Below are 72,089 nucleotides of genomic sequence, written 5' to 3'. Positions count from 1 at the left end.
ACATTTGTGTCAATTATGTCTCTACTTGAGAATTTTTGAAAGGAAAAGGATGGAATTAAGTTGAAGGATGGGTATACTATTTAATATAATTTAAAGGGGAGATAATGTTGAAGAGGAATACAAGCAGGGTTAGGCCCTAAACAGTTCACCAACGTTTCAAAAATTTAGTTCTATGATTGATTGCATGGCAGTATCAGTTGGTATCTTGAATGATGGTGTAAGAAAATTGTAGATTCCACTGATGTCACCTTCTTATTCTATTTTTTCTTTTTTTGCATTTTCACTATTATGGCTCCAGTGAAGGAATCTTATACTGGTTGACTCAAGAACCGTACATTCTATATTTATCATCCATTGACATTTTCAATAGCAATTTTTTATTTAGCAATGAAATATATAAATGTTATGATTTAAGTAACAATCTAGGAAGAGTTACTTGCTCATCTCATAAGTTTAATCAAGGATGAGTTAGTTGCTCATCTCTAAAGGTTAATTTAGGATGAGACAGTCCTCTTTTCTAAAGATTAATCTAGGATGAGTTAGATGCTCATCGTGATAGATTAATTTAGGCCATGGTAGTTACTCATCTCAAAAAAACATTTAATGATTAGGAACTAACTACTTTTTAAAGATGAAAATCATCTATTAGAGATAAGATATACAATCTATCAAAGTGTTTTAAGACTAGATATGTTACCATCTCTAATGACATTTAACAACAAGATATAGTAGCTTTTTGCAATAGACCTTTAGCGAATGAGAATATAAGGACGAGTCGCGACGAATATTTTCCTGTCCTAAAAGATCATTTGCGACCAAAATTGGATGTTTAAGGATGGGAATTTTCTTCCATAGAGGTTGTTTTTCTTGAAGTGATGATTGGTATTAAGATTTATAAAGCTAAATGCTTATTTTAAGGTGAATTTCATTAGTATAAGAATACATTATATATATTTTGGAGTCATTGAGAGGGGAATATGGATTTAGCGCATCCTATTCTCCAAAAACTATGTGCCATCATAGGTTTAGGGGACTCACTAGAATAGCATCCCCATTTTTCCCAATAGTGATCACTCTAGTTTAGGTTCTACTCTGATAGAAAGGATAGAACAACCCTCATCAATATGGGTCAGATGTTGGTCTCTATGACAGCTCACATAGTTTATGTCAGTTATGTGAATCTCTTATAGAGAAAGAGTATTTCAGAAACAAAGTAGAGAGACTCACAATTTTGATCAAAAATTATTTTATGAGATATTCCTAATGATATTTCAGCTTTCAGTTTTACCCATGATAAAGGTGAGTCATTTTACACTTATCCTACATGATTTGAATGTATGCCCAACTTCAGTTTTACTTATTATAGAAGAGTAAAGATTTAAGAAACTAACTGTAGTGACAACATATTTTTTAGTTTATGATTTGTTATTCATGTTTCATGATACCTTAGCTTTCAGTTTATTTCTGTCTCTTAGTGATTTTAATTATACTTAGCATGTATGTTTTAAGATTATGCATTGATTCAGTTTTATATATTGATTCATACCTACTTACTCAGTACATTCCAGAAGTAATGGCCATATTGTCACATAATGTAGGTTCTAGTTGTAACCCACACATCATGATTAGACAATTTGTAGTCCCAAACAACAGGTTATGAGTTATTTTTATTCGTGGAATCGAGTCAACTAGTGTTCCATAATCATATATTTTATTTAGTTGTATTGATTAGGGGTAATTGGGAGTCATGTCTCATCTACCTATAGTCAGTAAAAGTAGAGTCTTCTTAGACAGTTAGTCAGAATTGATGTATTCAATTTAAGATTTCTTTGGTATAATTTAGTGATATAAATTTTTTAAAATAGTTTTGTATTTAACAAGTCTAGCTAATGACATCTCTTCAACTTATTGTTTTAATTTTTTATATTTTATTTAGTTGCTTACGAGTTATGCCAATATCATGGGTTAGTATAGGATCACGTGTAGTTCTAAGTACCATGTGACATTCAGGGGGTAGTCTTAGGCCATTATATGTTCAGTCTAGGCCATTGGTCTGATGTGGTCATTTTGGATCAACTAGTCCTTTTGGATAAAGTGGGGTGCCAAAGGCAAGTTATGAATTTAGGGTTGACCATTAATTAGCTCATGAGTGTCCTCCTTGTGTGGAAATTGAGTTTTAGGTCAAAACTGCACAACCAATCAAATTAGTGCCACCACTAGGTAGGGTTGTAAGGGCGATCTCAAGGTTTGTGATGTGGTTCTCATTAAGATAGGACAGGTTGTCATGCACTCACCCTGTTTGACAATGAATAAGGTAATTTATATACTATATTGAGTAGACTATAGGATGGGGCTTTGAATGTTATGATTAAAAGTATGATTTACATATGCCATTATCCAACTTCTACTTTTACTGGACTCGAATGAATATTTTTATATGTTTCTTTGTATTATCTATCCCATTATGTATGGATACACCCGTGGGTGATTCATTAGTAGTGTATTAGGTAAATAGATTATATTTTATAACCATTTGATAGTATAATACTTGGATTGAATCATTATTCTAGATATGGTAGATTTTGACATGATTTTGGGGATTATTTGGTTATCCCCTGTAACACTCTGGATTTTGGTCCCTACGAATCTATAAGCTTTTAGACTCAATGCCCAGTCTATGACTCCCCTAATAAGTCATTACATGTCATTATAGGTCTTATGGACCCACTCATAGCCAAACTAGTATGTTAGCCTGGAGGGTCTATTGTGACTATGTCTAAGATGTTATGAGTCATAATGACTTAAAATGAGTCATATAGTCCTATCTGTATCAAAACTAATGTGATACCCAAAATGTTTTGTGTTGACTACGACATGGACCCTATAAGTTGTAGGGTCTCTTAACAAGTCATAGGGTGGGAGTCGAAGGGTTACTAAAGTAGGTTCCTTCAGCTATAGTCTAGACAACTACTTGTGTTGATGAGCCATAGTGAGTTCTTACGAGTCATAGAGTGACCAATAGTCATTAGTGATAATTTTTCAACTTTTAAGTTAAGGGAACTTGGGATGTTTCCCTCTTACCTCACTTAATACCCACAACCTTAAATACCCTTGGGATGTTATTTTCAACAGTTTAGCACTCTCTCAAACTCTCTAAATTCTCCAAGGTCCAGATACTCAGGGTTTCCATGTAGTTTCCATCTAAGGGCTCAAGGGTTTATTTCTCTCCGTAAATCTTTGTATTTCAGGCATGTTACTTTTCTTCAATTCTAATTTTATTAAAAAAATGTGTTTTAAATAGTTGAATTATATGGATTTGAAATGTGAGTTTCTATATTGTTGAGGGCTTTAGAATGTTTTTTACTTAGATTTTTTCCTATCATTTTTATGAGTTATTCATGATTTAAAATTTATGTTTTGAACTAATAGGGTGCATGGGTGTGGGAATATGAAAGGGGGTCAAGGTATTCCCCCAATTGATATTTTGAACTTGAAATTGGTTTTTAACAAATGTATTCCCTAAGTCGCTTATGTAAATGGTTTAATAGTGAAAATTGTCATTTGGTTTGACTTACTCACTTATGTTATTGCATTGCATAAATGGTTAAATAATGACCATGGATTTTGAGGGCCTTATTTGTAATTATTTGATTTAATTAACAAAGAGGGCCTGGTTATTCCTCCAAGTTAATGTGATTGTTATGGAATAGAGATAAGATCGCAAGTGTAAGGGTATGAAAATACCCTTAGTATGCCATAATGGTTGGTTCGTTGGTTTATAAATGGGTTATGTAAAGCTTGCTTTAAAATAGGCTTAATGGGGGTTATGTAGCGAAGCCGTGAAGGTGTGGGTCTCGAATGACTTATACAGAAAAATCATATTTGTCGATGTAAGGTTAGGTCTTGATGATCATATGTATGTGTCACACTTGATATATATTTTGGGATGGCTAGTTTCCTTGATGGATTTAGATTTCTCCCAGTTTTTCTCTAGTTCATATGGCTAACAAGTGTTGGGGCCCTTTCTGTAAGGGGATTTGAGCTCCTATAGCCATGTGTATCTTTTAATGATTGTTAAGCTACCTAGTTCGAGATAATGTCTTATTGTATGCTAAATCTGGTTTACTAATCCGACATATTATTTATGTATATATATGATGGTTTTCATATAGTTTTGAATTCTATTTGACTTGGAATTATTTTATCCTCTATCCTAGAGTTATATGCTAGGGCTCAACCTACTAACTGTCTCCAAATTCTTTATGCCAACATGATGAAAGAATTAGAGATACTTCTAATTTTCCTACGTAGTGTTAGATAAATTAGCTTAGTTCATCGATCGTTAGTGGTGAAGTGCTGAGCTTACATTTTTCAAAAAACTTGGTCACTTCATTGGTTTGATTTGATAAACTATAATTTAAGAGTTCACATTAACATTATCATTGTCATTGTCATTCTCAGGGTAGGGGCATGTCCCAACTTAAATTAATTTTAGATTTGTAGAGACTTTATGGATATACTATTCATTGGGTATTAATGTTGACAATCTTAGTTGTCTTTGAGTTTATATGTTTTTATCTTTTTAACTGGTTGTATTTCAGTCACTACTAGTTATGTTATGTTTTGTGTGGTTAGGAAAAATGGGTCGACTCTGATTCTTGATGGAATTGAGATAACCATCATGGTCAGGCCCTAGTTTAGGTCATACCAAAGTTTGTAAAACATCATAGGTTTGGTGTTATTGGATGTCCACAAAGTTGTGTCAAGTAGAGTATCTTTTTTGGGTGTGTAGCGTGCCACACTTATAAGGGAGATGATACAAGGCATTTAGGAATATTTTTCTTTCTTGTGATCTACTGTCGGGCTATAGAGTCTAGGGTGTTCATAGCTCATCTAATTTCTATTTGTTTGCTTTTCAAATTATTCCTCCTAGTAGATCTAATGCTCGTGGAAAATTGTCTGTCCCACTTAAGGAAAATATGGATGGGGCTTGTCGTACTTATAGAGTTCAGACCTAGTTTAGGGTTAATGTATCTGATTACCCTAGAGAAGTTCCAGCTTTCCTCACTGATCATTCTCCCACTGTGATACACTTGTTCAGTAGATATTAATAATTCTAAGTTCCACTATTGTATTCATCTATTCACTCAGTTGGGGAAATCTTAGTTATTTCAAAAGGGTCTTACAGGTGCTACTATAAGTTATTCTGAGGCCACTAGGGTTGGCCAATTTATGTGGGTGAATCCTCTAACCTTTACTGAATCTAAGGTAAAGGAAGATCCTCTAGGGATCATATATGAGATGGAGAAGATTTTTTATGTGATGAAAGGTTTTGACTTTAAGTGTATGCAATTCGCTGTATACTAGCTAAAGGATATGGCATATCAGTGGTATGATGAGAGGAACCAGTCTAGGGTAGATGATGTGGAGTTGGTATCATTGGATGACTTTACTAGTGCCTTCCTGGATCGTTTCATTCCTCAGAAGTTAAGGGGGGCTAAGGCTTAGGTGTCCATTAATTTAAAGTAAGGCAAGATATCTATGAAGGAGTATGCCTTGATGTTTCATCAGCTATATTGTTATGCTCCTGAACTATTGTCTAGCATAAGGGAAAAAATATGGATGTATGTTTAGGGCTTGTCTTGAGACTTTGTGTTTGAGTGTAAGGCCGCCTTGCTAAATAATGACATGGATATCTCTAGGCTTGTGGTGTATATAAAGTAGGTGGAAGTTGAAAAAAACAAACTGAAATAGGAGAGAGGACAAGTAAAAGATCTTTGTATTCTAAGCAGGGTGTGGCAACAAAATAGTGGTAGAGATAGAAGGCAGTGGTCTAAGATGAAGTGGGGGAATATCATTCTTATTCTACGGCTAGTTCCCCATATTCTAAGTCGTTCGATGATTGCAGCTTTCAGAGCAATAGTCGGTTCTAAGCACAAGGTGCCTAATTTCAGGCTAGTGGGGCTCAGTCAGCTCCATCCCATCCTCCTTGTTGATTTTGTTGAAAGTTACATTGTGGCTTTTGTGATGAATAAAGGAATAGATATTAAGGATTTGGCCATCCCATCCACTTTCACAAGAATTGTCCTTCAGGAGATATTGCTGTTGAGGCTAATAAGGTCCAGATTACTACTTCTTCAGCTTCTACACCAAATGTTGCTACATTTTGCTCTAGCACTGGTCAGAACTATATGTATGCTCTGCCACCTATTAGAATTTGGATACATCTCTTGATGTTGTTACTAGTTTGCTAAAACTATTGTCTCATGATATCTATTATCTGTTTGATCCCAAGTCTACCCTCTCTTAGTGACCCCTTATATGGCTAATTATTTTGGTTTTTGTCTCGAGTGTTTTTTTGGATCCTTTTTTTGTGTCCATCCCTATAGGTGATTTTATTCTTTCTAAAGGAGTCTATAGGGGCTATGTATTATCTATTTATTGTAGGTAGACGTTAGTTGATCAGATAGAATTGGACATATTAGATTTTGATATGATTTTGGGGATGGATTAGCTCCATTTGTGCTATGTGTCTTATGATTGTCGGACCCAAGGATTCAATTTACTATTTTTAAATGAACCTGCGATTGAGTGGGAAGGTAGTTCCTTATTGCCTAAAGAAAGGTTCATTTCGTATTTAAGAGCACAAAATTTTATTTCCAATGGGTGTGTCTATCACTTAGTCCGAGTTAAAGATTCTAACTAGGAGTGTCCTTCTTTATAATTTATTGCTATGGTCTGCGAGTTTCTTCAGGTGTTTTATGAAGATCTTCCTTGTGTTAAACTCGATAAGGAAATTGATTTTAAGATTAGCCTTCTTTTGGACACTCGTCCTATCTCCATCCCCTCTATAGAATGGATCGACCAGAATTGAAAGAACTTAAGAAGAAGTTGAAAGATCTTCTAGATAAGGGTTTTATCCCCCCCAGTGTTTTTTCATGGGGTGCTCCGATTCTCTTCGTGCAAAAAAAATGGATCCCTTCGGATATGCATAGATCACTGCAAATTTAATAGGGTGGCCTTGGAGAATAAGTATCCACTTCCTAGCATTGATGATCTCTTTTACCAACTTCAGGGTGCTAAGTACTTTTCTAAGATTGATTTTCAGTTGGGTTACCATCAGTAGAATTTTAGGGTGGTGGATTTTCCTAAGACTATTTTTTGCACTCGATATGGTCATTTTGAGTTCTTCGTGATGTCCTTTGACTTGACTAATTAACCGATGGCATTCACGGATCTTATGAACAAGGTCTTCCATTATTTCTTGGATTTGTTCGTAATTGTATTTATTGATCATTTTTTGGTTCATTCCAAGAGTAAGGTGGATCATGCTGATCACCTTCTCATAGAGTTAGAGACCCTTCAGGATCAACGATTGTATGCGAAGTTCTCAAAGTTTGAATTCTAGTAAAATTCTATGACATATCTAGTAATGTTATTTCTAATAAGGGGAACATGGTGGATCCACAGAAAGTTGTAATAGTTAATATGTTTTCTAGACCCATGACTCCAACTGATATGTAGAGCTTCTTAGTTTTAGTTGGGTATTATAGAAGGTTTGTGGAAAGTTTCTCTTCTATTGCTGCCTTGTTGACTAAGCTGACTCAGAAAATAGTAAAGTTTGTATGGTCTGATGCTTGTAAGGTTAGTTTAAATAAGTTGAAGGATAAGTTGACTTCGACTCTAATTTTAACCCTACCCAAGAGTATCGATGGTTTCATTATTTATTGTGATTCATCTCAGGTGAGACTAGGTTTTTTGTTGATGCAACATAGAAAGAGAGTTGCATATTCTTCTAGGTAGTTAAAGGTGCATGAGAAGAAATATCTGACTTATGATTTGGAATTATCGTATGTGGTCTTGGCTTTGAAGATTTGGTTCCATTATTTGAATGAGGCTTATGTTTACATATTCATAGTCCATAAGAGTTTTTATTATGTGATCACCGGAAGGAGATAAATCTCTGGCCAAGGAGATTAATTGAGTTACTTAAGGAGAACAATATGAGTCTTCACTATTATCCAGGTAAAGCTAATATGGTTGATGATGCTCTTAGCAGGTTATCTATGGGAAGTTTGTCTCATGATGATGAGAAAAATTGAGGTTTCATAAAGAATATTAATCATTTGGATAATCTTGGAGTTTGTCTCTTGTACTCTTAGTATGGTTGTGTGATTATGCAAGAGGTGGTGAAGTCATCTCTTGTTGCTATGGTGAAGGAGAAACAGGTCTTGGACCCCATCTAGGTATATGTCAAGGATAATACGGGTCACCAAAATATGATGGATTTTGAGATTGGGGGTGATGGATTTTTGAGGTAGCAAGGACTATTATGTGTCCCTAATGTTGATGGGCTATGGGGAAGGATCTTGGCTAAAGATTATGAATCGAGGTACACTATTCATCCTGGTTCGACGAAGATCTACCATGACTATAAAGAGATATATTGGTGGAATAACATGAAGAGGGATGTGGACAATTTTGTGGTTGGGTACATAGTGTGTCAACAAGTGAAGAGTGAGCAATTAAGGCCTAGTGGTTTGTCTCAAGAGATTTAGTTTCCCATATGGAAATAGGAAGTGATTAATATAGATGTTGTCACTAGTCTTTTGTGGTCTCTCTATCAATTTGATTTGATTTGGGTCATTGTGGATTGGATGACCAAGTTCGTTTATTTCTTTCTAGTGAAGACCAATATTTAATAGAGGATTACGCTAAGTGATAACTCATAAATTATACAACTTACTAGCACCTTTTAAGCCAAAATTATCATGTTTTCCTATTGATTTGTTGATAATTGCTTACTTAATGTTCATTGGTGTAGATCAAATTTTAAATGGGAATATAATCAAGGAAACTTGATAAAAATGAGCTTAGGAAAAGGTGAAAAATAAGAAATGTTATAGAAAAAAGCCAAATGTTGGAAGTCAAGCCCAATAATGAACCCTTTGTTACTGCGATTGCAACCTGAAGGTCGTGATTGAGATTTGAGGTTAATTCAAACCTTGGCAATCACGAGTCAACCACCATGATCGCGGGAGTCACAAATACGGACAAAAATGGATATCACGATAGGGTAAAAAAGTTTCAAGGACAGAATTGGAATTTGCTTAAAAGCAAGGTGGTAATTTTGAAATATTTGGAAAATGTGGAATTGGGGCTTAAATAGGGGTTTAAGCTCAATTTTCATCATCCATCTGATTACCCATCATCAAATTTTCATCTTGGGGATCCTGTTGTACTAATCTTGAGCTAAGAAGACATTAGAGTAGCTCCTAGTTGAAGGATTAGCAGATTCCGATTGAAAATTTTGTGAAATTTAAAGATTCAGTTTGCATTCTCTTTATCTTTCATGAATAAATTTTCTAGAAATTCTTGTATATCTCTCTTTACTAACTTTATGAGTAGATAATTCTTCCTCTTGGGGTTATGCTTGAATGGGTTGTAAGTAGTTCTTGGGTGTTGTTTACTTATCGACCTCATAAACTATTTGTTGTGGGATTTGCTTTTACCCCTTAATAGAACTGAGAATTATGCATGAAAACCCCAATTATTTAGGATCTCCTACCATCCTTGAAAGAGGGTTATTGGTGTAGGGTATTTTCAAACAATAACTTGTGTTAGCTTGTGGGATGGCATCATCTTAGAGATAAGGGTATTGTTTAAGTTAACTCATTTGATTATACCATCTTGGAAATAAGGGTACTAATTAAAGTATTGGATTGGTTGTTTTACCATATTTATGAGGTGTTTGATAGAACCCACGAATGAAATTTAGCATTTTATTGAAAAATTGAAGCTAATGCTTCTAAATCTAACTTACCCATGACTATAGATAAATTTAGACAAATTTTCAATTACTTATGCATGAGTTTGCACCTAGAATGGTAGGATCCTAAGATCCATTCCTAATTAATTATACTCTAATTATTCTTAGCCTTGAGTTACTATTGTAGAAGTCCTAAAATTGTTATACTTTTGAAAACGTTCAAACCCCCCTAAATATTTGTATCCCATATTTGAATTTAGAAAGTAACTTTTATTTTAAACTCACTCGACCACCATTCATATTGTTCCTTATGGATTCGACCACGACACAAAGTTGGGTAATTTTATTGATGACGACCACCTTGCACTTAAATCGACGTGTGAGTTGAGCGTTATAAAACATGGCGTCATTGATGGGGAACAATTTGGCATATTGTGTTTGTTTGGAATTTTAACTTACTTCATTGGATTCAAATTTATAAATATTTGTTTGTGATTTTCTTTTGTTTTTTATGTTAGGTAGATTTTGTTTTTGTTTACTTGTTGTTATGGCTTCTTTGAATGAATTTAAGTTTTGTGGCTGCAAATCTTATTTTGAGGATATATGTCCATATTATAGTGGAGCCTACTTTTGGAAAAATTATAAATATGCTCCCCGAAAAGAGGTGTGTACACAATCTCGATCCTACTGGGAGTATGATAGCTCTTTATGTGGTGCTCGAGATGGACATTGGAGTGATCATCCAAATTCCCCCTCCCTTAGTTATGTTGAGAAAATTCTAGGTCTTCTTATGAGTTTGATAGGTCTCATAATGTTATAAACGAAGAACAACATGTCAGATAAAATGGTGTTGAAGCAATGCTTCTAACTATCTTGGATAAGATGACTACAACGGAGGAGAACACACATTTGTTGCATCAATCCATGGTAGCATTTTGAAAAAAAAAGTGAAAATCAAGAAGAAGTGGGTGAGGAGTCCAAAATTTCAAGTACCACAAATATGCCCTATCTTTAAAATGAGGTTCATACGGAAAAGATATCAAGCCATATGGTTGATGGTTAGCTTGATGTTTAAGAATCTTTGTGATTTTTCAACCAATCTAAAAAAATAATGGAAGATGCCAAAAATGATGAAATAGTCCTAGAGTTGAAAGAAAAAGCCAAGCAAATCCTTTGTGAAGGCTTTAGTTCATTTTGGGGGTGAAACTGTAAAGAAGAATGTGAATCTAGAATTGGGAAGATGACCTTATTCCAATCACTTTTTGACATTATGCTTGGTGGATCTCATAAGAGTTGAACCACCCAAGCAAATGATGAACGTTGGAGATAAGGTGCAAGATTCTTACATTTTGGTGTTTGTCATTCTAAAAGGGCAAAATGATATCCTTTACTTGAAGGAAAATAAGTGCAAAATACAATGTTTGATAAGTTTTTTGTTTATTTTCTCCCTAATACCCAGTGAGCCTATTAAGAACTTACTATGAATTGGGTAGAAGGTTTAAGTCTTCAAAGTGGTGAGATAGAAAATGTATCATTGTACCCTTACCTTTTCCCAAAGTACTTCAAAGATATATTTATTTAAAGTTGGATGGGTGATTAAAATCTTCAAAATGGAAACATAAATGTAGTCAAAAGATGTCATTCCACGACTTTAACTTAGGAGCTTCTTCGGAGGCAACACAAGGAACTTTTCTCAATGTCTTCTAATGTTTTGATTCAATTTTTAGCTTGTTTTTTTGGTCTTTGTAGATGATAGCATAAATTTGAAAGGGTATTCCAAGAATGAAACCCCAAATAAGTATATTGTTCTTTTAATTTATCATTTCCCTGTCCTAAATAAGCTCACAAGGTATGATCCTTAGTTAACTATTCATTAAATTATAAAATGTCATCACATTCAATGATTTCCTTTGGTTTAAATTTCATTCATTGGAGCTTAATTTGGTTGAGTATGGTTGTTGGGATGAAAATTTTTTAATGTGTGCCTTGTTTTACTTGCCCAATTGCAAATTCTTACTTCCATACACTAGTGCACACCATGTGTTCGACGAAACACCTAATTTTAGTTTGTTTGCTTAATTGAGTGGTGGATGATTTAATTGGGTTAGTACAAATACAAATGGTGTTTTGGGTGATGGATTGGTGCATTGATATTGTTATCATATGTTTTTATTCTATTTTTGAAGCTCTTACATTTTAAGCAAACCACATGTTTGTTAAAATGTCTATAAGAGAGAAATGCCTTGTATGCTTGTACAGGTTAATGTGAACTTTCTTGAGGCATATAGAGCATATCTTTAAGTCCAATTGGTCTTAAATGTAGGATAACCGGTGGTATTTGGTTGAAATTATTGATAAATGTTGCGTCCATGGTCTGATCGATAAGGGTGCTAATCATAGAATCTCCTTGTGAAGTCAAAGTAACAATAGAGATAGGAATGCTTTCCTTGAACAATAATAGATTGGGTGATACTGTTCTTAAGGGTATAGGTTTGTTTGTGTTTATTGGTGAGATGATTATTTTATTAGATGAATGGGCGATATGTGAAGTTGTGAGGAAAGAATCCAGTCAAGTGTAATTTCAACATTTCCTTACATTCACCTAAGATTTTCTTTAATTGTATAGGAAGAGGCAAAAGTTTAAAAATATTTGCAAAATGTCACTGGCAAGAAATGGAATGATTTAAAAAAAAAAAACTAAAAAAATATGGTATTCTTTTTGAAAAAGATCATGGATGTTTTTGAGCTTAATTTTGAGTGAGACCATTAAGTTCAATTTTTGGCCCTCTCTTTACAAGGATGAGTCTTTGACTCGGAGTAACTTATGAATCTCAAATTGCTCAAATTGGTTGGAGGGATAAATTTTTGCTCTATGAGTACGATGCTATATGTGGTGAGATTTTTGAAAAATTATAGTACATATAATTACTCTAGAACTTGCCCCAAGTGTGTTCAAAGAAAAATTCAAGGCAAACTTGATTTGGATGATGACCTGAGGAAATTTTTGACCCATCACATAGCGAAATCCCACCTTAACATTGTTCCCTAGTTAACCTATTTGAGCCTTTTTACCCATCTTTCATTCTTATTATGATGATAACTATGCTATAACACTTAAATAATTTTAAAAATGCCTCTTTTGGAACTTAACCTCCTTTTATCCATCGCATGATCCTAACCAATGAAATATGGGCAAAATCTTATATTTGGGGGGTTTCTGTAGTTGGGATAATAATTTAACGGTAGTTCAAACTCCATGTTTATGGGAATGAATTTGATATGTCAAGATGAGCCAAGAAAGGTATATGTAAGGTAGTCAAATCATGTGATTAAGAGACAAGTAACATAATTGATGGTATAGTTATATAGCCTAACTCATAGAATGTGAAGAGAAATCAAACAATTGGGGGGGGGGGGGTAATAAGATCTTGAATTTAGAAAGTCTCTTTAAGAAGTCAAAGATATGAAGAGAGAAAAATTATAGTTTTAAATTTTTTGGTAAATTCTGATAAAAAGGTAGGGGAATATGGGAAATGAATTAAAGCAAAATAAGGTGTATAATTTGAAATTTGAATGGTAGAATGGGTTGAGAGAATGCATTAAAGGGGTCTCTTAGTCACTTGATACCTATATTCCTCCCCATACCTTAACCATCATCTAGATCTGCAAGACCATGGTGATTAAAAACTAAGTAAGTCTACATTCGTGGCGAAAAAACACAAAGGTCAAGCATATGGTTCTACTCATTTTCGTGAATTTCTTTGCAATGGTGAGTGTTAATTCTTTCATTATTGATCTCCTTTATATATTTCAGTGTCTTGTGTGTGAGGAGTAGCTCTTGCATATAAGTCGCATCGATACTTATCGGTAGAGGATAAGGTCTTACACTCAGTCTGGGTAGATGGGTAAAGTAAGCTACATTATGAAAATTAAGACAATCTTTGAAGATTTTCTATCTTCTCTGAAGATGCTTTGTTCATTTGGAAGGTTCATTTGATATAAACATGGATCCTTGCTCATTGGAAACAACCCCTCTACCTCATTGGAGGTAGTGGTATGGACTGCGTACATCTTACCCTCCCCAGACCCCACTATGTGGGAATACACTAGGTTTATTGTTGTTGTATTCTGAACCGCAAGTTAGTATCTAGAAGTGTTAAAAATAGTTATACTTTTGAAAATGTTCAAAACCCCCGATTTATTTGCATCCCATATTTTAATTTAGGAAATAACTTTTATTTAGAATTACTCGACCACAATTCACATTGGTCCACGTGGATTCAACCCCAACTTCAAGTTATGTAATTATATTAACAACGATTGCCTTGAACTTAAATTAACATGTGAGTTAAACATTATCACTAAACACTTGATTCAAGAGATCATGAAGATCCATGGTGCTCTAGTTTCCATCATATCTGATCAAGGTCTTATTTCTCATCTCACTTTTGTTGTTTCTTTCATAGAGGTTTGGTAACTAAAGTTAACCTTAGCACTGCCTTCCACCCTCAGATGAATGGATAGGCAGAGAGGATGATACAAACTTTGGAGGATATGCTAAGGTCTTGTGTGGTTTATTTTAATGGTAGTTAGGTTAACCCTTTTCTTAATATAAAATTTACTTATAGTAATTGTAATTATTTTAGTATTGGGATGGATCCATTCAAGGCTTTGTATTATAGGAGGTGTAGGCCTTCTATTGGTTTGTTAGAGGTCCGTTAGAATAGTTTGTATGGTCCCAAATTGGTTCACCAAGCTATGAAGAAGGTGGAGGTGATTCGAGATAGGATTAAGATCTCCCAAAGTCTCTAAAAGTCCTATGTGGACGTAAGGTGATGGTACTTGGAGTTTTATGCAGACGATTTGGTGTTCTTAAAGGTACCTCTAATGAAAGGTGTAATGCAGTTTGGAAAGACGGGGAAGCCCAATCCCCATTTTATTGGTCCATATTGAATTTTGAGGGAGTGTGAATTGTGGCTTATAAGTTGGAATTGTCTTCGAGTTTGGGATCTATCCATCCGGTCTTGCATGTGTCTATATTAAAGAGGTGTGTGGGTGATCCTTCCTTGGTTGATCCTTCCTTGAGGGAGTGTTGGTTTCTCAGATTCTTTATGTTTTGTGGAAGTCTAGATTGAGATTTTTCGATCGGTATGTAAGTCAATTACATGCAAAGTACGTAACTTTGATGAAGGTTCTATAGAGGAACCAAAAGTATGAAAAAGCTACTTGGGAAGCCAAATAGGATATGAAGTCCCAATATTCGTTCTTGTTTCCGCTTTGAGTAATCGTGCTTGAGGTATGTGTATTCCTTAACATCTTTATTTTGTGACTTTGTTAAGGTAAATTGTAATTTCCTTGATATATTTTATTTTAACTTTGTTAAAGGTAAGTGTGGTTGTGTTTGGAGTCGAATTGTGCAAGTAAATACCTTATCCCATCATTTGGGGATGAATGATCTTAAGAGGGAAGAAAGTAACACCTAGTATTTAGGTCCCTTAGAATTTCAAAGTTCATGGACTTATGGCTTACACTATGACTCTCCAAATGACATTATGGGTCTTAAGGACTCACTCTTATATAGAGCAATGTGTTAGCGTAGAGTGTCTATTATGACTACGACTAGGAGGTTACAAGTCGCAAAGACTGAAAACAAGTTGAAATATTCCCATGTGTATCCAAACCAGTGTTATGCCCAAAGTATTTTGTCTTTACTACAACTTGGATATATGAGTAGTACGGTCTCTTAATGAGTAGAAAAGTGGGAGTTGTAGGGTTACCAGAGTAAGGTCCTTCAGCTACTGTCTAGACTATGACTAGTGGTGATGAACCGTAGTAATTCATTGTGATTCGTATAGTGACCCGTCATTAGTGGCAATAATTTTTTAGCTTTTAAGTTGAGAGCACATTGGAAATTTACCTTTTTCATCACTTAATACCCATGATCATAAAACACCCTTGGGACGTTATTTTCAACACTTTACCACTCAAATCACTCTCTCAAACTCTCTAAATTCTCCAAGGTTTAGATACTTAGGGATTCCAAGAAATTGGTCATATTGGGGCCTAAGCATTGATTTATCTACATAAATTTTGGTATTTAAGGTATGTTACTCTTCCCCAATTCTTCTTTTATGAAAATCATGTGTTTTAAATGGTTTAATTGTATGAATTTAAATGTGGGTCTTGATATGGTTAAGGGCATTGAAATGTTTGTTGCTTAAATTATTTTCTTGTGATTTTCATGAGTTATTCAAGATTTAAAATTGATGTTTTATAGTAATGGGTTGCATGGATATGGGAATTGGAATGCGGGTCAAGGTATTCCCCTGAATTGAAAACTTGGAATTTTTTTTGAATAACTGTGTTCCTTCAACTCACTTGTGTAAATGGTTGAATTGTGGATATTATCACTTTGTTTGACTTACTCTCTGAGGTTATTGCATTGCTTAAATTTGACTTACTCATCTATGTTATTGCATTTCATTAATAGTTAAACAATGAACATGGATTTTGAAGGCCTTGTTGTCTATGATTTGATTTAATGAACAAAACGGGTTGGGATATTGCCCCAAGTTAACATTATGGTTATGGAATAGAGGTAAGATTACAAGTGTAAGGGTATGATGATACCCATGGTGTGCTTTAACGGTTGGTTCTTTGGTTAATAAATGGATAATGAAAAATTTGCTTTAAATTAGGCTTAATGGAGGTTATGTAGAAAAGTCGAGAAGATGTGGGTCTTAGATGACTTATAATAAAGACACATGATTTTCGACATGAGGTTTAGTCTTGATAACCTTTTGCATGTCTCACACTTTATATATATTAAGAGAAGCCTAGTTTCCTTGACGGCTTCAGCTTTTCCTCAATTTTTCTCTAGTTAGTGTGGCTAAGACGCACCGAGCCCTTTCAGCAGAGAAGCTAAACCCATATAGCCCATGTGTGCCCTTTTGCGATGGTTAAGCTAAATAGTCATGGATAATGTTTAATCTCATGTTGGTTTCCACTCCCGACACATTATTTATGTATGTATATGGTGGTGCTTACATGGTTTTGAATTGTATTTGACTAGCTAAAAGAGCTAAATATTCAACTTTAGGATCTTTTAAGTGAGGGCTGCATCAGATCTATTGTATTTTCTTGGGGTAATCTAATTTTATTTGGGAAGAAACGGATGGCTCGATGCATATTTATATAGACTACAGTCAATTGAATAAGGTGACAATAAAGAATAAGAATCTAATGCCTCATATCGATAATTATTTTTATTTATTATAGGTGCATCCATGGTTTCTAAAATTTATTTGAGATTTTGTTACCATTAACTGAGGATCTGGGCGGAGTAAATTCATAACAACCTTAAGCACTCGTTATTGTCATTATGAGTACCTACTGATGACTTTTATGTTAAATAATGTCCTAGTAACATTTATAGATTAGATGAACTGCATTGTCATGCCCTATTTAGACTCCTTCATGATAATTTTCATTGATAAAATCTTGTTATATTTGAGGAATAGGGAGAACCATGAGCATTATTTGAGAAGTGTTCTCCATACTTTGAGAGATCATAAAAATTATGCCAAATTCTCTAAGTGTGGGTTCTACCTTGAGTCTGTAACCTTCTTAGGGCATGTGTTATTTAACAATGGTATTATGGTAGACCCGACAAAGACTTTTGCTATTCATGGTTGGGCTAGGCCTACTTCTCTTACTGAGGTTCATAGTTATATTAGATTAGTAGGCTACTACAGGTAGTTCTTTGAGATATTTGGTTCAATTGTAGCACCTATGATATGGTTGACTAGAAAAATGGTTGTGTTTTAGTGGTGTGTGAGTTTTGATGTGAGATTCCTAAGCTCTAAGGATTGCTCAATTGAGCTCTAATTTCAGCTCTTCTAGTTTAGGGTGGGGGTTTACCATCTATTATGATGCTTTTGGGGTTAGTTTGGAGTGTGTTTTGATGTAGAAGGGATGTGTTATTGAATATGTATCAGGGAAACTAAAGGTGAATAAGTGCAACACCCCTACTCATGATTTGGAGCTGGAACCGATAGTGTTTGTACTTAAGATTTTAAGCCATTACCTATATGGTGTTCATTGCGAGATCTTCACTAGAAATCGTGATCTTCACTAGAAATCGTAGTCGTCAGTACATTATTATCCAGAGATTTCATAATTCAAGGCAACTTTGATGGATTTAGCCTCTTAAGGACTATGATATCTCTAACTATACCATCCATGCAAGTTAAATGTTGTAGCTAATGCCTTCAGTCAGAAGATAGTAAGTATAGGAAGCTTGACCTTTCATTTATGTTTTTCAACAACCATTAGCTGTAGATATCTAGTACTTAGCTAACATGATGGTTAGTCTTAACGTCTGATCCAAGAAGTATTATTATTAGTGTCTAGGCTATATCTAACCTATTATTATTACTCCACGAAGAATTAGAAGGACGGGTAAAACCTTTATCTAACAGATCCCTTAATTTCTCCTTAATCTCTTCTAACCCAACCAGAACCATCCTACAAAGAAAGAATAGAAATCAGACAAGTGTCAGAAACAAGACAAATCCCAAACTCAGTCTCCCTATTCGGAGGACACCATGAGGGTATCTAAGGAGGGCCTTAGAAAATGAATTCAGCACTGAAACTAAATGCAACAAAGGAACTTTTGAGTTAGAATATTTAACCTAGACTAACACATACACCCCCCTTTGAAGATTAATCTCCGAGATCTAAGATACAATATATTTTTCCCCTGAAGGGCTAGGAAAAATCCTCCCATCGCATAAATGACTCACGAAGGAGCCTAAAGATGAGGGAACCTTACAGGTCCAAAATTCTAGTGACACATAGCATAAGCATAACTAATCCATCTCTAGAACACCATGAAACCCCACCATATCCTAATTAAACAAATCCACCAAAGTTTTCTTACCACTAATAGATATCACACACCCCATATAGATATTATTGGCAATCACAAAGTCATCTATAGGGATAGAAATAAAAAAAGAGTCCAAAATAACCTTAGGTCATAAATAAAAACACACAACCACAAGTAGGATCATAGAATAGAGAGAGAACCCCAAACTAAGTAACCAATAAACATAGCAAGAAATTATATTTCAACATACCATTGTCAGCATCAGAAGATGCCTAGGACTCCTGAGGGATAGTAAGAGTATAGAGACGATCCCAACCAGCTCTGGGGCTCAAAGTAGCACCCCTAGTTATAAAAGCAAGAGAAGTGGGAATCAGTATCCTATTTGCCCAAGCGACAATCTGTATAGGACACTCCAGTTGCATAACACCCAACTAAACATAATTAAAATAACGATTCCTCCCTTCCACATAATGCCCACAGTGCGATCGACCTCAAAACCAATAAGGAGGATAGGATGATATAGATTAGGCCCCACCTACCCGAGATTGGGCACCTTGTTCCATAGAAGCATTACGAATCAGAAAATGTCCATCTCTAAATATATTTGGGTAGGGAACACTAGCTAGAAAACAAGAGTTAGAATCCATCAAACTCTTCACCTTAGAGTACATATCACTATACTGTTGGCCTCCTATTTATTCAGAAAACCGAGACCTCTTACTTTACCTATTTCTCAACTTTTCCTTATTCTCTCTAGTAACAATAGGACTGGACCGGTGTACATAGTTGTAACTATCTGGATTAATAGATCAATAGACTGTCAAAATTCGGCATTGATAACCTCTCCTTGAGTTAACTGACCATGAGTTAAGCCTTCCAAAGTTGGATCAACGGAGCTCGGTGGAACTCCATGGGGAAATCAGAAACTACGGCCCTTGACTAGGTTTATGCCTTTTGAATTGGACTTGATCCATCCATGTTGTCCTCGAGTGGGACAGGTAGGTTTCCCCGAACCTTATATCATTGAAAGGGAATTATCTGAAAAGTGAATCTAAGAAGATTTAGGGAAAAGTTTAAGACCTTAAACTCCATAGCCCAAAAATAGAATAACAAGAAAGGGAAACATTCCAAGATACCTCGTAGCTTCCTGGTTATAATAGTGGTTCCTAATACACCCATAAGAAAGTCCCTACTTGTCATGGCTTTGTGGAAACTATATGACACCCAAACCTAGCTCTAATAGACCAAGTATGTCACAACCCGTTTCACGAGTCATAATGGCACCTAGAAAAACACGCTAATAGGTAAGACAACACTATAACCTGGAGCTAAGGCAATGGATTACTTCAGTAAAAATGCCCGACCAGGGCCAAAATAGATGAACACAATCATAAACAACTGTATTCCATGAAAGACAATCAAATATGGGTACCAATCCTATGACTTAGTAATATCAGTACAAGTGCATCTAAGTTTGACAATAGAAAATATAAATCATATGTCTAAAATAGTCAATAAATTTGTCTTGAATACAAAAAACTAAATAAGGATAGAGATAAACAAGAGACTCAAAACTACAAGAGCTCACCCTATCTCATATAGATTAATATTGCATAATATCAACTCAGTGGCATCAACTAATATTCTAGTCTACACCAAAAAGGTACAGAAGTCTAGTATGAGTACCAAAACAATGGGCCCTCACTAGGCATCAAAGGCCGACTGGGCTATATCATTATACAAAGATGATATAAAACAAGATAATATATCCAAGTCAAGGTACACAATCGAAGCTATATCCTTTTCATCAATGTTGTACAAAATAAGTAATCAACTAGTACAATTGTACAACATCTCGTATCAATACATACCAATATGGTCACATAATATGGATAATTTATCATGAAGTGTAAAGAGACACTAATATAATTAGAACCACATAAATACCACATTCAGTGCACATACATCCATTAGAGCATAAAATTAAAGAACTCACCACGGCATCCCATACCATCGGTGAGTACAACTAAAAGAACATATAGTAAAGAAACCATCACGGCATCCCATACCACAGAGAGTGCATGAAAGGATCAACTCATCAAGTAAATACACAAATAATTAACTTTGCATTATCTAAGTTTCAACATATTTTATATCTACCATCATTTGTCATGATTCATAATAATCATCAATTACCATAATTGAAATATCATATACTCAATTACCCACAATCATAGCATATAGCCACATAGAAATCTATGCAATCAATAAAATCAATCTACCTATTTTTAATTAACCAATATCTGTAGTAATTAAACTACTAAGTTGCTAGTCATCACAGGGCCCCAAATATTAGCCTAACCTATTCGCTAGATAATTCATATTCAAAGAATAGCAACTAACTATATTCATAAATTAGTCATTGCCCGTATCTAGACAAGATTCATTACTAGACCATAGACACTGGTCAACTAAAGCTCATTTCTAGACGTCATACTAGCATTAGCCGCAATAAAGCCAAAAAGGGTTTATTAATCCTCATTTTAAAAATTATTCATTTTTCAAAAAACACCTCTTATTATCAAGAACCATTAATCTACAAGTCGTTATTTAACAACTAAAAACATTACACAATGTCATCAATGTCATGGTGTACAACTCATGCCAAACCTATTATCATTCTTGGCTACATAACAACCATAATTACTAGTTACCACTTTACTACTATACTAGGTACAACAAGTAGAATTCTAGACTTCAACCATCAAGAAAGTAGTCACTTAGTAGTCTACTAGTTACCGCAGAACTCACTTTAATAAGCAATATCTCGTAATTAATCCACTTATCTAATGCTATATAGACTCACAAGGTGAACCCTTAAATGCCACACAGCATCCCGTTTACTAACTTGTCCTAATTTAATATTCGGTCTACACCACTTCTACTCACTATCAAATACAAGCGAGGACTTCACTACTTAACAAGTAATTAATATTGAAGGATAATAACTGACATCCTTAGAACAACATTATGTCTTTAAAGTAAATACAGATGTAATAACATAAATGCATAATGACACATAAACATATATACAAATGTTTACCATACATAACATCAATATATATTCTCCAGAAATACCGAGCATAATCAAATCAACAATATTTCCTTCAAACTTACCAAGCATTTTGATATTATTATTATATCCTTCGGACGTATCAGGCATCATAATAACATCAAAATATCCTCTGGACTTATCGGGCATCATAATATGATCAGTATATCCTCCAAAATTATCGAGCATCATTATATCATCAATATATCCTGTAGATGTATCAGGAATTTTTATATTATATAATATATCCTCTAGATGTATCAAGTATTATCCTATCATTAATATACCCTCTGGATTTACGAGACATCATCATAACATCAATATTTATCATGACATCAATAGATATAGATATGTAGCCAAATTAATAAAAAATACAAGCCCCACAAATAATCTAGTGTAAGAGAAATAAAGAAACACCTATCATGGTACCTCACCATTTACTGTCAGTACATTATAATAATAAGTGCATGAACATGCATATCCATATGATATGAACACTAAATATATTATCGGGCTTGATGTGATTATTAGCATGGTCAATTACAAGCCATGGTTATACTTTCTATAATCTCTTATTTTGCATTATTCATATTACTAGAACAAAAGGGATTCTTTGGTACAATTATAAATTTAGTCACTAGGCTTGATCAAATATGAGAAATGACATAATCCAAGGATCACATAGTAGTCTAGACAATAAGTTAAGTGACAACATAGTCATAGGTTCAATATGCAAGTCTTTCCATTGCTATCCGAGTAATAATAATAAGATGACCATCAAGTATGCGCATTATTTGAAAAATCAAAATCATGAATAAACCATTTACTATGTTTGGCCATTTTATTACCAAAAGCACATTCTAGGCATTTATGAAAGTATCTAAGTCTCTAATGAAGCTACACAGTTCAAGCTTAAGGCGGGTCAAGTTTAAATTCTAATATCCCAAGATATATCTTCAAGTTTAATTTTTACCCTGAACTATACTAAGTCATTTAAATCATGTCTTAAAGGCTTATCAATCCATACTTGTTCTATAGGAAAATTCTTTCTGAGCTATTACTCTTAAGTAATCCAAAGTATCTAAGTCTAATTTCACAACTATGCACATCTAGGTCATCTTACTCTTAAGATGAGTGAACAAGGTAAATCTTATCTAACTAGAGCAACTAGAGCATTTTCATGCTATTAGTGTGATAAAAAGTCCAACTAACCAAGGTTCTAGACTATAAGTCATGTATTACACTTTGTGAGTTCAATAGACTAAGTGGTTCAAATAATCTTAAACATTACCATCTACTATCTCAATAGCTAAACACCACCCAGTCTTATCAAGATATCAAAGTCATACTATAATAAAGCTCAATCTGTAAGCCTAACCTATCCCAAATCAAATTATATCTCGTGAGACAACAATCTTTGATTTCCCCTTCCCCGAAGCTCCTTCAAAGAGCTAAGCTATCAAAACATAGTCTATGCTTATTATAAGAATATCAATATCCATTTTGCACCATTGTTCTTAAGGTTAAAAAAAATACCAAAAAACCCCCAAGTGTGTCCCAAATATGGAAAACAAGTTTCCATGACCAACCAATTATTCAAACACCATTAGGGAGTCAAAACCCTTAAGAAATTGGTGCCAATCAATCATATTTGGGCTAAAATCAATCCTCAATCCATTTGAGTATTTGGGTCAAATAATCAAGATTTCAACTCTATAATTGAATGATTCATACCTTTGATTTGATGTTAATCATGATTACGCAAGTTATTCAACCTCCCAATAAACACCTAAGACTCAATTTAAGGGCTAGACATACTATTATGGTTTTTGGGACCCAAGGCATAGCAAAAATGACCAATTCTAGACCAAAATGAGTATTTAAACAATCCTTTCTAGTAACTCAGCTAGGACGATCATGCACCTATTTAAGAAGTGGCCACTACCCATGACTCCAACAGATACTCAGAGCTTCTTGGATTTGGTTGTGCATTATAGGAGGTTTGTTGAGAGTTTTTTTATGATAGTTTCCCCATTTATTGACTTAGAAGAAGGTTAAGTTCTCCTGGTCGAATGCTTATAAAGGTAGTTTTTAGAAACTGAAGTATAAGCTAACTTCAGCTCCAGTTTTGACTTTGCTTGAAGGCAATGTGGGGTTTGTGCTTTACTATGACGTATCCTGAGTAGGACTTGGCTATGTTTTGATACAGCATGGGAAGGTGATTGCCTATGCTTTTAGGCAGTTGAAGGTACATGAGTATAACACCCTCGATTTTCTACCCTTATAAAATTTCCTAGATTTATGGTTTCTAAATAAGTTACGACTAGGGGAAACAAGTCTGACACTGAGGTATGAGTGGTATGGGTAGGTGTTATACTGACCAGTGTTGGATGGTGGGTTGAATTTCAATCTTGGAATAGATACGACTTGGTGTATACAAGTCCTATAGGTGGATATGAGTTGTTGGGTTTGGTTCTTTTCTTTACATAATCTTAGACTTGGAAACATACGCTTGATATGAGTATGAGTGGCTCACCATGAGCCATAAGTAAGGGTATGAGTCATGCAATAGACTCGTATAGTTGACTTTGTTCAATCCTCTTATGATTTTTTTACCACTAGAGGTACGGGACATGGATACCAGTTGTATGCTTTGGGTATGATTTGGTTTGGGTGAGAAGTACCTTGGATAATGTTGGGTCCAAGGAGGAGGCCTAAGGTATGAGTTGTGGGTACCACTCGTATTGAAGGGTATGACTGATATGGTTAGTCGTACCCTATGATGGGAATTTTATGTAGTTTAAGTGAGGGCAATCTAAATATTTCCCCACTAAACCTAATAAGGCCCCATGATTTTTACCTTACTTGGGAGGTTATTTGTCCTATTATTCTATTCATTAACACTTCGAAAACACTCTTTAATCCTCTCTAAAGTTCTTGGGCATAAGATGCTATGGTTTTATCTTAAGGATAAATTTGGGGCTTGTGTTTGTGATCTCTCTCCATTAACTTCTCAATTAAGGCATGTAATTTTCCCTCACTGTTAGTTCCAGCTAAAGTCATGGTTTTATATAATGTTTTCATGGTATGGTTTATTGTATGGTTTGGAGTTTAAAAATATGTGTTCGGGTTTTGGTTATAAGTCCTTTGTTATGGTTTTCCTATGTTTTAATTATGTTTATACATGTCTTAAAAGGTGGTTTTAGATAATTGGTCATGGGAATAATCATAGGGTAATTGGTTTGGGTTTTGGAAATACTATGACCCCAACATATTTGATAAAATACCTATGATAATGATTTTACTAGGTTATTAGATTTTTATTGGAACTATTGCATAGGATGGTTTGGTAATGAACCTCTAAATGGTTTAAATGGTTTTGAATGGTTAAATGGAATTATTTAGTGGACATGGTTATGGTGAATTGAACATCTTTATAGGGTAAAATAGAATCCACCAAGTAAATATGTTAGTAGCCATCCTTATGGGGTACAATGGAATCCCCTAAGAAAATATAATGGAACATTTGTTAGGTACATGGGAATCCCTTCAGTTAACTTGGTAATGGGTACACAGGAATCCCTTTACCTTAAAAGGTTTGGCTAAGGACAATACTTGCAATTTATTGTAGGTATGATAATACCACTATTAACAACCTTGGTTAATAATAAACGGAATAATAGATTAGTTCATTGGAAATGGTTTTAATTGGGCAATAATTGTGGGGTGTGATAGCTTACTGTGAAGGTGGGCGTTCAGCGAATGAACACTGAAAACTCATATTTACTAACATGAGGGGTTAGCTACGGAGACCATATATGATACTATGAGGTATGCGGGAATCATCTAAATACACTATTCATATGTATCATAGAGAGCTAAGGGTATTTGGGAATCCCCTACTTTTTTTCCTCTAGTTGATGAGGCTACACACATCGAGGCTCGTTCAGGGGGTTACACTGGACCGATATAGCTTGTGGCTAGTTAAGAATGGTTAGTCTACATATACTCAAGTTAATGGTTTTGAATGTATGCTAAACTCAATACCCATTCCCAACATGGTGTTATATATATATGGTTTTATGTGTATGGTTGGTTTACTTGGTTTCACTTGATTGTATTATTTAATCCTTATCCTAAGTTCATGCTAGCATTCACCCACATACCCATCTTCGGGCGGTTGTATCCCCATGCAATGCATGAACCGGTTGTTCTACTCCTATTGTATAGTGATCTAATTTCGAGATCAACTTTTAGATTAAAGTGAGCTTCCATTTTTTCGGAAGGCTCCATTTTATGTTATGGACATTTTCATATACTTTGGTTTATTTATGTAAATTGGTTTTGGCTATGGTTGGGTGCATGTCCCAACCAAATACTATTGTTTTTGTTAGACGCCTTTGTGGAATTACTATGGGTTAGAATGGGTAGGATAGGTATTCGTGTTAGCTATAGTAATGGTATTGGTATTGGGGTTGACACTAGTTGACTATCTTGTCGGTTTTTCCATCCTCTTTTATTTTGGGATTATAGATAATTATTATGGTACTTATATGTTTATAGTTTTAGATTATGGGTTTGTTGGTATTAGTTATCGATTGGGTATCAAATGGTTGAACTCATTTGTGTGGTCACAGATATAGACCTATACCAGAGTCTTCAGTTATGCAATAATTCTATCTAGTTAGATATTCGAAATTCAAGTAACTCAGGAAATGCATTGGTCAGTTGGGTTGAGTAACGAGGGTGGTCTCCAGTCTTCGTTGGACTTGGGATGCCTATTACAACAAGGCCTTAGCTCAATTCATGTCAAGTTGGTATCACAGCTTTAGGTTAATGGTCATTTGGAATTCCACAAAGTCGTGTCTAGTAGAGTTTCTTTTTGACGTGTGTAGTGCGCCACAGTCACAATGGAGATACTACAAGGCATTTTACAATTTTTCTCTTTTTTGGAATTCTAATTTCAAGCTTAGAGTCTGTCCTACAACCTTCTCTAATCCTTATTTATTTACTTTTTAGATCATGCCTTGATGATCTAGAACATAAATAATCTCTTCTATCCAATCTAGGGAAAATCTGGAAGGGACACATGGGTTCTATACTCGGTCTAGGGGTCCAGTCCTTCATTATTCTAGAGTTCCACAGGTTGCTACTAGTCCTCTTCGGGGTGAGGTAATGTATGTGGAATTTTATCAATCAATTCATACTATTTCTTAATTGGTTGCTGCTCAGGTTGAGCGGAATGCATCATGTGTTTCATCTAATGAGGCCACAAGGGTTGGCTAGTTTATGAAGATAAATCCACCTACTTTTACTGGAGTAAGGGTGGAGAAGGATCCTCAGGGTTTTTTAGATAAAATTAAGAAAATCTTTAGGGTGATACAGGCCATGAATATGGAAGGGGTAAATTTTGCAACTTATCAGCTCAAGAATGTTGTGTACCAATGATAAGAGGAGTGGGATAAGGATAGAGGTGAAGTTAAAGAGTTGTCCTTGTGGGAAACTTTCTTAATGCTTTTTTGGATTGCTTCTTTCCTCAAGATCCGAGGGAAGTAAAGATAGAGAAGTTTGTGAATCTGAAGCATGGAAAGATGTCTGTCAAGGAATATGCCTTGAAGTTTCATTAGTTTTCAAGGTATGCTCAAAACTTGGTGTCTAATATGAGAACGAGGATGAGAAAGTTCACTTTTGGGTTGCCTCAGGATTTAAACCTTGAAAGCAAGACTGTTTTACTGATTTAGCATATGGATATTTTTAGGTTGGTGATCAACATACAGCGGGTGGGGGATGAAAAGACAAAACAAGAAGGGTTTAGGGAAAGACAGGGTAAGAAGTTTAGGACTTTTGAACAAGGTGGTGGGAAGAATCAAGGTGGTCGAGATGGTGATAAGTGGCCAAATAAGAAGTTGGTGAGTTCTAGAACCACCTCTTCTCCTAGTACTTCTAAACCGAAGCCATCGGGTGATAGGCATCAATAGGGTGGCAATAATGTTTGAGCATAGGGTACCTAATCTCAGGAGAGTGGGGCTTAGTCACCTTCTTTATGCCCTTCTTGCTTATTATGTGGTCGTCTTCATTAGGATTTTTTTGATGAACGGAGGATAGGTGTTTTAAATATGGCTAGCCAAGCCATATACTCAGGAATTATCTTGTTAGTAAGGGTGCTTCAAGAGCAGCCAAAGCTCCAGTTGCTTCATCTTCTGCTCTTGCACGTAGTGGTGCTACTTATGTGTTAGCTTCTATTTCTTGTACCGACATAGGTCAAAATATGTAATATGCTCTTACATCTCGACAGGAGTCTGAGGCGTCACTTAATGTCATTATTGATATGTTAAAAATCTTTTCTAGTAATGTGTATTATATTCTTTATTTGAGGTCCAATCTTTCTTAAGTGATCCCATTTGTCGTTGTGTATTTTGATTTTAATCCTGAGGATATTTCGAATACATTTTCGTCTTCTAACACAGTAGGTGACTCGGTTATTACTAAAAGAGTCTATAGGGGGTATGGTATCTATTGGTAGTAGGTAGGCTTTGGTGGATTTATTTGAACTGGATATGGTGGATTTCAATGTTATTCTAGGTATGGATTTGTTACACTCTTATTACGCTTTCTTAGATTGTCTGACTTATAAGGTTGTTTTTAGTTTCCCTAGTGAACCAGTTATAGAATGGGAGGGTGGCTCCTTAGCTTAGATCTCAAATATTATTTTTTAAAGGGTATCTTTATCACTTGGTTGGGGTTAGAGATTCTAACTTGAAAGGTTCTTCTTTACATTCAGTTCCGATGGTAAGTGAGTTTCCAGAGTTCTTTTTGGATTATCTTTCTAGTGTTCCTCAGAATATAGAGATTGATTTTAGTATTGGTTTGGTTCTAGACACTCATCCAATATCTATTCATCCGTATAGAATATCTCCAACTGAGTTAAAAGAACTCAAGAAACAACTTAAAGATCTTCTGGATAAGGGTTTTATTCATACTAGTATATCCCCATGGGTTGCATCGGTGTTGTTCGTATGCAAGAAGGATGGTTTAATTTGGATGTGCATTGACTATCCGCTATTGAATAAGGTAACGGTCAAGAACAAGTATCCTCTTTCAAGGATAGATGACTTGTTTGATCAGTTGCAAAGTGCCAAGTTCTCTTCAAAGATAGATCTTCGATCTAGGTATCATCAGCTTAAGATTAGAGAGGTAGATATCCCTAATACGGCTTTTTATACTCGATATGGGTACTTTGAATTCTTGGTGATGTTATTTGGCTTAAATAATGTCCCACCGATATTTATGGATTTGATGAATAGGGTTTTCAAGTTGTTCTTGGATCTTTTTGTCACTGTGCTTATTGATGACATCTCAGCATATTCTAAAAGTAAGGTGGATCATGTCAAGCAACTCTATGTGGTGTTGCAAACCTTGAAGGAACAACTGTTGTATGTCAAGTTCTCCAAGTGTGAGTTTTGGTTGATTGTTTTGATTTTCTTAGGTCATATTATTTTTGGTGAGGGGATCATGGTGGATTCGCAAAAGGTGGTTATGGTTAAGAAGTGGCCTATACCCGCGACTCCAAATGATATTTGAAGCTTTTTTGGTTTGGATGGGTATTATAGGTTGTTTGTTAAAAGTTTCTCAACTATAGATTCCCCATTGACTAAGTTTAATCAGAAGAAAGTAAAGTTTTCTTGGTTGGATTTGTGCGAAAGGAGTTTTGCGAAGCATAAGGATAAGCTAACTTCGGCTCCAGTTTTCATATTACCTAAAGGCAATGAGGGGTTTCTAGTTTATTGTAATGCGTCTAAGGTGGGACTTGGTTGTGTTTTAATGCAACATGTGAAGGTGATTGCTTATGCTTCTCGGTAGTTAAAGGTGCATAAGAGGAACTATCCTACTCATGATTTGGAGCTGTTAGCGATTGTTTTTGCTTTGAAAATCTGGAGCCATTATTTATATGGAGTGTACGTCGACATATTTTATGATTATAATAGTCTACAGTATGTGTTAACTCAAAAGGAGCTAAATTTCAGGCAAAGGAGATGGTTGGAGCTTCTCAGGGACTATGATATGGGTCTTCACTACCACCCAGGTAAAGCAAATGTGGTTGTTGATGCTTTTAGTAGGTTTTTCGTGGGAAGTTTGGATCATGTGGAGAAATGAAAGTGGTAATTGGTGAAGGATATTAACCACTTGGCCATTCTTGGAGTTCATCTCTTGGACTCTAAGCATGGTGGTGTAATGGTACAAGAAGTTGTTAAGTCATCTCGTGGTGCAGAGATCAAGGAGAAGAAAGTGCTAGATTTTATCTTAATGAAAATCAAGAGTGGTGTTGGTGTGCGAAAGGTGATGGCCTTTGAGATTTGTAGTGATGGTACTTTACAATATCAAGAGAGGTTGTGTATTCCTAATGTCGAGGATTTGCAAAAAAGGGCTTTGGTTGCAGTGCATAAATTGCGCTATATTGTTCATCCGAATTTGACAAAAATATATCATAATCTCAAAGAAATATATTAGTGGGGTGGTATGAAAAGGGATGTGGTTGATTTTGTAGCCAAGTGTAAGGTGTATAAACAAATCAAATTTGAGAACATGAGGCCTGGTGGGCTGTATCAAGAAATTGATTTTCCTGAATTGAAATGGAAGGTAATCAATATGGATTTATTCACTGGTATTCCTCGGTCTTAGAACCAATTTGTTTCACTTTGGGTCATCGTGGTTAGGATGGCGAAGTTTTCTCCCTACTTGCTAGTGAGGACTATTTTTTTGGTGGAGTATTATGTGAAGTTGTATCCTCAGGAGATTGTGAAGCTGCATGGGATACCTATTTAGATTATCACTGATCGTGGTACACAAATTTTATCTCAGTTCTGGTGGTCTTTTAGAAAGGATTGGGGACTAAGGTTAGTCTGAGTACTGTGTTTCATCCTCAGATAGATGGGCGAGCAGAGAGGACTACTCAGATATTGGAGGATATGCTTTAGGCATGCATGATTAATTATGGTGGAAATTGGGTTGAGCATCTACCTTTGGTAGAGTTTGTTTACAACAATAGGTATCATTTTTCATTAATATGGCCCATTTTGAGGCATTGTATGACATGAGGTTTAGATCTCCTATTGGATGGTTTGAATTTTGAGAGGTGCATATATTTGGTCCGAATTTGGTTTATCATGCTATGTAAAAGATAAAGGTGATTTGAGATAGATTAAGGTTGCCCAAATTCTTCAAAATTCCTATATGGATGTAAGGCGTAGAGACTTGGAGTTTGGGGTTGGGGATCAGGTGTTCCTAAATTTATCTTTCATGAAGGGAATAATACAGTTTGGTAAAAAAAGGAAGCTCAGTCCCCGGTTTATTAGTCCTTATACAGTTTGGCAGAGGGTTGGTAATGTGGCTTATGAATTGGAGTTTTCTTCTAGCTTGAGATCCGTTCATCCATTATTTCATGTTTCCATGTTAAGGAAGTACATTAGTGATCCTTCTTCGGCTATTCCATTAGAAGTATTGGGTAACTCTAATTTTCTGTCTTATGAAGAGGTCTCGATTGAGATATTGGGTCTGTCATTTTATCAGTTTAGAACCAAGGATATGGCCTCAGTTAAGGTTGTATGGCAGAACCACAAGGTGGAAGAGGCTACATGGGAAGCGGAAGAGGACATAAAGTCCCAGTATCCGCATTTGTTTTCTGCTCCTGAGATTCGAGTGAAAGGTATGTGTTCTTCAACATACTTTTGTTTTCAAACTTTGTTAAAGGAATGATTAATATTTTTGCATCTTTATTTTCTAACTTAGTTATAAGGTTGGAATGATATTTGATGATAAAAATGAATAGTTCTTGTTGTTACCCTGCCTTGTCCGTCATTTAGGGAAGAATGTTCCTAGTAGGGGATACTATAACACCTTGGGTTTTTAACCTTAAGAAAATTTCTTACATTTCTAGTTTCTAGAACAGTTACGACTAAGGGGAACGAGTCGTACACCGGGGATGAGTGGTTTGGGTTGGTGGTATGCTGACTAGTGCTGGATGGTAGGTTGAATTTGATTCTTGAAATGGATACGACTTGGTGGATATGAGTCGTATTGGTGGATATGGATTGTTGAGTTTGGTTATTTCCTTTACTTAATCTTAGACTAGAAAATTTAAGTTAGATCTGAGTACAGTGGCTCACCATGAGTCATAAGCCAGGGTACGAGTCGTTCCATTGACTTATATGGTGGACAGTGTTCAAAACTCTTATGACTCAATTCTGCCAGGGGTACGGGCCAGGGGTACCAGTCATATACTCTGGGTATGATTTGGCTTGGGTGAGTCGTACCTTGGATAGTGTTAGGTCCAAGAAAGAGGCCTAAGGTACCAGTGGTGTGTACCACTTATATTAGAGGGTACGACTGGTATAGTTAGTGATGAGTGGTGATTTTACCACTCATTTTTACCAAACATTTATGCACACTACCATGTTTTATATTCAAAATAAGACATCAACATAATTTAAATGCACCAATATCCATATTTTCTAGGTATCTATTTGAGAACGTGAAATAATGTGGACTGAAGCTCAAAAGGGCATCAAATGGAAGGAAATAAAATACAGCTGGGAACATGAAGCAGTTTAGCCTCAGTTACCGCTACCACGGTCCTCAGGACGCAGTCACATTTAGTTAAGATGGACAAGATAATGTGATTACAAAGCACAACCGAAGTCGCACAGGCGCGATCGCGATCAAACTTGCGTGATCGCGGTTCAATAGGAATATGACCTAGGGTAGTTTTGTATAATTGCATAGAAGAATCCCAAACCTTATAAAGTCAAAAACCCTATCTTATTTGGGTATTGATTACCTCATCGATATTTTTGAATTGAAAGCAAACAACCCTAATTGCTTTAGTATGTAACTAATTATGGAGGCATAACTTCTTTGTATTTTTTTTAAGAATAAATGCTTTGGATAATCCTTATGGTATATCTTTATTTACCTTCTTCATGAGTAACTATGTAAATTAGTAGTGGGATTATGTTGAACTAAAGTGTAATTGTGTGTGGGTGTTGTTGTGTTTGCATGATTGCTAGTTGTTGGTATGGATTCCACCATTGCTTGAATTTATGAGTTGAAATTTGTGGGTGAAAACCCCAAATCTCCTAATGGATTTGATGGGTGAAAACTCCAAACTCTAGAAACCCTTCATCATCCTTGAAAGAGGGATGAAAGTGATCTTGAAGTAACCCACAACATCCTTGAAAAAGGGTTATATGGGGATAAGGCAATGCCGGACAATTGATCCTATGGTTTACTATCTTTTGCAATCTTAGAAATTAGTGTATTTAGACTGTAAATCATGTCTAGAGCATCATCCTAGAAATAAGGATGCTTTATTGAAGTTTTAGGTGATTATGAATTGCATACTCGTTAGGTACCCGAAAGAGCCAGCAGGTGAAATCATTGTGGTTTTATTCAAAGATTGACTATAATGACTTTCGACCTATCCTATCCTTTAGTTAACAACTAAGCTTCGTGTTAAACCATCATCTACCAACATGCTTTACCTTTAGGTAGACATAATCCCAAGATCTACTCAAATCTTGATTTTAAATCAAAAAGTGTCAAATACGTGCATTGTTAATAAAAAATTGTTACAATCAGATCCCCCAATTTTATTTTACATGTCATGTTTCTTAGCATTTCGTGTAACCTATTAGTAATTAAAGAACCCATAGGACTTGTAATTCGCTTTTTGTGGATTCGACCCCAACTTGAGTTGGGTTATTGACAACGACTGCCTCACCCCTCAAGAATGGAAGTGAGTTGAGCGTTATCCAAATGGCGTCATTGCCGAGGAGTGAGATATAGATTTTTCTTGTGTGGTGTGCTTCTTACTTGAGAATACCCGGAGTGGTGTAATTTTCTTTATTTGTTGTTTTTTTATCTTTTGTAGGTGATCAAAGTGTTAACGGAGAAATAAGTGATACCGCGAGCTATTTGGGCCCTTTTGATGCCTCTCTAGATGATGAGAGCCAACTTAATAAAGTGGGAAAACAAGTGCAAGCCGCATCTGTAACATCCCGATTCGCTGAACCGGAATGCTACCCGATGCTCATGACCCCGAGGGACCACAAGCTAACCCATGACTGATATATGTACCTGTATACTACAAATCATGATATAATAATGCGGAATACATAGAACTGTAAGGCCATAAGGTTCAATTGAATAAAATCATGGGGGTGAAAATACCCAAAACAACTCAATCTGAAAGCTAAGTTTGAACGTAAATTTGAATGTAAATCTGAAAGACTCTAAACTATCTGAATAAGGAGTTGAAGGAATATGTCTCCAACTAACTCCATAAAACTGAACTGAAGACATAAATAAATGTATCAAATCATATTGTCCTCGAATCAATGAGGTCCCACTGTGTCTCTGTGACTGGAATGCTACCGCTACTGCTGGGCTGGAGCTCATGTCTCGCACCTATGGTCTAACATGAAAATAAAGCACCATAGTGCAAATGCGTCAGTACAACTGGAGTACTGAGTATACGAGGAAGGTAGGCTGAACATAAAAGGTTTCATGCATGAACAACACTGACTGAATAATATAAATGTGGGAGTGCAAACACACATATATAGAAACTGGGACCGTCAATACGTGATAGCATGACCTCTAAGCTAATACATGGTTTACTGATAACTGTCATAACTGATACTGAAATTGATAACATGGATGACTGTATCTGACAGTCCTGTATATACTAAAATCTGAAGCATGCCCTGAGTTCTGTTATTGAGACTGATACTGAAACTGTGGGAAATAGTGTTTAACCGACACACCCTATGTATGCCGTTATGGCTTAGCTGGGTTCAGTCTCTGCCCCGACTGGAGGGGTGTCAATACCGTGCCACGGGTAAGGACAGCCTGTGAGTGACCCTTATCTGGTGGGTACTCAATGAGAACGGTGGGAACCTTAAACTGACGGGTTAAGCCACCTCATCAACCCTAATTTGACGGGTTAAGATGTCTCAACCTACCCTGGCTACATAGTTCTAGAACACAAGGATGACTAATAAGAATCACACCCTGAACTGACGGGTGAGTTCCCATCCTTGGGTTCACTCGGTGCTAACCTCTACTCCCACCTGGAGGGACTGGACATGAATAACTGACTGTGCATGACTTAATATTACTGAATTCCATTGACTGGTGGAATGTTACTGATATCTAACAACTGACTAAGATCATGAGGTTTTCTTGAGTCACATGACAGACTGAAGTCTATGGAATCATAGCTTGAGTTCGAATATCATGAAACATGACATGGCTCTAGGCACACAGCTATAGTTCTTGGGTACATGTACCCCCAGGAATCGATAGGAGGAAAATGACACACATGACATGACTTGATCACAAGATTTAAATCCACAATTCACAATATCATAAGTAAGGCTTTCATAATAAGAATGATTCTCAACAAACTATCACATGATCGGGAATGCACACAACATGTATATACTTTCATGGCTTCAATAACATGGTCATTCCATATCGCAACAATATCATGAGCATCTCGTACAACTTTTTCAATTCAAGACAATAGCACAGGGACCACGTTGAACATAAACTTAGAACATGGAATAGTCATTTAGGACTTATTATGTCATAAAAGCATGATTTCTATTCCCTTAGGTATTTTCACAAATACCTTACATGCACATCTTAGGCGTAGGTGGATTCATCAAGATTAAAAATATTCAACCACCAATTTCACATATTTATACGTTAAATACCACCATATCCTCACAATAAACATACAAAGATCCCATCTTAGGAATCATCAAACTCCAACCACATGATCATCAACCACCAACAACATAAACATCATAATACATAATTTAGAAGATGTTTCTTGAGCTTCATGGAAGAAAGGAGTCCATGAATCAACTCACACATACCTTAGAAGGAAGATTCTTGATGATTGATGGAGAAATTTCCTTAAAATCAGATCTTCAAGCTTAGTTAAGCAACCCTAGTTGATAATAGGGTTGTAATATGTTTAGAAGTTATATATTTTGTAGGGTTAAGTTTAGGGACGTGTAAGGAGTGTTAAAAGACTTAATTACCCTTAAAATAACTCAAAACGGAGTGTTTTTGGCACCTGGAACTGACTTAGGCGGTGCCAAAGTGATTGCCTAAGCTAGGTTGGGCGGCACCTAACCAATCGCCTATGTTTGGTTGGGCGGCACCTAACCAATCGCCTATCCTTACTGTCTCTCACGAAAATGGGCATAACTTTTTGGTCGGGTATTAGATTAAGGCGAAATTAGTATCATTGGAAATCTAATTTGATTATCTACAATTTGGTGGGTATAAATTAGCCAAAATACCACATTAAAATTGAGTTATACTCATTTAAATATGACCCTTGCACAATCGAACACTAAAACTTGATGGATTCAAAAACTCTTAGCTTGTATTACCTTAAGTGACTCATATGAACATGCTTAATGCATCATAAGCTATCCTGTCACTAGGATATTCATTGTAAGTCATGTACTTAAGTATGAATCACAGGATAGGAGATTTCATATGTAGGAATACTTATCCACTTCCTAGCTTAGAAACATACGGGGTATTACAATATCTCCCCCTTGGGAATATTCGTTCTCAAATGAGAATTTACTTAGAAGGGATACAAGACAATAGAACCTGAACTGAACACGAAGAACTGAAACTTGATCTCATGAATGACATGCCAAACATACTGAACTCGTGCATATCTGATGCACGGATAACTGACACATGAATGCATGACTGAGTATGAAACGGTTAATAGGTACCAAGTTTATACTGGAAACATGAATGTAAAACTGAATAAGATTAAGGAGAACTATTACATTGAGCTTTATCTGAATTGTTGGGGAAGAGGCGAGGGTACTTGGTACGCATATCTGCTTGTGCTTCCTAAGTAGCTCCCTCATGAGACTGATTTCACCAAAGAACCTTGACTAGAGGGACTTCTTTGGTCCTCAATCTACGAGTCTGATAATCTAAGATTTTGACTGGAATGTCTTTATAAGAGAGGCTGTTCTGAATAGGGACAACAACTGCTGGGTCACCTATGCACTTCTTTAGCAAAGAGACATGGAATACTAGATAGGCTGAGGCTAGATCTGAAGGTAACTCAAGCAGATAAGCTACCTTGCCAAAGCGACAAATAATTTTGAAGGAACCGACATACCGGGGACTGAGTTTCCCTTTCTTGCCGAACCTCTTCACTCCCTTCATGGGAGAGATCTTAAGATTGACATAGTCATTGACTTTGAACTCGAGATCCTTTCTACAAATATCTGTATAGGACTTTTGTCAGCTCTGAGCAGCTCGGAGTCTCTCTCTGATCAACTAAACTTTCTTTAAGGCATCGAATACTAAGTCAGTACCTATGATTGAGGCCTCGCTAACTTCGAACCAACCAACTGGAGATCTACATCTCCTACCATAGAGAGCTTTGAATGGAGCCATCAGAATACTAGAATGATATCTATTGTTGTATGGAAACTCAATCAAAGGTAAGTGGTCGTCCCAACTTCCCTTGAAGTCAATTGCACACGCCCTTAGCATATCTTCAAGAGTCTAAATGGTCCTCTTTACTTGACCATCTGTCTGAGGATGAAATACTGTGCTGAGATGGACTTGGGTACCGAGACCCTTTTGGAATGCTTTCTAAAAGTGAGAAGTGAACTGGGTACCTCTGTTTGAGATGATAGATAGTGGAACACCGTGTAACCTGACTAACTCCCTGATATAGAGTTTGGCATAATCCTCGATGGAATAAGAAGTATGAAAAGGAAGGAAATAAACTGACTTGGTCATTCTATCTATAATGACCCAAACTAAATCATGCTAATGACGAGTTCTAGGCAAACCCATCATGAAGTCCATGTTAACTTCTTCCCACTTCTAAGTAGGAATGGTGAACTCTTGCATGGAACCACTAGGTTTCTGATGCTCTATCTTAACTTGCTGACATGTAGAAAACTTAGCCACAAACTCTGCAACATCTTTCTTCATCCCTATCCACCAATAGATATACTGCATGTCGCGGTACATCTTAGTGGCCCCTGGATGAATAGAGTATCGTGCACCATGTGCTTCTGCAAGAGTTCACCGCCTCAATTCATCTACACCTGGAACACATAGAAGACCCTGATAACGAAGAACACCATCTCCCCCTCGGGAGAAAACCTTGACTTTCTAATTCTAAACTGAATCTTTAAGCTTGACAAGGCTAGGATACCTTCTTGATTCTCTTTCACCTCAGAAACAAGAGATGGCTCTAAACTACTATGAATGCATACACCACCCTCTGGAGAATCGACTAAGTGAACGCCTAGTCTGGCAAGCTGATGGATCTCTTGAGCCATCTTTTTCTTACTATCCTCAATGTGAGAAATACTACCCATGGAGAGTCGACTGAGAGCATCGACCATAACATTGTCCTTTCCCAAATGATAAAGACCACTCATGTCATAATCCTTCAAAAGCTCTAACCACCTTCTATGGCGAAGATTGAGATCTTTCTGGGAAAAGACATACTGGAGGCTTTTATCGTCTGTGAAGACATCTACATGAACTCCATAGAGATAATGCCTCCAAATCTTCAAGGCAAAAACTACCGCTACTAACTCAAGATCATGAGTAGGATAATTCTTCTCATGTGGCTTTAACTGTCTAGAGGCGTAGGCTATGACCTTACCATGCTGCATGAGGACATAACCTAAACCCACTTTAGATACATCATAATAGACTACAAAACTTTCTAAACCATCAGGAATAACTAGAATTGGAGCTGAGGTGAGTCGAGTCTTGAACTCTTGAAAGCTCTCTCGCATGAATCTGACCACTGAAACTTAATCTTCTTCTAAGTCAATCTAGACATGAGAGATGGAATAGAAGAAAATCCCTCAACAAACCGTCTGTAATAGCCAGCCAAACCCAAGAAACTCCTAATATCTGATGGAGATACGGGTCTGGGCCAGTTTCTTACAGCCTCAGTTTTCTAAGAATCTACTCTAATGCCATCCCCGAAAATAATATGGCCAAGGAATGCTACTGATCTTAGCCAAAATTCGCACTTGCTGAACTTAGCAAATAACTGGTGATCCCTGAGAGTCTGAAGAACAATCCTGAGATGGTCTGCATGATCACGCTCTATGCGAGAATAGACCAGAATATCATCTATAAATACTATGACAAACATGTCCAAGTATTGCTTGAACAACGGTTCATCAAATCCATAAAACCTGCAGGGGCATTGGTAAGACCAAATGACATGACTAAAAATTCGAAGTGACCATACCGAGTACGAAAAACTGTCTTCGGAATGTTACATTCTCTAACTCTGAGTTGATGATAGCCTGATCTGAGGTCTATCTTGAAGAAGTAACTGGCACCCTGAAATTGGTCGAATAGATCATCAATCCTGGGAAGAGGATATCTGTTCTTGACCATGACCTTGTTGAGTTGACGGTAATCAATACACATCCTGACAGAACCGTCTTTCTTGCGCACGAATAACACTGGCGCACCCTATAGGGAAACGTTAGGTTTGATGAATCCCTTATCTAAGAGATCCTTCAACTGATCTTTCAGTTCCTTGAGTTCTGTTGGTGCTATGTTGTATGGCATAATAGAAATAGGTTGAGTATCTGGAAGAAGGTCTATGCCGAAGTCTATTTCCCTTTAGGGAGAAATGCCTAGAAGATCTTCAGGAAAGACGTCTGAGTATTTATTAACAATGAGGACTGTTTCGAGGCTGGGATATTCAGAACTAAAATCTTTAACATGTACGATGTGTTACACACACCCCTTAGAAATCATTTTCCTTGCCCGAAAGTAGGAAACAAGTTGATCCCTGAACGTTGAAATGCTACCTTTCCACTCTAGGATGGGCTCATTCAGGAATGAAAATTGAACTATCCTGTTTTTGTAGTTGACTGTGGCATAGCAGGAATGAAGCTAATCCATGCCGAGAATGACATCAAAATCAGTCATCTCTAACTCCACTAAATCTGCTGATGTGGATTTCTAATATATCATAATCGAGCAGTTCTTGTATACTCGCTGGGCTATGATGGTTTTACCCACAGGGGTAGAGACTGAGAAGGGCTCTTCTAGGACTTTGGGACTAATTCTAAAATTGCCTGCTATGTATCGAGTAACAAAAGACAAAGATGCACCTGGGTCTAGAACAACATAAACATGAACATGGAAAATTTGTAATGTACCAGTAACGACATCAGGAGAATTTTTCTAATCTTGCCGGGACTGAAGAGCATAGAGTCTGTTTGGGCGTTGCCCACTGGTAGCACTGGAAATGGCACCCTGCTGGTTCAAATGACTGGAATAAGCTGTAGAATGATTTTGTTGACCCTGAAGACTTGACTGCAGACACTCCCTAATCCTGTGGCTGGCTTACCACAACCAAAATAGACATCACTACCGGCTCTGCAAATGCCCTTGTGGTTCTTACCATAAGTCTGACAAAGGGGATTCATTCGAGCACTGCTAACACTGCCCTGAGATTTAGATCATGGCACATTGTCTCTATTGCTGTCTCTAAAATTCAGCACTGGAGCGTTGGCAGAGGAAGGAGTTGGAACGGCTGACTTGGAGCAAAACTGTGAACGATTTTATCCATCTGACTAGGGGTGACCAAAGTTAAGGTTACCTGACCTTGCTCTTGTTTTTCCTCTCCCTTGTCTTAAAATTCTGCTATTCTACTTGCTGGGCATGGGTCATGAGTCTGGCTAAGGTCATATCACCGATCAGCCTCACAGACCTAAACTCATTTACCATGCTATTGTTTACCCTTGACACGAACTTGCTCATCTTAGCTCTATTATCTGCAACCACATAAGGAGCATACCTGGCTAGCTGAGTAAATTTTAGAGAATATCCCTAACCGTCATATTCCCCTACCTAAGGTTGATGAACTCAAGAACTGTGGATTTCCTCAGCTCTTGGGAAAAGAATCTTTCTAAGAAGGCCGTGATAAATTACTCTCACCCGATAGGGCCTGTATCATCTAACCTCTCAGACTTCCACTGTTTGTACCAATCATGAGCAACATCGTATAACTGTTAGGCGGATAACTTAGCATTCTCAATAAAAGTAACACCCATGATGCCAATGATATTCTAGACTTGGTCAATGAACTCCTGAAGGTCCTCATCAGAACTTAGACCCACGAAAAGGTAGAGGGTTCATCCAGGTGAAGTCCCAAACCCTAGCTGCTTTAGTATTGGCCAATGGATTGGCTGAAATGACTGGTGGCCGTTCATTCTTTGCAGCCATAGACTGAGCAAGTGTGGTAAATACGGCTCTAAACTCTGCATGGGAAACATGTTTTCCCAAAGGATCTTTGGGCTCAGGAGCTAGCTGGTTTCTTCTCTTTGGGTCCATGGTCTGGAATAAGAGAAGAATGGATTAGGCTGAGAGTTTAACTTGTGATTATGCTCACTAGGATGATATGAATAATGAAGAAAGGGGACTATTCCTTAAACATCTTATAGCCTCCCGCACATAAATGTGGCGCACAACACACCTATGTACAAGACTCTACTAGATACAACTTTCAGACTTCCTAGGACTCTATTGAACCTTAGGCTCTGATACCAAGTTTGTAACACCCCGATTTGCTGAACCGGAATGCTACACGGTACTCATGACTCGAAGGACCACAAGCTAACCCATGACTGATATCTGTACCTGTATACTGCAAATCATGATATAATAATGCGGAATACATAGAACTATAAAGCCATAAGGTTCAACTGAATAAAATCATGTGGGTGAAAATACCCAAAACAACTCAATCTAAAAGCTAAGTGTGAACGTATATCTAAAAGCCTCTAAACTATCTGAATAAGAAGTTGAAAGAACATGTCTACAACTAACTCCATAAAACTGAATTGAAGAAATAAATAAATGTATCAAATCATATTGTCGTTGAATCAATGATGACTCACTGTGTCTCCGTGACTGGAATACTACCGCTACTGTTGGGATGGGGCTCGTGTCTCGGAACCTATGGCGTAACATGAATAGAAAGCACCATAGTGCAAATGCGTCAGTACAATAGGAGTACTGAGTATACGAATAAGGTAGGCTGAAACTAAAGGGTTTCATGTATGAACAACACTGACTGGCTAATAGGAGCGTGGGAGTGAAAACACACATATATAAAAACTGGGACCGTGAATACGTGATAGCATGACTTGTAAGCAAATACATGGTTTACTGATAACTGTCATGACTGATACTGAAACTGATAACATGGATGACTGTATCTAACAGTCCTGTATATACTAAAATCTGAAGAACGTCTTGAGTTCTCTTATTGAGACTGATACTAAAACTATGGGAAGTAGTGTTTAACGGACACGCCCCATGTATGTCGTTATGGCTAAGCTAGGGTCCAATCAGCCTGTGAGTGACCCTTATCTGGCGGGTACTCAATGAGAATGGTGGGAACCCTAAACTGACGGGTTAATCCACTTTATCAACCCTAATCTAACGGGTTAAGATATCTCAACCTATGATGGCTGTGTAGTTCTAGAACACAAGGATGACTACTAAGAATCACACCATGAATTGGCGGGTGAGTTCCCATCCTTGGGTTCACTCGGTGCTAACCTCTACTCCCACCTGGAGCGAATGGACATGAATAACTGACTGTGCATGACTTAATCTTACTGAATTCTGTTGACTGGTGGAATATTACTGATATCTAACAACTGACTAAAATCATGAGGTTTTCCTGAGTCACATGACTGACTGAAGTCTATGTAATCATAGCTTGAGTTCGGATATCGTGAAACATGACAAGGCTCTAGGCACACAACTATAGTTTTCGGGTACAAGTACCCCCAAGACTTGATAGGAGGAAATTGACACACATGACATGACTTGATCATAAGATTTGAGTCCACAATTCACAATATCATAAGTAAGGCTTTAATAATAAGAATGATTCTCAACAAACTATCACATGATCGGGAATGCACACAACATGTATATACTTGCATGGCTTCAATAACATGGTCATTCCATATCGTAATAATATCATGAGCATCTCGTACAACTTTTTTAATTCAAAACAATAGCACGGGGATCACGTTGAACATAAACTTAGAACATGGAATAGTCATTTAGGACTTATTATGTCATAAAATCATGATTTCTATTCCCTTAGGTATTTTCATAAACACCTTACACGCACATCTTAGGCATAGGTGGATTCATCAAGATTACAAATATTCAATCACCAACTTTACATACTTATACGTTAAATACCACCGTATCCTCATAATAAACACACAAAGATCCCATCTTAGGCATCATCAAACTCCAACCACATGAACATTAACCATCAACAACCTAAAAAGCATACTACATAATTTAGAAGATGGTTCTTGAGCTTCATGGATGAAAGGAGTCCATGAATCAACTCAAGCATACCTTAGAAGGAAGATTCTTGATGATTGATGGAGGAATTTCCTTGAAATTGGATCTTCAAGCTTAGTTGTGCAACCCTAGTTGTTTTTCTCTTTTAGTGCTCTTGGATGATGAGCTTTGAGATTATAATAGGGTTGTAATATGTTTAGAAGCTATATATTTCATAGGGTTAAGTTTAGGGATGTGTAAGAAGTGTTAAAAGACTTAATTACCCTTAAATTGATTGCATAAGCTAGGTTGGGCGGTGCCTAACCAATCACCTATGTTTGGTGTGGCGGCGCCTAACCAATCGCCTATCCTTACTTTCTCTCACGAAAATGGGCATAACTTTTCACTCGGGTATTGAATTAAGGCAAAATTGGTATCGTTGAAAAGATAATTAGATTCTCTACAAATTGGTGGGTCTAAATCAGCCAAAATACCACATTAACATCTAGTTATACTTTTTTAAAGATGACCCTTGCATAATCTAACACTAAAACTTGATGGATTCAAAAACTCTTAGCTTGTATTACCTTAAGTGACTCATATGAACATGTTTAATGCATCATAAGCTATCCTATCACTAGGATATTAATTGTAAGTCATGTACTCAAGTATGAATCACAGGATAGGAGATTTCATACGTAAGAATACTTATTCACTTCTAGCTTAGAAATATGCGGGGTATTATAGCATCCCACCAACCAATAGGAATGGAGTTTTACATGTGCCTAGTGTTATTCTTCATATATTGTAAATAAAAGAGTTGTACGGTGGTCAAGAGTATGAGAACCCAAATGTCTATTTGAAGAAATTCATGGAAGTTTGTGCATCATTCAATATAGCACATATTACTCAGAATCCATCTGGCTTTGCCTCTTCCTATTCTCACTAATGGGCAAAATGATTTTATGGCTCTGCTCACTTCCACCCGGTTCTATTACATCATGGGAAAATCTTACATTGGTGTTTCTTGATAGATATTTCCCACCATCAAAAATTCTAAAAAAAATGGTATGAGATTGTGAATTTTCTGCAAATGAATGGAGAGCCATTGTTTGAAGCTTGGGAAATATTTAAGGAAAAGCTATATCAATGCCCAAATCATGAGGTCCCAAAGAAGATGCTTCTCGAGATCATCTATTAGGACCTTGATCTATTTAAAAAATAGTGGTGGATAATTAAGCGTGTGGATCTATAGTAAAAATGCACCACCATTCGGCCTTGCGATTGATAGGAGGAATATCAAACCAAAACTAGGGTTGGCACACCCGAGATACCAAAATCACCAATATCCCTTCTAATACATTTATGGTCGATAATGAACAAAGAAAGCGGTATGAAGAAAAGGAGGAGAACATGGCAAATATAATGACCCAACTTGAGCTCCTGATAAAGCATGTTATAGGAGCACCCACAAAAGCAACAAATGCCATAACATCAAAATCTTATGAAATTGATGAAGAAGCAAAGAAGTTGGATGAGGAAATCTGCTATTTGGCCAATTATTCAAGGGGTTCCTACCTCTCCTAGCAAAGGAAAGCTGGGAACCAAGGTTTGATAAATTGCGAGTAGGATAAACATTGGAGAGATAGTGAGCGTGATTATGACCATTATGTCCCCCTTGTGATCGATCTAAGGTCTAGGAATCTAGTGCCATTGACCCCAAAAATTTCAAGACCAAGGATGTGTTATCAAGGATATTGAATAGAGTGGAAGGTATGAAAAAAAAGGGTCCATCAGTTAAAGGGTGATTTCCCTCAATTTTCCCAAATAGTGGTGCCTCACTTTGCCTCTATCAAGCAATTAGAGACCTAAGTAGGGCAAATATCCATGTAATTAAATGCTAGGCCTAGAGCTGAACTTCCGAGTTAAACAATTGCTAACCTAAAGAATGACGCACAAGTCCTAAAAATTGTCACAAGTGGTGGGAAGGAACTTGATGAGCCCTTTAGAGGAGACTTGAGTGAGAATATGCCCAAGGCTAAAGCAAAAGAGGTGATACTTCAAAGTAGATAAAAAAAATGATGAGAAAGAGATCAAGGAATGTGAGGAAGAAGTGGATGACGTTAAAAAGCCACAAGGTGAAGCAAGGTCAAAAATCCATGTTAATCTCTCATTGCCTCAACATTTGCATAAAAAGGAGGGTGACAAATTGAGGAAATTCATGGCCAAACTTAGTAGTTTATCAATAAATATTCTGTTGCTTGAGGCAATGCTCTAGGCAATCCAAGAGATCCATGGATATACTAAGTTAATGAAAATGTTGATATCCAAAAAGAAACTTGTTGAAGGTGACACCATTGAGTTCAATCATGGATGTAGTGCTATCATAGATAGTAAGTGTATGGAAAAGAAAGATGACCCCAAGGTATTCACCATTCTTTGTACAATTGGGATGCATGAGTTTGTAAAATCTCTATGTGACCTTAGTGCGAGCATGAACTTAATGACTTTTGTCATCTACAAGAATATTAGATTGGATACCCATACACCGACCTCTATGTGACTTTTAATGGTGGACCGTTCCATCAAAATTCTGGTGGGAAATTTGTTTGATGTCTAAGTTAAAGTGGAAAAGTTTATACTTCGGCAGACTTCGTGTTATTGGATTATGAAATAGACCAAGAGGTACCTGTCATCCTTGGTCGTCCTTTCTTGTCCACCGCATGGGTCATTATCGATTTAGAGATGGAGGAAATAAAGTTTAGGGTACAAGAGGATGGGGTCTCTTCCAAAATTTAGAATACAAAGAAGCAAACTACAGAGCATAAAGTGTATTTGTGGTGAATGTTGAAAGTGAGAGAATGAATGAGGAGGGGCTTGACGATCCACCTTGAGCATTGGAGAAGAAAGATGTCATGCCACGAAGATAACTAAGGCGCTATGTGGTAGGAAACCCATAAATTCCATGAAAGTGGGTCGTATACATTTTGTCATATTTCTATGGTGTAGATGTTAGATTTTGCACATGTTTAACTCATGCATTTATGGCACTATCGGGTGTATTGTATAAGCTCGGTAAGGGGGAAGTGTGCTATTTTCATTGAAAACTTTACAAGGGAAAATTGAAAAAAATTAAGCAATGAGCTGAACAGGGGAAAATAGGAGAGCAAAATAGCTCTCAATTATCGCGATTGTGGTCCCCAAGCATGATTGCGGCCACCTGATTGTGGTTGCAGTAACTTCAGCCACTTAATCCCTAATTTCCCTCATTTACCTCACACTCCCATTCATGATTGTACACTCTAATTTAGTCTAGATGCTGGCCAAGTTTGTGAGCTATCCAACAGCATCCTTGCATCCCTCTTGTATCATAACTCCGGTAGGTGTCATGAATCCATGCTTTTATTTTTGAAAATAGTCCCTAGAATGCATACTTAAGAGAGGGCATAATGTTTTGATTGTTATGCTTTCCTTGTTGTCATACTTGGAGATGGTTTGGTGTTGGCTTCTAGAATAAGGTGTTCACATAAGGGTGGAAATCTTGAGTACCCAATAATGTGCGAAAAATGGAGACAAATGAGATGTGTACACCAAGTGTTTGACACTTTACCTAAATAAAATCTTAATAGTGATATTTGCATTCGAAAGGGCATATTAAAACATTTATTCGTATTGTTCAATTGATCTTCATGTAAATCCATATTGTAGAGCATGCTAGTAGCCTTAAAACTTGCTAGAGATTTAAACATGGGGAGCTGGCATGAAACAAGACTCAGGTATTGCAACTGTGATCACGATTTGCGATTGTGGCAATGCAATCATAGCCATGGCCCACGATTGCAGTAATCGGGGCCAGTTCCCTGCCATGCCAAAAATCCTGCACTCCCAAATTTTTAGCCTTGCTTCATCAAGAACCTTTTTCAATGAGCTCTAGTAAATAATGTGGCATAGTTTGCATGTTACAATGTCATTAATTGATATAATGTGTGCCTAGTGATTTCAAGATAACCTCATGGACAAGTATGACCATATTCATGTCATGGCACCCTAGTGCCACACTCATTACTACAGTGATCTTCTGAGGACAAAGTTGATCCTAGAAAGGGGTATTTTCTTAAAGAATGTGCCAGAGAAACCATCGGCATTTTATGAGATACTTGAGGAAACAGGATGGTAGTGCTTCGCCCCGGATCCATGCATTATAAATGAACAATATGTCCATGAATTATATGCCAACATCAGGAAAGTGTCTTTCTTGGACCCATTTAATGTGACTATTAAGATGCGAGGCAAACTGGCGAATGTTGAGGCTAAGAAAATCAATGATGTTTATAGGCTCCAACATGCAGACATGGGTGAATTCAAAGCAAAGGGGTGTAAATCGAGGAGTTGTTTGGTACAACAGCTAGGCCCCAGAATGGAAGTCTCTTGGTCTAAGACTAAAAGAAACATCTCCATGAATGATTTTACTTTTGAGTCTCGAATATGGTTGTATATTATTTATAGCTGAGATTTCCTTGCACCTACATGACAGTAATCCTAGACCTGTGTGCTCGAACAGTTTCTTGTATTCTAGACAGAATCCCTTTGGATATTGGTCAACTTATGGTCAATGAAATGGATCACTTCAAGAATCGAGGTGGTATGCATCTCTTCTTCCCTTTTATGATTACTGGGGTTTGCCGGAGTATGGGGGTTGAAGAGTATGCTAAAGATACATAGGTACATCTTGGTGCTCCCATCTACCCCTTAAGGATTTAAGGAGAGGGTGCACCTATAAAAGAAAAGAAGAGAAATATCAACTTGGAAAAGTCGGCATGCATTTAGTATGAGTCTCATAGGCCAACCACTATTGGGCCTCTTGAGAAGATTGGATTTGATATTTCAGCCATCAGGTATCTTGTGTCTAGTTTACCCCAAGGATCGAGAGATCCTTGCACTGCCCATTATTCATATGTATCACATATCGATTATAAAAAGTACAGGGACGAAAAAAAAAAGAAAGAATCTACGATTGATAGGCTAGATAAAGCCTACTCCTCTTTGGTAGAGTCACATCGGGACCTCTGAAGCACATGTGAAAATGGTCACAAGAGAGAAAAAGAGAGATGAGTTCATTATCAAGATGTGTAAAGCGGTAAAGAGCCTATAAAAGATCCTAAAACCTTGAGATAGACTTCCATCTTCTTGGGAGAAGAGTGATGATGAGGCCTTATATGAGTGGTCCAATCTTAAGGAGAATAGTGATTATGCAAAATCAAAGAATGATAGCAGCTCGTGATGCGGTTTTAGGGAGCACCCTTATCTTTTTTATCCTTGATTATTTATGTAGTGGGAACGCTGGTACTTTTTAGTTAGGGTGTCTATTTATTCATTTAATTTGGGCCAAAATTCTGGATATTTCTACATACATTTCTACTCTTTTGAATGATTCTTATTTTTATTTGGATTGTAATATTCGGGCACTCTGATGGTGCCCACATTTGCATGTATTAGTTACTTTATTCTTGGTTTGTTACTTTATTTTAGTTTTAATGGACGATCTTTTCCCTATGATAGACTGAGTAGTGAAATTAATAAGGGGAAAGCATCGTGATTGGGTTTTTAACTATAGATGCAGGAGAGTCCGAGTAATCGTGGCTTCAAGGCCATAAATGTAAGGAAAGTCTGAGTACCTGTAGCATTGATGATTTAGGATCACATTCATACCCATTAGTGAAGCCTGAGTAGCCATATGGGTGGTTCGCCCATACTATAGCTTACTATATGAGACTATATCTTGGGTTGTTGCCATAATAAGCAAATTATATGTGGTTCGGATGCAAGAACAAACAATCCCCATTGAACAAAAATTTTGCAAAATTTGAGGGCATGGACGTGAGCAACCTTGTGGTTAAAATTTCCCTCTTTCTAAGACTTTGAAAATTTACTTCGGAAGAATAGTAAATACTTTATCTTTGTCTCGTGCAAGTCGAACAATTGAACCCTCTTGAGGAGATTCATATGCCATGTGTGTGATATTAATTGTCTATATCTCATGTGTACTTGTACCATCTAGAACTTTCCCCATTAGTCTTTTAAAGCTAAATTTTGATTATGCTTGGTTGGAAAAATAATCATAGGCCATCTTATGACATTGGAAGCCCACTTTAGCCTAAAAAGCCTACCAATACATAGGAGTTACCCCTAGTCACCCTGTTTAAGCCTTTGTACTTTTCTTTGGCAAATATATTACAAATTGTGACCCTTCTATTTGTCCTTTTTTTAACCCTATCCTCCTTGACCTTAAGAGTACAAGTTGAGGATAAAATCCTAAGTTAGGGGTGGTGGAAATTGAAAGAGATGTAGTTGGGCTAGAAATTCATAAGAAGGTGCCTACGAGCTTAAGCAAATACAGAATTTTGATTTAAAGAAAGAAAAGATTCCACAAAGGAAAGAAAGTCATTATCTATGCACAAAAAAAGAGAAAAAGAGGAAAGTGGGATAACCAAGAAAAGGAAAAATAGGCAAAATAGCAGAAGAAAAAGAAGTGGCCTAATTTTAAAAAGTGAAGAGAGTATTATGTAGAAGTTCAAGGAGGTTTTATCCCTGTTGTCCTAAGTTGATATCCTACCCTGCTCTAAACTTATATTACAAGCTCAAAAAGTCCTTTGTGATTCCCAACCAAGTGCGTTCATTTTAGTGTCGATTGAAAATAAGGGAAAGCCTATGGCATGGTACTCATTAACATAGAAAAAGTCCTAGGTGTGTAAAATCCTCTTTCTAGTGAGGAGGCATATAAACAAGTTGAGGTGGGTGATTTGGTAATCTTCCGCACAATGAGATAAAAAGAAGTATAACATGGTTAAAGTCAACAAGTAAGTCATTTCTAGAGTGTTAGTAGTTGTTACATGGTTGCTTCCTAAAGTCTAATTCATCTTTCAAATATTCTATTTTATTGAGAGGTGTAGTTGAAACCATTTTTCCCATGTGCAAAGAGATTTTTTTATAGAAATCAAGTTTAAGTCATTATGATCATTGGGTGATAGAATGAGGGCATACATAAGAAATTGTCTTATATAAAAAGGTGGTGTCTCTTGAGGACAAACAAAGTTATAAGTTGGGGGTGTTGATGAGTGGTGATTTTACCACTTATTTTCACCAAACATTTATGCACACTACCATGTTTTGTATTAGAAAATGAGACATCAACATGATTTAAATGTACTAATATCCATAATTTATTGGTATCTAGTTAACCAGGTGAAATAATGTCAATTAAAGCTCAAAAAGGGATCAAATAAAAGGAAATAGAGTGCAGCTAGAGACCTGAAGTAGTTTAGCCTTAGTTACCACAACGAAGGTCCTCAGTTTGCAGGCGTGGTCAGTCAAGATGGTCGGTATAATGCGATTGGGGAGCATAACTCTGATTGCGTGGCTGCAGTCACGGTCAAACCTGCGTGATCGCTGTTTAACGGGAATATGACCTAGGGCAGCTTTGTAAGATTACATTGATGAATCTCAAACCATATATAGAAAAAAACACCCTTTCTTCTTTGGGTATTAATTACCTCGTATATATTTTTGAATTAAAATTAAGAAACCCTAATTGGGGATGTGTGTAATTAATTGTGGAGGCTTAACTTCTTAGTATTTTTTTTTTGGAAGAATGAATGATTTTGGATAATCCTTATGGTATATCTTTATTTACCTTTTTCATGAGTAGCTAAGTAAATTAGTATTGGGATTATGTTGAACTAAAGTGTAATTATGTAAGGGTGTTGTTATGTTTGCATGATTGCTAGCTGTTGAGTTTGGATTCCATTATTTCTTGAATTTATGAGTTAAAATTTGTGGGTGAAAACTCCAAATCTCCAAATGGGTTTTTTAATGAGTGAAAACCCCAAACTCAAGAAACCCTTTATCATCCTTGAAAGATGGATGAAGGTGAACTTAAAGTAACCCATAACATCCTTGAAAGAGGGTTTTAGGGGGACAAGGCAATGCCGGACAATTGAGCTTATGGTTTACCACCTTCTACAATCTTAGAAATAAGTGTATTTAGAGTGTAAATCATATATAGAGCATCATCCTAGAAATAAAGATGGTTGGTTGAAGTTTTGGGTGATAACTAATACACACTTGTTAGGTGCTCGAAAGAGCCAACGGGTAAAATAATTGTGGTTTTATTGAAAGAATGATCACAATGACTTTTGACCAAGCCTATCCTTTAGTTAACAACTAAGCTTCATGTTAAACCATCATCTACCCACACATTTTACCTTTGGGTTGACATAATCCCAATATCTCCTTAAATCTTTATTTTAAATCTAAAAGTGTCAAATACGTGCATTGTTAATCAAAAATTATTACAATAAAATCCCCCAATTTTATTTTACATGAGACATTTAGGAATGTTTTTCACCTTTTTGATGTCTTATTCTGAGCTATAGAATTTAAGGCCATGCATCCTTCTGATTTTTATTTGCATATCTTTCAAATCATGCCTCCAAGAAGATCAAAAGTTCCTACAAACGTTTTTGTCTTGAAAATCTAAAGTTCATACAAATCTTTCTGTCTCGAATGGGGATGATGTTGATGGGACTCGCTCTATTTATAGAGTACATACTCGATCTATGGGTCTGGTCCCTGATGGTCCAAGAATTCTACCCGCTTTCTCTAGTCCTCCTCTTGTTCCATATGTTGACCTATTGAATATTGAGTTTCGCCAGTTGATTCATATGATTTCTCACTTGGTAGCTTCTTAGGATTAGTGTGGTGCATATTCTACTCCATCTTCTGAGTCCACAAGGGTTGGCCAGTTTATCAGGTTGAGTCCTTCGACATTTATCGATGTTAAGGTGGTGGAAGATCCCTAAGGTTTTCCAGATGAGATAGAAAAGATTGTTAGAGTTATGTATGCCACTAATATGGAAGGGGTGGAGTTTCCATCCTTTCATTTGAAGGACATGGCATACCAATGGTACGAGGAATAAGAATGGATAATTGGTGATGTTGATGAGTCAGCTTTGTTGAAGGATTTCATTGATGCTTTTCTTGACCGGTTCTTTTCTATAGAGTTTAGGAAGCAAAGGCAGAGGAGTTTGTTAATCTAAAATAATAAAAAATATTGGTCAATGAGTATGGCATAAAGTTTCACCAATTGTCTTGGTATGCTCTGAAGATGTGTTGGATACGAGAGCTTAGATGAGGAAGGTCTCCTTGGTACTGTCTCTTAATCTGGTTCTTAAGAGTAAGGTGACTTTGTTGATCAAAGACATGGACATCTCTAGGTTGGTTATGTATATACAATAAGTGGAGAAAGAGAAAAAAATAAGTTAAGATTGATCAGAGGCAAAGTAAGAGGTCTTGATTTTTTGACCAAAGTATAGGCCAAGAACTAATGGTAAATAGTCCAAGAGGAAGACTTGGGCGAGTCAATGTTCTTATTTTACATTTAGTACTCCTTACTCGAGGTCATTGGAGGATAGATATTTTTAGAGTGGTAATGCTTCTAGGGAATATGGTTCCCAATCTAAGACTAGTGGGGCTCAGCCAACTCTATCCTACCCCCTTTGTAGATTCTGTGGTCGGTATCATTGTGGCCTGTGTGAGAAGAGGAGGAATAAATGTTTTAGATATATTTAGATTAGGCATATGCAGCAAAAGTGTCCCTCTCTAGTGGCTTCTAAGGCCAACAAGCCTTTATTTCAACTTTAATTACTCCTACACCAAAGAGTGTTCCTTCTGTTTCTGTTTCTAGTTATCGGCACTGGTTGAAATAGCTTATACGCAATTGCTACTCACCAGGAGTCAGAGGCATCTCCAGATGTTATTATGGGTATGTTGAGACTTTTCTCCCATCATGTGTATTGTTTGATTGATCCAGGGTCTACTCTCTTATGTGACCCTATTTGTGGCTGTTTATTTTAGTTTTTGTCATGAGTGTATGTCAGTCTCTTTTTTTAATTTCTATCGTGATAGGAGACTCTATGGTAGTCAAAAGAGTCTATAGGAGGGGGTGTGGTAGCTATTGGTAGTAAATAACCTCTTGTAGACTTGGTAGAGTAAGACATAGTCGATTTTGATGTTATTTTAGGGATAGATTAGTTCAATTCGTACTATGCTTTCTTAGATTATTGGACTCGTAGTGCCATGTTTAAATTTCCTAATGAGACAGTCATTGCATGGGAAGGGGGGGTCTTCAGTGCCTAATAGGAGATTCATCTCATATCTGAGAGCCAAAAAGTTGATTTCTAAAGAGTGTTTGTATCATTTGGTCCAAGTTAAAGATTCTAACTTAGAGAGTCCTTTCTAGAATTTGTTCCCATAATTAATGATTTTCCTTAGGTTTTCCCTAAAGACCTTCCTTGTATTCCTCCTAATAGGGAAATTGATTTTAGGATTGATCTTGTCCTGGACACTCATTCTATCTTAACTCCTCTTTATAGAATGTCTCCAGCTGAGTTTAATGAGCTTAAGGAGCACTTGAAAGATATCTTAGATAAAGGTTTTTTTTAATACTAGTGTGTCTCCTTGGGGTGCTCCCATGTTGTTTTTACATAAGATGGATGGTTCCCTTCAAATGTGCATTGATTATCATTAGTTGTAAAAGGTGACCATAAATAATAAATACCCTTTTCCTAGGACCAATTATTTGTTTGATCGGCTTTAAGGTGCAAAGTATTTCTCTAAGGTAGATCTTAGGTTGGGTTATCATCAACTTGATATTAGGGGTGTGGATATCCCTAAGACTGCCTTCAGGATTCGGTATGGTCATTAAAAGTTCCTAGTTATGTCTTTTGTGTTGACCAATGCCCCAATGATATTCATGGATTTGATGAATAGGGTCTTTCAGGTGTTTTTAGATTTGTTTGTTATTTTCTTCATTCAGTACATCTTGGTCTATTTTAAGAGGGAGGCAGATCACGTTGGTCATCTTAGTGTTGTGTAAACCTTGAATGATCATCATTTGTATGTCAAGATCTCTAAGTGTGAGTTATGATTGAAGGTTGTGACATTTATTGGTCATGTTATCTTTAGTAAGGGGATCATGGTAGATGCATAAAAGGTTACAACAATTAAGAAGTGGCCTAAACCTGTGACTCCAACCAATATTCAGAGCTTCTTGGGTCAAGTTGTTTACTATAGGAGATTTGTGGAAAGTTTTTTTATGACAACTACCCCATTGACTAAGTTAACCCATAAGAAGGTCAAGTTTTTATAGTCAGATGCGTGTGAGGGTTGTTTTGAAAAGTTAAAAGATAAATTGACTTCGACTCTAGTTTTTACCTTACCCGAGGGTAATGACAGTTTTATTGTGTATTGTGATGCTTCTCATATTAGGCTCAGTTATGTATTGATGCAGCATAGTAGGGTGGTGGTCTATGCTTCTAGGCAATTGAAAATTCATGAGAAGAACTACCCTACTGATGATTTAGAGTTGTTGGTTGTGGTATTTTCATTAAAGATTTGGCATCATTATCTCTATAGGGTTTATGTTGACATATTTTGTGATCATAAGAGACTACAATATGTGTTTACTCAAAAGGAGTTGAATCTCAGGCAGAGGGATGGCTTGAGTTGCTAAAGGACTATGATATGTGTCTTTACTACCATCCAGGTAAAGCTAACATAGCTACTGATGCTCTTAACGAGTTATTCGTAGGGAGTTTAGCTTATATGGATGAGGCTAAGCAGGAGTTGGTGAAGGACATTTATCGTTTGTCTAATCTTAGAGTTTGCCTCACATACTCTGAAGATAGGGGTGTATTTATGTATCAGGCATCGTAGTCGTCTTTTATTGTCGAGATAAAGGAAAATCAAATAGTGGATCCTGATTTGATAAAGATTAAGAGTAGTGTGGTTTAACAAAAGGCTATTGATTTTGTAATTTGTGGTGATAGTATCTTGAGGTACCAAGGTAGGTTATGTGTGCCTGATGTTAATGGATTGAGGTAAAGGATTATGGTCGAGGCTCATGGATCTTGTTATGTTATTCATCCTAATTCTAAGAGGATGTATCATGATCTTAGGGAGTTTTATTGGTGGAAAATATGAAGTGAGATGTAGTTAGCCATGTGGCTAAGCGTATGGTGTGTCAATAAGTGAATGTTGAGCACTTGATGCCTGGGGGTTTATGTCGAGAGATTGAGTAGCCCAAATGGAAGTGGGAGGTGATTAAAATGTATTTCATTACCGATCTTTTTCGGTCTCAGAATCAATGTGATTCGATTTGGTTCATTGTGGATAGAATGGCCAAGTTTGTTCATTTCTTATTGGTAAGGACTAATTACTCAGCGGAGGATTATGCCAAGTTATATCTTGCAGAGGCTGTGAAGTTACATGGTGCTCCAGTTTCTATCATTTCAAATCATGGTACTCTTTTCTCATTACATATTTTGAAGTCATTTCAAAAAGGTTTGGGAACTAAGGTATGCCTTAGTACCGCTTTCCACCCGCATACGGACGGAAAAGTGATGAGAACTATCCAAACATTGGATGATATACTCCGTTCTTATGTGATTGATTATGGTGGTAGTTGGTACGTCTATTTTTCTTTGATTGAGTTCACCTATAATAACAGTTTCCACTCTAGCATTAGTATGGATCCTTTTGAGGCATTGTGTGGTAGACGATGTCGTTTCCTATTGGGTGGTATGAATTTTGTGAGGGTATGTTACTTGGCCTAGATTTGGTTCACCAAGCCTTGGAGAAGTTGATGATGATTTGTGATAGGTTGATAGACACTCAAAGTCGCCAAAAGTCCTATGCGGATGTGAGGCATAGGTATTTGGAGTTTAATATTGGCAATTGGGTATTCTTAAAGGTATCTCCCATGAAGGGAGTAATGTTGTTTGGCAAGAAGGGAAAGTTAGGTCCTCGATATGTTGGTCTGTATTTAGTTATGAAGAGGGTTGGAAATTTTGCCTATGAATTGGAGTTGCCTTCTAGTTTTCTCTCCATTCATCCGGTATTCCATGTATCCATGTTATGGAAATATATGGGTGACCCTTCAGTGGTTGTGCCTTTGGAGGATGTTGGTGTTTCAGACTCTTTGTCCTATGAGGAGGTCCCAATAAGGATCTTGGATCCACAAGTTTGCCGGTGTTGATGAAAGAGGTGTCTTCGGTTGAAGGTTCTATGGAGGAACCAAAAGTCTTAGAAAGCTACTTGCGAGGCGGGACAGGACATGAAATCCAAGTTTCCTTATTTGTTCCCTATTTTGTAAACTCGTGCTTAAGGTATGTATTAATCTTTTTAACTTGATTTATGTATTTGATAAGAAATGGGTTCAAGTCCCTAAATTTTTAATTGATAAAGTGTTTTGATAGACAATGGGTTCGAGTCCCAAAGTCAATTGAATGAATTGTTGATTAATAATGATCATGACATATGTATTATCCTTATTGTTTGTCTTTGTGTTCTAACTTGTTTAAAGGTTAGTTTGATGTGTAATAATGACTTAACTAATGCTTGTGCTTACCTTACCCATCATTCGAGGATGACAGATCCAAGTGGGGGAGAATTGAAACACCTTGGCTTCGACACCCTAGAAAAAATTCCCTTAGTTGAAGTTTCTGGGAAGGTTACGACTCATGGTACTAGTCTTATCCTAGGATACGTTTAGTGTCCTCTCACTTGTATGTTAGGCAGTGTAGTGGGGGTTACATTCTCTCCAAGGTACAATTTATCCTTTCCCAAGTCATATTAGAGGGTACTAGTCATAAGATGTAAAACTTGATCTAGTAGATACTGTCTTGGGTATGATTTGTATGGTACCGCTTATACCCTACGGTACTATTCATGCATCTTTAGTGATACTCCAAAATTACACCTCTCTTATGAGAGAGTAAGTGATCATTGTCAAATATCTAACCCAACTAGGTGGGGGTCAAATCCCACATGGAATATGGTGTTAATTTAAGCTATTCGTGAGTCAATTGACTAATAGTTAATAGCTTCCTATAAATGGGGTTTTTAGAGATTAAACAAAAGTTATTGTTCACTTCAATTAAACAACTTGCTACTATTATTTCAATGTCCCAAAGTAATGTTATGGGAAAACTAAAGTTTTGTTCACTATGAGTATTGGTACTTGATATACACTAGTTATGGCTCAAGATTCTTATGACATGTAGGAATAGCAGACTATCAGTATCAAAGAACTAGATAAATGTCTCTCGACCTATTTAGACATGCAATTACCTAATTCTTTCGAACTTAGGAAATCCATATACTTAAATAGATTTTATCTCGAGTTAATTAACCTTGTTACAACATTAATCATTAAATGAAAGTTTAACACTTCCAAATCCACGTTGATAATTCACTTCCTATTAGATTGATTTCTTACTTCAAGCAAATCAATAATTAGGTCTAGTCTATTGTTTACAACCAATAGACAACATGAACAACAGAAGAATTATCAAAAAGTTCATAGTGCCTTGAAAATCTTGATCAACTAATGAATTTACAAGACCAAACTCATAGATCCCACAACTCGGGTTAAGAAGATTAGCTACTCATGATATAAAAAGTAACAAGATATATTGAATTCATAATCAAATAGTTGTTAACTTACAAACGATGAAGATATATGATTGTTCCTCCCTATAAATCACAAGAGAATTCTCAAAACCACAATAATAATCCCAAAAACTTAATTCAAAAAATTCAGAGAAAACTATTGAAAAAATGTTGTTTTACATAAGTTTCAGGATGCCATGGAAAATTAAAACTTTCCCTTAAATACTCCAGTTAATTTAGGTTATAAATGTCAAATCCCAGATTTTTTCGTGCATAGCAGACGACCTCCTCTGATGACTTATCAGGGAGCTAAGGACTTATCAGACCATGTCATCAACTAATCTTTTGAATTCATTTTTGTTGCTTACAGGTGACGACCTGATCTGATGGCTTATTAGGAAGTTGACGACTTATCAGGTTAAGTTGTCAACTCTTCACTCCAGTTTTTGTAAACTTTCTTCATTTGACAACCTCTCTAACGGCTTATCACAAAGTTGACGACTTATAAGACAAGTCGTCAACTATGATTTTTGTAACTACTCTCTCAAAATTCATATTTCTTAACGTATTTGTCGTAGGTTTTCATGCATCTTGACATACTTGCAATATCACTGAGAATATAATCAAAAATTACAAAAGTTACTTAAGAATTTACAATTATTCTGAGTTAAAAGCCTTAAATGTGCTAGTACAAAGCTCGCACATCAACACCCTCAACTTAAAACAAATACATGTCCTCAAGTAACTAACACAGTACAATACTACGATGCTTAACCAAGCGAATGTAAAGTACATATGACAGTCAATCATCAAATGTTTTCTCAAAACACATTACCCTCTCCAGTTTCAATCACTTTAAGTTTGACTGTGTATATTCAAGAAGAATAACAATGTGGCACAAGGGAATCAAGATATGGAATCTCATTAGCAACAACAACCACGCATAAGTACAAGTCATACTACCCAAACAAGTAAGCAGCTAGCAATGAAACCCATGTGCCCTTACAATAAAGAAGTCCTTCCTTATTCAAACATGAAATCAAGTACGTCCATGTGGGGATGGCCAAGAGACACTCACTCTCAGAAAGAAGCTCCAGTCAATGTATCCCAAAATGATAAGCTTGCCTTTATTTTCATTACCGAATCTTTCAGACAGTTAAGTTAGGATCACTATAACACCTTTTTTTAGTTTTGTAATGTAGGCTTGGAGATGGTATGATACTCAAGGATATTTAAAGTGACTAACCCTCCATGGTACTACACTATTTTTGGGGTCTCACTTATTAGCCTTCGCCTTATTTCTCCCTTTCTTTATTAAAGCATACACAGGCTTAGTGCGGTCTTTTAGTCTTTCATGTTCTCTTTTTTTATTTATTTTTTACAACTTTTCTTTTCTTATTTTTTTTCTACCACACCCATCCTAACATTCTTTTCTCTTATTTTATCCATTTTCATACTCACTTTACATCACGCACCCCTATGATAGCCACCCTCAACTTAGGCTATTTATCTAAGTCGAAGTGCACAATATCCAAGGAGGACCAGCGCAAAAACAGGTTCATCGTGATAAAAATGGGAAGGTGACAGCTTTATCAAGAAAAATAGGCATACAAGCTCAAAATCAGGATCAAAGGGTATTATTCACATATGAAAGGTTATTTAGGCTAAAAGTGGATTGATATCAAAAATGGCCTATGATCCTTTCCTAACCACTATCCTAAAACCTCGGTAAGACTAACTAGGCATATTTTGGATTTAATACATAGAGGAAAGTTGGTAATATCTCACACACCTTGACCCAAAGGTACATCACAAGCTACTACCTGTCCGGTTTATGCAATTGTTAGCAATGATTATCATGTCTCTAATACGAATGCCATAACAAGATTCACAGTAGTTGCATATAGATACATATCACTATATTGCAATATACACACTCTAAGAGGTATTTATCCCTCTAAAAACAATGTTAACTGCCATAGAAGCTTATTTCTCTCCTTGTTAACCATAAAACAACTCGAAACAAAACACAAACACAAAATGCAAACACAAACAGCAAGCTTAACAATGTCAATTCACGAAGTAACACTCAAGGGTATAGAACACGGACAATATACCTTTGAGGTTGCAAGTACCCCCACCCCCACATAAAAGAATATGCATTTCCCTCAATGCATATCTAAGAACCTAAAACTACAAGGGATAAGATATACCAGCAATGCTTCAAGTGCTTAAATCATAAGTCGCTGACTTGCTGCTACATCATCAGCTGGAACAATCACATCAATAGCATTAGGATGCTCTGATACATTTTCCACAGTAGTTGGGGGAGTGAAAAACTCCTCAACATTCTTACTAAGATTCAATGGAGGCCTATTAGTCGAGGCTCCCACAGCCCTCGCTCTTAATGCTTCCTCTACTGGTTGATCTTTCGCTTTCAATAATCGCATCTCTTTTTTTATCTTTTCTTTCTCTGCCTTCTTTTTTGCTTTCTTTTTTGCTCTCTTTTTTTTATCACTATCAGTTCTTTTCCTCTTGCCCTTATCATTCTTACCACCCTTTTCTTTTCTTTTCTTCACTAGTTTTCCAGTGATATCAAATAGCGGGCCTTCATCTTTAGATTTTTCAGTAGTAGGATATGAAGGTAGCATAATTTGGTGATGTTGCATTTCCACAATATCAGCTTTCAACTTTCCCTAAGCTGCTTTGAAATCTGAAAGATCTGGGGTCAACATATCACTCAATAAGATGATTCTCCAACTTATCAACATGTCAATGCAAAGGTTAGAAGGGTTTAATTACCATTTTAATTATTTTATCCACAGTAGATTCAAATTGACTAGGAAACAACTTCAACTGTACCTTGAACCGCTTTCCTTGCTTCACTATTACTAAAATTAAGAGGAGTAAAGGTATACTCCAACACCGGTGCTGCAACTATGGGGTTCTCTTTGCTCTCATGAACTAAAGCTGCCCTTGCAGAAGATGTTATCTATATAGCTTTAGGAATTAACACCTCCATATTTAGCGTTGAAATTGTATTAGTAGAAGCTATTTGTACTTCATCAGTCCTAACTGGATTATTTTCAACCCCTGCTCATTTTCCTAACACTAGCCTAGGATGATTTTTATCATACTTGATGGAGTTGTGAGTTTTTTAAGCAAAAATATCTTTATCTATGCCTACAATCTTTTAGGTACATGAGCATCCTCACATAGCTTCATAACTAAATAAGGAAAGCGATATGCAATGTTGGGTTATGTTGCTCGAATCTTCATTTCATCCGCAATAATTTCTCAAAAGTTCAAGGGAAGATTATACATTAAAATCACCACCAAAACTGCCCTATATTCACCAATAATGTTGTCTTCCTATATTGGCATTAATCGAGAGCATACTATGCCCTACCAAAATTTTTCCTACTGAGTCAATAAAGCCTTAAAGATCCTTTAATTGGCATTTGTCAACCATTCTGGCTCTCTCTCAGCTATAATGTTTGCCAATCAAGGATATTGTTTTTCCCTTTCCTTCATCCTAAACTAGAATTCCGGAGAAGCGGCTTAAGGGGTGAAATATGGTCCATGGAGGAATGTATTGATAGTGCTATTCGAGAGATCCAGCATTACTCCCCTTACTGGAATCTTATTCATGTTGGGCATGTCTTTTACTTTCTCTCCTTTCTTACATATATTCTTCAGTGTAGCCTGGTAGTTTTCATAAAACTCCTGGACTAGTGTGGGGAAGAATGATTCACTTCTCTTTTTGGTCCATCCGACATCATAGTCTTTGAATACTTTCTCCATCTGGGGGTACTTGCTCAGCCTAGTAGTGATGATCTTTATCTCTTCACATATCGGTTGCTTAATACTTCTCCTTTTTTTCTGGTCATTCCACCATGGTAGATTGTGTCTTCTCCAGGAACCTATCATCTGACACTTCCTCAGACACCAGGATTCTTGCATTTAATCATATCTCCCCTTATGTGAGAATTTTCACCAGTTGGGTGTTCATAAGAAGGATGTTTTGCTAAAGGTTCCTCAGAGTTGTGATACTCTGAAGATAAATGGTCAGATAGAGAGGTGTTTTCCTCCTCAGTCTCAACTTCTTCAACCACCTCTTCCTCAAGTTGTGGAAGAGGTTCAACTATCTTTAGACTGTACCTTTTGTTGCATCTCTACAATTGTGGTATCTCTTCCTCACTTTCAGATTCATTGAGGAGTCTTCGAGTTTATCTCTCCTAAGTCACCTTCTTAGCAACTTTCTTTGCTTTTCCTTTAGGAGGCATGATCAATTCTATAGTAAGGACAAAAAGAAATAATCCCTTAATACATAAGATCAAATAATCAAGCAAAAGCCAATCAATTTCAATGCCACCATTGAAAGGGTTTTATTACTTCCATTGAGCAAGGGTATGACGACTTGTTCTGATAAGCCGTCACATATATGATATCCCATCAGCTAACTCATCAGCTTCTGGCAGAATATGGCTAATTTGAAAAACAACTGATGACTTGTTCTAATAAGCCGACACTTATGTGATAGCCTATCAGCCAAGTCATCAGCTTCAGGTAGAGTGTGATCAGTTTAAACAATAAGTGACGACTTGGTATGATAAGTCGTCACTTATGTGATAGCTCGTCAGCCAGGTTGCTATCCCAAAATAGAATCCTCTGATCATTTTTCTTTCTTTGAAGACTTTTCAACATAGTCATCATTTAAAATCATGCTTGCCAACAGGTAGAATTCAATTTTTGGGCTGAGATTTCAAACTTTATTGCTCAATTCAAAACTAGTAACACTAATTTTCAATTTCAACAAGAACCCATACCCAAATTTGACTCAATAATCTTTAAAAGATAAAGTTTGGTGGATTTTTACCCAACAATGGTGCAATTTTCAACTTTAACAAGAATTTGTTCATGAACACAGTTTAGTGATGCAATATGTAATTGAGCTTGAGTAACCAATTCACTATGCATTACGTAAAGTTGATCATGAACACTTCAAAGCCTACAAAATTCACAATATTAGGCAATTATCATTACTTACCAAAGAAAAAAAGTCAAGCTTGAAACATACCTCTTAGTCGACTCAAATTTCAGGCATCCCTTGTAAGGGTTTTCAAGTTGCATAGCCAAGAACAAGTGAGCTTGACTGGTTTCTCAGAGAAGAAGAAGAAAAATTTTTGCACCCTTCATAACTTGGTTTAGAGAAGATGAAGAGAAAGTAGAGTATTGACTTTTGAAAAGAAACCCAATGGGCAAGGCAATGTAATTCGAAGTGATTGCAATTACATAGCCTATTTTATTTATTTTCAATAATTATCTACTATATAATAAATAAAAAGTAATTAAAGATAATAACTAATAATGGAAAGAAAATCAATTAAAGAAAATAGAGTTGGGAATGTGAAAAGACCAAGGTTAAATAATGCGGATCGGGTCAAGATATCTTTTCTGGGCTTAAAATTACAAGACAGCTTATCACAAAGTTGATAGCCCATCACACTTCATCGTCACCTTAAGGTAGAATGTTGCCCCATTTTGCGTCTTTTGAAAACCAGAACGACGGCTTATAACAAGTGTGATAGCTTATCATCCTTGGTCGTCAGCTCTATCTAGATTATACCTCAATATTAGCTCAATTGACGACCTTTCATGACACCTTATCACAAGGGTGACAACTTATCATCTATAGTCATCACCCTTATCTAGAATAATGCCTATTTTTTTCTCAAGTTGACGACATCAAGTGATGCATCGTTGTCGTCAACTGGCTTAAAACCCGTCAGCTTTGGTCATCAGTTCCACTTTATAGACATCATCAATTTCACCTCAACCCCTACATACCTAAGCAACTCATTACAATCACACACTTTAAGAACAAATATACTTACAACATAAAAATTTGGGTTCCCTCTCAATGGCGCCTGATTTACTATCGCGGTATGAATTAGTTATCTCGACTACTCAGACTTCATCAAGATACATAGTGGATAATAGCTTTACATCATCTATTAGACCAACATAGATCTTGACTCTTTGCCTATTAACTTTGAACAGATAGCTATCTTTACCTTCGAGTTCCACCACACCTGATGGAAAAACTTTACTTACTTTGAATGACCCAGACCATCTTGACTTAAATTTGCCCGAAAAGAGTTTAAGCCAAGAGTTGAACAACAACACCCAATCACCAGCTTTAAAATCTCTCTTCTCTATTCTTAGGTCATGGTAATTCTTCATCCTTTCTTTGTACAAATCATATTTTTGGTAGGCTCCAAGACAAAATTCATCCATTTAATTAAGTTGTCCTAATATTAACCCAACTACTTCTTTCCAGTTCATGTTCAGTCATTTAAAAGCCCACAAGGCCTTGAGCTCTAACTCAACCGAAAGGTGAGACACTTTATCATAGACTAGTTGATATGGTGACATCCCAATAGGTATCGAAAGTAGTTTGATATGGCCACAAGGCATCGTCGAGCTTTCAAGACCAATGTTTTCGTGTCGCATTCACCATTTTAGCTAAAATTGCTTTTATCTCTCGGTTCAAAACTTTTACTTTCCCACTAGTTTGTGGGTGATATGGAGTAGCGACATTAAGCTGCTTCACACCATATTTCCATAAAGTAGCCCAAAATTTTTTGTTGTAGAAGAGGGACCCCCCATCACTAATGATAGTTCTTGGCACTCTAAAACGAGAGAAGATGTTTCTTTTTAGAAAAGCCACTTCTCGCTCGCCTTCGTTATCGGCCAAATCAACTTCTTCAACCCATTTGTACACATAGTCCATAGCAACTTAGATATATTTTAGTCCATAGGAACTCACAAACGGACCCATGAAATCGATACCCCAGACGTCAAATAGTTCAACTTCCAACATCTTTGCCATGGGCATCTCACGATGCTTCGATATTGACCCTTGTCTCTGGCATTGGTCATATTTCCTTATGAACTCATATACGTCCTCGAATAGGGTTGGCCAATAGTATCCACTCTATAACACCTTTCTTGACATACGGTCACCTAGAAGCGTGACAAGCTTTTAGAATACCTAGCATATCTAACTCCGGGATACACCTCCTAGTAATATTATCTACGCACATCCAAAATAAATACGACTCATCCAAAATTATTGTGTAACATCATGAAGAAACTTATTTCTTTGGTGATGATGTAGTTGCTAAGAAAAAAGTTAAAGGACCAGTTGTTGAGTAGAAAATAAGACAAACTTTGAGACTACACCCACCTTTTCCTCAATGACTAAAGTAGAAAACAGAGAAAGGAAAATTCAAGCAATTCATTAAGATACTGAAAGAGTTAGACTTGAATATTTCTATTCTTAAGGCATTGGAGCAGATGCCTGGATATGCTTGTTTTATGATCCAATTGGTAACAAATAAGAAAGAACTATGATTGGGGATGTTGATGGCTTTCACCACTATAGTACAGTCACTACGAGTTCTTTGTATCAGAAAAAGGGTAAACCCAGAGCATTCACTATACCATGTACTATTAGGTCCTCTCAATTTTCCAGAGCCTTATGTGACATAGAATCCAACATTAATTTGATGTTTCTATCCATATTCAAGCAATTAGGTTTGAACCCTCTGGAACCAACTTCAATACAGCTATTGATGGCTGACCGCATGGTGAAGAAACCTATTGGCATTTCAGTTTGATGTAATTATAAGAGTGGACCATTTTAACTTTTTGGCTTTGCGATTTTAGACTATAAGGTTGACATCGAGATGTCTATCATTTTGGGGAGATCGTTTATGGCCACAAGTAGAGTAATAGTTGACATGGAAAAAGGAGATCTAAAATTCAGAGTCAATAGTGAGGGGGCACATTCAACATCCAAAAATCAATTAAGAAAACTATCGACATGATAGCAGTGTCGGTGATTGATTGCATTGATGACCCAGAAGGATATTCATATGGGTATCTTGATGAATTCTTAGTAATAAAGATACTCGCATCATGTTGTGATATTAAATAAAGTGTTGTATGGGAGGAAACCCATGGTCTTGTTGGTGAAGTTAAAGTAACCAACACAACCACATCGTTCCATAACATTAAATCAAGCACAGAGTGGGAGGCAACCCACTATTTTAGTGTTCATGTTTTTTTGTTTTTCTTTTGTTTGTTTTTAGCTTATGGACTTTCCCGAAAGATGATAAAATTGCTACATTCATCAATTTCCAGGTAAGGGGACGATGTGATCAACCCATCATGGTCATGAGTCTCATACAAGGTAGGTAAGTTTTGCAATAAATTAAAAAGTCAAAATTTTGAGGATGGGAATGAAAAGTTATGGACTTTGGCACCTAATCATACTTATGGGACCATAAACTTAGGTTATGGTACCATAAGTAGCAGGATAATTATTAAAGTACCGTGTATGGATTGCAGAAAGAAGGCCAATATATTTGGAACTACACTTGCAACCAACATATGCTATCCACAAGTGGCATTTACGCCTCATGCCTGGCCGTATGTGGCAGGTGTAGATAGCTATCGCATCTAGGTCATGAGTAAGCCCAAATTTTAATAAAAATTTTAGCCCCACTAACACTTATATAAGACCTAAAACATTCCCCCATCTATATTTAAACATCCTTAGCCTCACTCTAACTTATTCAAATCCTCAAAACTTCACTTTTCTCATTGAATTCAAACTTCCATCTTAAAACATAAACTAACCCCACACTTAAGTTAAAGCTAAATTGAAACTTTTTTGAGATACCAACTTGTCCCAACACACTAAAAACAAGTTCTAACTTTTGTTTTGCTTGATTTCTTCTTCATTCATTTTCGGATTTTCATAAAAAGGTAACTTTCTCATCTCCTAATGGTTATGTATTGATTTATTTATTGTTTACAAAAGTTGATATGTGTATTCCGATGTAAAATATGAATATTCTATCATGCTTGTATGTATGAGTCTTGAAGTAGCCTATAATTTCAATGTAGGGTCTTGTTTTGAATTAAATTCTAAGGTTAGGCCCCAACCAGAAGTTGAACTTGAATGAGTGGAGTAATACCAGAAGTTGAGCATGTTAGTTTGATTTTAAAATCATATTTCTTGACATATGTGCGTAGATTGAACTTGTTAGGATTTTGAAAAAGTTAAGGGATGTGAAAATTGAGGAAATATTTGGATCTTTCAAATTTTGAGTTTTTCTTCAACTTTTGTAGTCCCTCATTTAGTTGGAAATTAACGACTAGTTTTTCAGGTACACATGTCACCAAAAGCTTCTAAGAAGAATAAGGTTGATACGTCGATGAGACAGGTAGAATCTCTCGAGCCTAGTGGTTCAGTGAAGGAGTACCCAATATAGTGACATAGAGACACTGCAGTTAGGGTAAGATAGAGTTACTAGAGGGCAGATACGCCAGGCTGCTCAGGCTATTATAGCCTGGACAATGGTAGAATCAGTACAGATATCACCCTCACACACCCCTTAAATAGATGATGACGATAAGGATGAGATAGATTGTAGATCTACTTTACAGGTTACAGCTCAGGATCCCCAGTCTGAGAAGGAGTCCCACAATTTATCTAAGGATACTGAGCAGAAGGAGTCATCACTGGTACCCCTATCTGAAAAGGGTACTTTTGTGTAGGTATAATAATTAGATACACCCCAGTCTGAGGAGGGTATAGAGCAGTCTACCCATGATACATAAGTACAGTAGGGGCAGAGTCCTGTACCTACATATGCCACAGAGGCACCTCCGAGGTGGTATGTAAAGGATATATCGGCAGTGTATGATCTAGACAGTTGTATGTTAGATATTGGTAGGCTTAAGAGGCTTATTTATAAGGAGTGCTAGATCAATCTATCTATGCTGAGGTGTGTACCATGGTTATAGTCTGCACTCAATCATTACCAGTTAGAGTGGATGACTAGACCACTCATTTCTTAAAGACCGGACATGGTACATGAGTTTTATGCATCATATCGAGCTATAGTAGATCTTTCCATACATAGGTTTCTAGATTTGATAAGGTATAAAAAGCTGCTACATCTTGGTCATACACTTATGAGAAGGGTCAGAGTTAATATTTCAGCAGAGACTATCCATAGGGTCATTTTTGTCCAGATTATATTACTCCCACATCCATAGCTGAGTATGAGTATAGGCTGGGAGCCACACAAGATCGACACATTATGTGGGAGGCTGAGCATAGATGAGAGAGAGTTGAGATGGCTAGGTATATAGCAGCTATATTTCACCATTGGGTATACTACCCCATGGATTGAGGGTCATTGTATGATTAAAAAGGGTACATAGACCTTGTGGCCAATTTTGGTGGTTGTTGATCAAATATGACTATTCCCCAAAGCTTTAGATAATTTGTTGACTTGGGGGGCATCCTTGATTGCTAGTATGATGGTTGAATATGCTATTGATTTTGTAGCCATGCTCCAGCATAATATATATGATAGAGCATTTAGGGAGATGACTAATCTAAAATTATCTTGTATGATTCAGAGACTGACAAGGCTGATGTACATAAGATACTGGGAGTAGATGAGAGGGTACGTAAGAAGGATACTACATAGATTAAAAAAATGAAGAATCTGGCACATCCAGGCCTTCCCAGGAGATCTAAAGAGCCTATCCTATACCTTGGGTCTATACTGAGGGCCCATCAATTTCCATAGAGTCTGGTGATACACATGGAGGTGATGTGGGTATTAGTGCTGATATTAATATAGCGGAGTAGAGAGAGGATCCAAATTTGAGTACTCAGTGTGAGGGGACACTATTCCCTTCTTCATCAACCTTGACTTCGACCTCAGAGCCGGTTGGCATACCTTCAGAGCCTACTCACCTATCTATTACAGCTTTTGCTATAGGTATGATTACTATATCGAAAGAGTTCTTGCAGATCTTAGTAGATAGTCATAGAGATACTGATGCTCAATTGAGGGTTAGTAAATCCAAGATTACTACCTTATACGGGCAGATAGGATCTGGGGTTCAAACTAGATTTGAACAAATAGAGACCAGATGGGAGGCTGTATAGAGAGATACAATGTCTGAGCTATATGTTGACTTATAGGCATATCTTAATAATTTTGAGATATAAGTTATGGTCTGATTTATAGAGATAGGGGATCAGGTTGTATCCCAGATGAGAGAGGATTTTAATAAATTATGAGCAGAGCTACATTCACTCACAAAGGGTAGCATAGCAGCCACTCCCTCATTTATACCCATAGTTGTCTAGATATCACCTCTGCATGCATCGAGATAGTTTGATTTCTTGGCAAAAGATAATAAGGAGGTCCTGAAAATTAGGGCCAAGAGAGTTCACTTAGGAGACTTGCAGGATCCTGATACATCATATGACCAGGCCATTAAAAGGGCCAGACATGATTCAACGGAGACTGAAATTTTTTATAGGCAGAAGCATATAAGGCTAGCAGTGGGTGTATCATCTAGTAGTGCACTGCAACCACCACTGCCTCCGTCAGCTGATATGCCCCATATTGGTATGCTCATTATACGAGTTCCTAGTGTGTCCCAAGTATGTTCTTACTTTCTTTTGTTTTGTATTATTTTGCGCATTGAGAAAAATGCACAGTTTTTAGTTAGGGTGGGGTATACCATAGCTGTCACAGGTTTTTTGTTGTTGTACTTTTTTTCTATCCTCCACGGTGTGGTTGTAGGACTGGCATGTTTATGGTAATTTGGGTTGTCTTGTGTTTTGTTTTGTATTATAATGTGTTTTTGTGTAATTAGGAGATTTGTAAGTATTTAGGGAAGTGATAATGTTTTTATGGATTTTTTAAAGAGTTGATACCCCTCCAAAATATGTTTATTAGAATTGCATAAATGTATGTATGTGTAACCACTGTGGATCTTGTTATGGCATTAGGATTAGGTATATGATAATCACATGGTAACAATTACATGAACTGAATCGATAGTAGTTGGTAATATTAACTCTGTACTATGTGTGTGAGATGCTACTTAGTTCCCTTTGTCTTTTAAATCCAGAAATTGTCCAGTTTGTCTTGCCTAGGTTGTAGGATTGCCAATTAGGAAAGCATCATAGGCCGATTTTGATTTTAGTCCACTTTTAGCCTAAATGACCTTCCATGTGCTAAATAGTATCCTTTGATCCCTGTTTTGAGCCTTATAGCCTATTTTTATTTGTTTTGAAATATTCATCTTCCTATTTATAGTACAATGTCCCTGTTTTGGCCCTGGTCTTCTTTGAACATTATGCATCTCAACACAGGAAAAATACCTAAGTTGAGGGTGGCTATCAAAGAGGTGCATAGTGTAAAGCGGGTATGCAAAAGGGTAAAATAAGAGAAAAATTTATTAGGGCTGGGTTTGGAAGAAGAATAAAAAAAATAGAAAAAGAAGAATTGTGAAAAGGTGAAAAAGAAATAATAAAATATCACACCCAACCCGAATATTCATTAATGAATAAAAAGGGAGAAATACAGGTGGAATAAAAGATAATTGACTAGTAACTTAGACTCCAAGGTTAGTGTAGTTCCAAGGAGGCTTAGTCACTTGATATGTCCATATGTTCCATACCAACCCCCATGCCTGCATTATAAGCCAAGAAATTTCCAATAGTGATCCTAACTTGACTGTTTAAAAACTAAGGTAAAGAAAATAAGGGCAAGCCTATGGTACATGATGCTCATTGATTGGAACTTCTCTTCTGAGTGTGAGTGTCCCTTGACTATCCTTGTATTAACATGCATTATTTCATAAGAGTGAGTTGGGACTTCTTTATTGTGAAGGAACTTGAGTCATATTGCTAGTTATTTACTTGTTTTGGGTAGAGTAACTCGTTTAGATGAGTAGTTTTATGTTGCTAATCTAATGCCATATATTGATCTCATTGTGTCACATTGTTGTGCTTTATGTTCATACACTGTTGGTTTTAAAAAGTGAGATTAGAGAGAGTGTTGAGTTTTGAGCTTAAAGTATTGATAGACTGCCTCAAATAGCTTTGATTCTCCTAGTAAAGTGTCATTTTTTATTTGTTGCATTTTAGTGTCTGAGGACATGCAAACATTCTAAGTTGAGGGTGTTGATGTGCTATAGAAATATAGCATTTTTAATGCTTAAAACTATGAAAATATGCAAGTTTCTGATGTTGTTTTATTAGATAGGATGCATTTTGGGTATGTTTTGCTGGAAATCATGTTTTGGATGCTAAGTTTGTGAAAAAGATGATAAAATGTGTTTTTCGATTCTTACGAGAGCAATTATTAATGTTCGGGACACTTTTCAATTTGTTCATGATAAAACCATGTGTGGGAATAGAAGTAGATCCAAAAAGATGACTCCCGGCTCTTCCTAAGTCAATATGTGGACTGCAAGTAGTATATGCATACCATGTGTGACCAAAGCAATTGTCAAAAGCCCAAAAGCCCAAAATCCCAAGAGCTAATCTATAGTATTTTTTGGCCCTGACACTTACGGTCACCACTTACGCCTACCTTGCAGGCCGCAAGTACTACCTGCACCAAGCATCAGGGCTCAAGTAGGGACCATAAGTGGACACCAACCCCTTTTTCTCCTATTTTATTTGGGTTGTGTTATTAGGGTTTCCCATGTACTATAAATACCCCTTATGTGTTTTTAGTAGAAGCTACGCACTCTTGATACTCACAAACATATTTTGATTTTGAGATTCAAGTTTGATCTTGGAACTCTCTTATATTAACTCCAGTAGACTAATTCAATTATTGTTTTGGGTTTTATACTTCTTATTATTGGGATTTCATCTATGCTTTCAATCATAAATGTTGTTGATTACTTTATAAGTATGAACGGCTAAAAACTCATAGCTAGGGTTGCGAAAACCCTGGCAGATTAACGAAGTAGGAAGTGATTATTTTTCTAAACTGATACCCATGCATGCATTGCTTTATCCTCACTATAATTGTTTTCTTAATGAGTGCACACATTAGGATCCCGCCTAAATTATTGCTAATTACTCCAAAAGAGCAGTTGTGACTAGGAAAAGATAAAGACAACAGTAATTTGGAGTTTAACTGTCGATACATGCTTCTATGTTTTAAATTATTAAGATGGTTAGATTTCATATAATAACTAAAGACTCAAAAGGTAATAGTTAACTGGGATCAAGATAAGGGTTAGGAAGGCGACATCCTGAGACTCAAAAGGTAAAGGGTGAAATCCTTCTGCTCATCCAAAAGACTATAGAAGGTACATAACTTATCGATTCTGCATGCAAGGTATCAGGTTCGTTCAACATAACACGATAAGTCTACGAAGTTGAGAATCAAGGGGGAACACAATCATAGTGTTCACTCATAACTGATTACAACTGAAGTTGATACTCTTCACATGTTCAATATTGT

The sequence above is a fragment of the Capsicum annuum genome, chromosome 12, assembly GCF_002878395.1.
Source record: "Capsicum annuum cultivar UCD-10X-F1 chromosome 12, UCD10Xv1.1, whole genome shotgun sequence".
NCBI classification, from domain to species: domain Eukaryota; kingdom Viridiplantae; phylum Streptophyta; class Magnoliopsida; order Solanales; family Solanaceae; genus Capsicum; species Capsicum annuum.
This window is presented reverse-complemented; position numbering follows the sequence as displayed.